Below are 72,089 nucleotides of genomic sequence, written 5' to 3'. Positions count from 1 at the left end.
CATCCCTAAATAAAAAGGAAGGCTGGCAGGGAGAAGGATATTTGAGTAACTACTATAAAATTTTAGAATTGAAATAGTGGGGTAGCTTTGGAGATAAAAAAACATGCACATATTAGAATTTCAGACTTCTGGCCAAAATGTAGGCACAGAAGTGCCTCCTCATACAACCAAAAGAAAGATAACAAAAATTTAAACACAAAACAACCAGAACTGACAGAAAATCAAAATGTATGAAAGTCGAACAATCAAGGAGTTAAAGAAGAAACATTCAACCAGACTGGTAGGAGGGGCAGAGACAGACAGCCAGGCAGAAAGGACTCTCAACAAGGTGGTCGTTGATAGGCCAGGTGAGGTGGGCGGTCCCACATTTTTGTGCAGATGTGACAGGCACACCAAGAAAAAAAATGGCTCAAATGAAAGAACAGATCAGAGCTCCAGAAAATATACAACTAAGTGACAAAGAGATAGCTAGTCTATCAGATGCAGAGTTCAAAACACTGGTAATCAGTGTGCTCACAGAACTGGTTGAGTATGGTCACAAAATAGAGGAAAAAGTGAAGGCTACGAAAAGTGAAATAAAGGAAAATGTACAGGTAACCAACAGTGATGGGAGGGAAACCAGGACTCAAAGCAATGGCTTGGACCAGAAGGAAGACACATTCAACCAGAATAGAAATGATAGAAACAAAAATTCAAAAAAATGAGAAGAGGCTTAGGAACCTCCAGGACAACTTTAAATGTTCCAACATCTGAATCATAGGGGTGTCAGAAGGAGAAGAGGAAGAGTAAGAAACTGAAAACTTATTTGAAAAAATAGTGAAGGAGAATTTCCCCAATCTGGCAAAGTAAATAGACTTCCAGGAAGTTCAGGAAGCTCAGAGAGTCCCAGAGAAGTTGGACCCAGAGAAGTTGGACCCAAGGAAGCACACACAAAGGCACATCATAATTACATTACCCAAGATTAAAGATAAAGAGAGACTCTTCAAAGCAGCGAGAGAAAAGGAGATAGTTACTTGTGGGGGCACCTTTGCTCGCAAAGTCCTCCCACCCCTGTCCACCACGGATGAAAGTGAAACTACCAAGACATGATCTGCTTGAGAAGGAAAGGTGGCCAACCCCTCAAAGGGTAAAGGCCAAGAGCCCCTTCCTCAAGGGGCTTTTATTGGGTTTGTTTGAGCAAGAATACAGGTAAGGATCAAACAATAGATAGCATTCAAAGAACCATGAGGGCTTATTCTCAGTCAGGGTCAGATAGCTAATAAGCCATAGTACTTTGAGGAACATATTTCTTGCTAGTACTCTTATCATTTAAATGAGAGCATTCTAAACAAAGCAGGTTTCACAGGATTTTTACATGTTCTTTCTTATGCCTGATTTACCCCAGATACCTGCCCTTTCCAGCACAGGGCTGCATCGCCTTCCCCATCATAGGTTTTTAGGCTTAAGTGGATTAGAACCAGGAAGCACTTCTCCCAGAGGGAAATGGAGACTCGGGCTATGTCAGAATAGCCGGGGGGGACTAGGGTCCATTGCTCCCTCTTTGTCGCAGCCCCCACCCTGAATCCTTCCATCATGGCCTCCCAAGTGATCACGTTTGGCCTAGGTTGCCCCTCTCTGAGGGGTCGTACCCACCATGGACATCAACCATGCTTTGGGGGCAGGGGAAGAAGCAGAAGCAGCGCTTGCTGCCAGAGACAAGCTTTGTCCCCTGTGACTCACATTTCACTTAGCCATGGGAGGCAGTTACAATTCCTGAAACCAGGCAGGGCGGTTCCCAACAGTTACCTACAAAGGAGTTCTCATAAGATTATCAGATGATTGCTCAAAAGAAGCCTTGCAGGTAAGAAGAGGCTAGAAAGAAGTATTCTAAGTCATAAGAGGCAAGGACTTACATCCAAGATTACTTTATCTAGCAAAGCTATCATTTAGAACGGAAGGGTAGATAAACTGATTCCAAGATAAGGTCAAGTTAAAGGAGCTCATCATCACCAAGGCCTTATTATATGAAATGTTAAACGGACTTATCTAAGAAAAAGAAGATAAAAACTAAGCTCAGTAAAATGACAACAAACTCCAGCTATCAACAACTGAACCTAAAAAAAAAACAAAACCAAACTAAGCAAACAAGTACAACAGGAACAGCATCACAGAAATGAAGATCACATGGAGGGTTCTCATTGGGGAAGGGGAGAAAGGGATTAGGGAAAGGTACAGGGGCACCTTGAGTAGCATAAATGGTAGGTAGAAAATAGACAGGGGGAGGTTAAGTATAGCACAGCTAATGTAGAAGCCGAAGAAATTGTATGTACACCCCATGGACATGAACTAAGGCAGGGGGAATGAAGGTGGGAGGTGGTGTGCAGGGTGGAGGGGAATAAGAGGGGAAATGGGACAACTGTAGCAGCATAATCAATAAAATATATGTGAAAAACAAAAAATAAATAAATAAAATTTTAAAATAAAATAAAATTTGATTTATGACAGAGTCAGCATTACTGTTCAGTGAGAAATAGTATTGATGCAACTGGCTTAATTAATATGGAAAAATTAAACTGGACTCTGCCTCAAAGTATACAAAAAAGTCAGCTCTAGGTATTTGAAAACCTGATTTTGAAAGGTAGAACTATGATAACTTTAGAAGACAATGTAAAGAAAATAAATTATTTATCAACAAAATGCAAATGTCATAAGCCATTATAAAAAGATTGATGTATTATTAGATAGACCATATTTTAAAATATTTATTAATTAATCAGAAAATGAGAAAATGACAAGAGAAGTCTGAAATTGGGAGAGGACATACATTGCACATATTACTGAGAAAGACCTAATATCCAGGATATATAATGAATCTATGTGAATTAATAACAGGCAAAGACAGGAAAATGGGGAGAGACATAAATAAGTATTTCAAAGAAAAGGCAACATGAATGGCCCATAAGTAAACAGCAGTGTATGACCTCATTCCTAAGGAAAATAAAAATTAAAGTCTAATGAGATATAATTCCTCACACCCCAGATTAACAAACATTTAAAAAGTCAGGCAATACCAGGTGACGAGGAGGACATGGAGCAATGGGAATGCTCATGCAGTGCAGAGGGTAATATAACTGGGTTCAACCACTTTAAACATAGTTCAAATACCGTTTTCATATTGGGTGTGTGTGTGTGAATATTCAAATGCCTTATGGTCCTATATATAAAAGTATATATATATGAACTCTATGCATGTATATGCCAATGATGCAGCAATTCTAATAAGTAGATATATAGACAGATATATAGAAGATATAGATGTGCCAGAGAACATCATGTACACACTAAAAATGTTCACAGAAGCTTTATTCAAAATAACAAAAGCTGGGAACAATGCAAATGCCCATAAACAATAGATTTCATAATTTAATTGAAATGTATTCATATAATAGACTATCAACAAAATTTTATCATATAAAAATAGAAGTTAACGAACCTCAGATCACACATCAACATAAGATTAAGACAAAGGAACATATTGGCAAAGAATTTATTTCCATGATATTATTTATATCAGATTCAAAAAAAAGATGAAACTAAACAATTTTCTTAAAATGAAGATTAGTACAGACTTTAAGAGTGGTTGCCTCTTGGAGGTGCAAGAGGAAATGGAGTCAGAAAGAGGTAACTAAGGCAAGCGTCAGCAAATGTTTTTCATAATAGGCCAGAAAATGTGGTTTTCTTGTTGGTTTTTTTTGTTGCAAATACTTAACTCCACCATTTTAATAAGAAAACAGCATTGACATTATGCAAAAAATGAACATGGCTGTGTTTTAGTAAAACTTTATTTATGAAGTCAGACAACTGCCTAGATTTGACCTTTGGTTCCTGATCCAATATGTTAGCTGTAGATTTATGGGAGTTCAATAATTATTATCAGATGTATATATATATAAATACATACATATATACATTTATGTGTTCTCTATTATGCATGCTATATTTCATAGTAAAAATTCTTTAAAAAATAAGCTAGATATATGGTATTTAAAAAAATTTTTTTTTCTAAACAGTCTAGCCAAAGGCTACCATGTTGTCTTCTTCGATAGAGTTTAGGGGTAAAAGACACCACTTTTAAAAAGCAGAGAAGATAAGAGTCATTAACCTGGCACTCAGATTTGAACCTGAGTCTTGGCTTCTCACCTTCCTCCCTGAACAACATGAGCTTCAGCACCTACTCCAGCTTCTCCACAAAACACTAGACCCCTGGGTTCTGTGCAGTCATCCAGCCAATTGGTCCAGCCAGCCAGCAGCATGGCCAGCATCTATGAATATGGATGGTGGGGCTTGGAATCCAGATCTCTGTGTCCCACTCCACCAGCAGGTGGGACAGCTGGGGGTCCAGGGGCCTGGTTGTGCAGATTGCTGGGGGTTTGGCAGGCATAGAGGGCATCCAGACCGAGAAGGATGTAATACCTGAATGACCACTTGGTCTCCTACCTGAAGAAGGAAAAAGCCTGGAAGCTGATTTTTGTAGCCTAGAGAGCAAAATCTGAGAGAACCTGGAGAAGAAGGGACCCAAGGTCAGAGACTGCAGACATTATTTCAAGACCATCCAGGACCCGAGGGCTCAGATTTTTGCAAGTTCTATGGACACTGCCCATGTTGTTCTGCACATCAGCAATGCCCTTCTTGCTGCTGATGACTTCAGTCAGGTACGAAATGGAGCTGGTTATGTACCAGTCTGTGCACAGTGACATCAATGGGCTTCAAAAGGCAATTCCACTGCTGGGATTACATTCTAAGAACCCTGAAACACCAATCCAAAAGAACCTATGCATCCTAATGTTCATAGCAGCAAATTTTACAATAGTCAAATGCTGGAAGCAACCTAAGTGTCCATCAGTAAATGGATGAATCAAAGAACTATGGTACAGTTACAAGATGGAATACTACACAGCAGAAAGAAAGAAGGAGCTCCTACCCTTTGCAACAGCATGGGTGGAACTGGAGAGAGCATTATGCTAAGTGAAATAAGCCAGGTGATAAAACACAAATATCATATGATCTCACCTGTAAGTAGAACCTAATCAACAAAACAAATAAGCAAGCAAAATATAACCAAATACATTGAAATTAAGAACAAACTGACAGTAACCAGAGGGGAGATGGGAGGGGATAATGGGGCAGAAAAACAGAAAGGGTTTTCAGGAACAACTATAAAGGACACATAGACAAAACCAAGGGGATAAAGGGTAGGAGGTGGGGATGGCTGGTGTGGGTGGGAGTGGTGGGGGGAAATGGAAACAACTGTACTTGAACAATAATAAAAAAATAAAATAAAACACATAATCCTTAGGTCATGAACCAGAATCATCACTACTTAAAAAAAACTCAGTGATGACACCAATATCACTCGGATGCAGCTGAAGACAGATTGAGGCTCTAAGGAGGAGGTGGTCTTCATGAAGAAGAATCACGAGGAGGAAGTAAATGGTGTACAAATCAGATTGCTGGAAAAATAAATGGATAAGGTGACATTGTTTAAAAAGATTACCAACTCTGGATTGAGCGCAGAGTTGGACCTCGGTGACATCATGGCAGACATCCAGGCCCAGGATGACGAGCTGGCTCAGAACAGTACAGAGGATCTAGGCAAGTACTGGCTCCAGCAGACCAAGGAAAGCACCACAGCAGTCACCTTGCAAACCTCTGTGACAGGAGCTGCTGGGATGACATTCACAGAGCTGAGACATGTGGTCCAGTCCTTGGAGATCAACCTGGACTCGATGAGAAACCTGGTGGCCAGTTTGGAGAACAGCCTGAGGGAGTTGGAGACATGCTATGCTGTGCAGATGGAACAGCTCAACCACCTCCTGCCACACCTGGAGTCAGAGCTGGCCGAGACCTGGGCAGAGGGGCAGCATCAGGCCCAGTAATATGAGGCCCTACTGGATATCAAGTTCAAGCTGGGGACAGGATCATTACCTACCTGGAAAAATAAGATGACTTTGATCTTGATGACACCCTGGACAATAGCTGCTCCATGCAAACAATCCAAAAGACCACCACCTGTAGGATTTTAGACAGCAAAGTGGTTTCTGAGGTCAATGACACCAAAGTTCTGAGGCATGAAGGCAATAGAAATGGGGCACCCCTTGGAAAGGGCAGGGGGGCCAATAAAAATTTCAGAGATCACTGAACATTAAAAAAATAAAAAGCAGAGAAAATAGGAATAAAACCTAAACTTCATCCAGTACCTGATACATCGATGCCAGGTATTATTATTATTCTATTATTTCCCAGCCATCCTAAACCTTGGTAGTCACTCTCTGATGGAATTCTTTCATCTCTACACCCTGATTCACCTCTGTAGACAGAACCTGTCTTCCTTCTGCAAAGCAGCCGTCACCAGGTCATCATCTATGCCTCTAGGATACATTCAAATGGTGTCTGAAACTGGACTACTTGGTTCTACTGTTCATGGCCTCACTACACAGTATCCATGTCATTCTGCACAAGTTTCTTAAATTCTCTGGGTTTCAATTTCTTCATGTGTGAAATAGAAGCAGTATTTGTAATGTATACTAGGAGCAGTATTCGTAATGTGTATATATAGTATACTACCATATACTAGGGTTGTATGAGGATTACATACGTTAATACTTACCTACTTAAATAAGTGAAATCCTTAGATGTACAACATAGTGCTTAATGCAAAATTTTGAACAGTGCTTGTTACATAGTAAGCTACATATAAATTTTAGTTACTATTATTACCAACAACTTGATTGAGTTTGCTCTATTAACACTCCACATGTTCACATTGGTTCTTGTCACTATAGAGCTTGCCTTCCTTAGAAATGAAAAATTGTGTGGCAGCTACTTGTGATCTACTATAGAAGTGGATTTTAAACATCCAAAGATATAACTTTGGCTAGAATTTCATTTTCATGTATTTTACTTCTCTCTCCCTGCTCCCTTCATTTCTTATTTTTCTATTATTGTTCAGTATAATTAAGATAAAAACTACCCACATCTGTTATTTATCTTTTCATCCCAGGGCAAGGCAAATGTGTATAGTTCCCTCAAGATAACAGGAACCATATGGAGCCCATGGAATTATCAGTTTACAAATTCAAACTTTGGTGAAGATTGTCCACAAGCAGCCCAGGGATCTTGGGTGAAAGAGTTTGCATTGCAATGTTTACATTCAGCAAACAGAATGGTGTAAAACACGCTTGCAGCTGGTGTCGCATCAGAGTGAAGGAGCTTATAAGTGGTTCTGAGTGGTTCTCTAACTTTGCTGTACATTAGAATCGCTTTAGGTGCTTAAAAAAAAACCCTATTCTCATGTCACATCCCACACCAATTAAACTGGAGGTTGTTGGGTAAAACCAATGGTGTCAGTATATTTTTTAGGCAATTCCTATGTGCAGGGAAGTATGAGACATGTTAGAGACAACAGGAGCTCATGAAAAAATTTTTACATTATTTGGCCACCACAAGGGAAATGCTAAAAGACCAAAACACATCTTCACTTGGAGCCATTTTTGCATTCCCTTTAGATCATGAACATGTTTGGGTAAAAATTTTATCCAATGCAAATCCTAATTAGTAGCCCTGGAGTGTTGTCCCTCAATAACACCCTTCTCAAAAGCAATGAACACCGAGTGGATTGGGCCCAGAGGATTTAGGCTAATCTTGCTTAATGTGAGGCAGAAAGAGGGAAGGAGGAGGAGGAGGAGGAAAAAAAGAAGAAGAAAGAAGGAGGAGAGGAAGAAGGAGGTGGAGGAGGATGACAATGATGAGGAGAAGGAGAAGGAAGAGAAACTCAATCCATTCATTTAGTTTTTAAATCAGTTGCTATTCATTCAACAAGTTACATCCTAGGCTTAACACAAGCTCTGTGTCTGTTATGCTTAATCACATACAGTTGGCCTTCAAATAGAGATCAGAAGGTGACACACAAGGTACGTTTCAGGCACCAGCTGGCTCCAATTCAGGGCCCTGGAAAGAGTCTTGCTGAACAGTGGGTCACTTTTCAGAGGATGACCCACTGGATGCCGCTTGGAAGACATTTTGCTTTGATCTTGAAGGGCCTTTTCACTCTTGTGAAAATCTCTGGGTCCCGCAGCTCCCTACAATGGTCTTAGTGTCTGTAGAATCCTTTCCCATGTTGTCTTCTTATTGCAGGGAAACAGCGAGGCACTTGAATTTACTATGAAGAGCTGTGTTGCCATCAAGAATTGGATCCCTCATCTTGTTATTTTTTTCTTTTAAATATAGATAAGATTTCAGACAATAACTCTCCTTTGCTGTATAAAGTTGCCTGACTGTAGAACCAGCTTCTAATTAGCTCAGGAGAGTGATTTCAGTCATTAAAGATTATTTGTAAAATGAAAGACTGTGTTTTGAAATAATATAAATCTGAAGTGATTTCTAGTTCTTAGTCTAAAATTGTCCAATTTTAAGCTTCTAGCATGAGCTTCACTAGTGTTGCTGAAGTCAGGCCAAGGTTCAAGTACCAATTTTACAACTCATCTTAGGCAACTTTCTTATTCTTTCTGGACCTCAATTTCTGCACCTCCAAAAAGGAGCTTATCATTACACTTGCTCTTCAGGTCTAGAGAGCTGTGTGGCTAGCAGCATGGTTCCTGGACCAGGCTGCATGGCCTGAGCCTCAGCCCTGGAAGAATTAGCTATGTCACTCTGGGCATGGAATATTTCCATGCTTCATTTCCTTCACTTGTAAAATTGGGATGTTTACAATGAATATTTTGTAAGCTGATTATGAGAATTAAATGTTAATGTGCATTATACGTAGCACAGAACCTGGTAAATAATAATTTAAAAATAAAATCATTGCTATCATCATCTTAGCATCAGTATAAATAAAACTGCATAAATAAGGCACTTGTAGCTACCTGTGACATGTACCCTCTCATCCATCTGGTCTTCTCTTACCTCCTCTTATCCCCAGGGCCTTCTGAACACCTGAGACCTATGGCCTCCTTGAGGACAAGGTTAACTGGTTTATCTTTCACTTTCCAACAACTAGTCTTATTTATGGTGCTCAGTCAATCCTTAGGGGATACATAAATGGGCTAATTAAAAGAACTTCTGGCAATTAATCTATGGAATATTATGGGCACACCTCAAGTAAAGATTTATTCAAATAAAACAGAATCAGATATGACTTAATTGTCATGGGCTTGGATATTTGGTTGGGAAAACTACCTCAGAAATGATAGGTAAAGGATCTGGGCTCCTTGTTTCTTACATGGTCTGGACTCATTGATTCATTCAGCCAACAAACACACACCGTCTCAGTATAGGTCACTGTGTTAAACTCCAGGAATTCAGCAGTGAACAGACCTCGAATTTAGACAAGATCTGGCCTTCATGGAGCATATATTCTAGTCAACGGAAACATACACTAAGCAAGTAGAGAATTAAATGAAAGGTCTTCTTTCTTAAGTCTAAGAAAATAGACTAATGGATTGTGAAGTATTTGGGGTGAGGGCCACTCACCTTTTGTGGTGAGGAAGAACTTCACTGAAAAGATGACATCTGAGGTCTGAATGCAAGCAGTGACAGCTCAATATAGATGATATTAAGACATATATTAAGAGATTGAGGGAAGGTCACCTGAGTCAGGGAAACAGCAGATGCAAAGATCCTGGGACAAAGAAGTGTTGCTGAAGTGAAGGGACAGCTTGTGGTCTCTGCCACAGTCAGACTCTCTGAACAGCAAATATTCATACGAACCCTTCTTCCCATACACAAAAAAACAAACTTAACCTCTTTTTCATGGAGATACCCAAATGCCCCATCTATTCACCACATGCAACTCAACGTCCATGATCACATCAGATCCCATTCTCTCCCTCAGATCCAGTCTTGGTTCTTTAGTCCATGAACTATATAATAAAATATTTCCTTCCACTATTCCTCACACCAACATAAAATGCCGTGGCAGGGCAGAGGTGAGATAACCATTAAGCAAACTCAAAAAAAGGAAAACATGGGAAATGCCGCCACCCGCGGCAGCAAGGTGTTCGAGAGGTGAGGCGATGGACTTAACTTAATTAAAATAATGGAGAGGTCCAAGTGCTCCTGGCGGCAAATGGCGAGTTTATTCAAGGAACTGCTGGCTTATATGCAGAACTGCAGTGGCCTGAGAACAATGCTGTTTTACAAAAGTTTGTACATTCCCGAAGGCTATCAAGAGGGCAAGATGTTCTCACATGCTGAGAACATTAGCCCACAGATAGCAGTGTCCTCAAGATTATCTCTTTCCTGGAACATGACGCACATGCCAAGACCTGTTCTTTCCTTCAAGGCTGAGAAGGAGAAGGTCCGGAAGATGTCAAGATACCCGCCGGCTCCAGGGACCAGAAACCAAGTCCCGCCACCGTTTTCACCGTGGGGGCTCTGTCCGTGATCCCCTGCGGCCTGGTGGGCTCCCACAGGGAAACACACAGCAGTCCCTGTCCCGATGATGACATCTTGCGGGATAGGCATTAGAGAAACACATCCCCAGTCCTGATAGTGACTGGGCAGTGATTCGACTGGGAGGAACTCCCTTGCCAGTCTCTCTCCATGACTCCTAGTTTTTCCTTGTTATTCCCCTCCATGGATACATCTGAACTGTAGGAAGTGTTCTCTCCTTGAGAACTACAACATTTTCAATTGCATCCTACTGATACAAGCTTAGGAGCCCAAGGGTTGTTTTATGGTTTATAGAGGGATCATGATTTGTTAGCGATATAATTTTCTCATTTGGAAAACTTTCAATCTATCTGCTTCCATACAAAATTCTTTTGTAGACATTACTCTTGTATGTACTTTATATCTGCATCTCTTCACCACCATAGCCCTGCTCTCAATTTACCTTAAGGCCTCTTAAAACCAAACTTAGCTCAGGTGGGCAGTAGTAACACCCTTCATATAATTTTCACTGGAAGGCTGAGGACAGTATTTTATCTGAACATCCTTACTGAGACTCAGTCACATGAAGGCTTTTGAGTTTTATTTCCTACCTTTTGGGGTCCAGAAGCAAGTGATTTTCCCAACCTCACAAGGCCTTTAATTGCTGATTGCAAATCATCCAGTTCTTCCCTCAGCTCATCTCTTTCTTCTAAGTTTTAAAATGTAGACAACAAATGGAAAAGCAAGTAACACACCATAATATTCTTTCTAACTTCTTTTTAACAGGCTCAGTAGGCATGTGTTCTGTCTTCTGAGTTGTCACAGGCTTGCTGCTGCATAAACTGGGTTTTCATCTTTCCACTCTGATTTATTTACTTTTTGACCAAGTCAATACCATCACAACATCTGCTTTCAAGGTACCACTTTCAGCATTACTGATGGTGGGCCATATTGTGAATGAGAAGATGCTGTTGTGCTAATCTGGATGAAAGAACACAGTGGCTTACACCAGAATTTTAGCAGTGGAATTGACAGGACATAGTTAAATTCTGGATAAAACTTAATGACAAAATCAACAGGGACAGATTCATGCATTGGATATAGAGGGACAAAGGAACAGGTTTATAAACTCCCCAGTTTTTGGTCTAACTGGATGAATGGGAATTATTCCATTTTCCAGATTGGAAGCACCTGACATTTGACCTGAGTGAGATACGAAAGACAAAAAGGACCCAACCAATCATTTATATGAGGAATTTAGGGGAATAAAAAGAAATAGTTAGTGAAGAGAACTAAAGGTTGAAAAGAGAGCTTGTCAGGATGGCCGAGTGATCTAAGGATGAAAAAGCTGTTTATTTGTGGAACAGAAAGGTCAGTGTGGCTAGGTTGACAATTTGTTTTTAACAATAAACAAAAATAATCTTTATTTGCCATCATTAATTCTGTAAGAATTAATGTAATCATATGACAAAAGCAACACAAGATGTCATCAGTTTTAAAACTTGCTGAAATTGTTTTATAATATAAAAATATTTATCTGCAAGGTAGATGATTTAAAAATATTTTGAGGAGTCAGACAGTTCTAAATCATTTTGGTACATTCTATCATGACCTCAAATGAGGCAGGCATATTAACTGTTGCATACAATTTTAACAAGGATGAAAAAGTATTAAATTCAAGTCCTTATCTACTAGGAATAAAATCTTTACTAGATAACAAATTCTTCAAGTAATTACAATTTGATATTAACATTTCACATTTGAATCTAAGAGTCAGCAAAATCTTACTTGATTTTATCTTTTATATTTCAGTACTGGCCAGAATTCAGCTGGGCTGAAATAATTGTTGAAATTATTTGGCAAACTGGGATAAAATTGTATGACAAAACTTGACAGAAGAAGTGGAGTACTGAAAACTGTGCTATTGGGCCTGGGGCCAAGATGACAGAGCACAGATGAGGAGATTTACTCAGGTTAACTTCAGATGTAGGGAGATCTAGTAGGCATGAGTTATAGCCACCAAATCTTTGTGCCACCTCTTCTGCTGTGTTGGTGCTACCACTGCCTGAGTAGGTTTCTACTATATTGAGTCATTCTGGGCACGGATACCCACTTTCATATTCTAAATAAATATGTTGAGATTTCTCCTTTTCTCCTTGAATCTAATGCTTCTCTGGTCTAATGTGGACCAGCACAATATCTTGTATTCATATAAAACCTTTTATTCATGAGAGTTCGAGTACTTGGTCAAAATGAACAACTCTGATAATTTTCCCATGTTCCCAAAGTCCCAAACACACCAGAGCTTGCAGTGTTCCCAGAGCACTGGGCCAATTCAAACACCATTTTGCCTCCATCCTCCCCATACCAACAGTCCTTTTTACTGGAAAATATGATTTAAAAAACTGTGTACCACACATTTTTTTCAAAAAAGTTTTTTTTTTTTACAAAGCAAGTGCCCATGGAAAGTCACATTCCATCTGAAGCCCTTTCTTATTCTTTCTCCCACCCTACACTCACCCAGTACCTCCAGCAGAAATAACTACTTCCTTCATTTCAATCACCATTTTACCCTGTTCAAATCTTCACAGTTTCTTAGTTAGCAGTATGAGTTTCACAATTAGAAAGTCCTGGACATGGGTTTTATCTCCTGCACTAACTAGTTGCATGCATTTGGATCTCAGCATGATCATCTAAAACAGACATAACAACTGACAGAGCACAGAGGAGACTGGTGCAGTCACTGTGGAAAACAGTATGGAATTATCTCAGAAAACTAAAAATGAAACTGCCTTTTGAACCTGCAATTCCACTGCTGGGACTATATCCTAAGAATACTGAATCATCAATCCAAAAGAACCGATGCATTCCAATGTTCATAGCAGCATTATTTACAGTAGTCAAGTGGTGGAAATGGCCTAAATGCCCATCAGTATATGAGTGGATCAAAAAACTGTGGTACATTTACGCAATGGACTACTACACAGCAGGAAGAAGGAACTCCTACCCTTCATGACAGCATGGCTGGAACTGGAGAGCATTACACTAAGTGAAATAAGCCAGGTAGTGAAAGCCAAATACCATATGATCTCACCTATAAGTGGATCAACAAATCAAACAATCAACAAAACAAACAAGGGAGCAAAATAAAACAGAAACATGGAAATAAAGAACAAACTGACAGTGACCACAGGAAAGGCAGGAGAGGGATAACGAGGCAGGAGAGAAATAAGGGGAAAGGTCAAGTCAAGGAAAATGTATAAAGGACCCATGGACAAAGACAATGGGTGAGGAGGACTGAATGTGAGAAGTAGGGGGTGGGTAGGGCGGCGGAGAGTAATGGGGGGAAAATGGGGACAACTGTAATTGAACAACAATTAAAACAAACTTAAACAAACAAAAATAACAAAACATTGCCCTACAAAAACAAAAAGAATAAATTATTATACAGAGAATAAGAGACAGTGAGGTAAAAAACTGAAGACAGTGCTGGTGTATGAGAAGTGCTCAGTCCCTGGCCGTTGACAGGAGTGAATCTAGAAGCAGTGCATTTTCATCATCATCGTTATCACTGCTATTCTGACAATTCCAATAGCTTTTTGAATGTACTTGTTCATGGGTTTTTCTCTACAAGGTTGTTTCTAAGCCCATAATGATTGGACCCTGATTATTGACCTTATTTTCTAGCCACCAAACACAGGGCCTTCATAAATGTTGATTGAATTTATAGGTGAACTACTTTTGCCTACAATATTTTTAGTCTTTTTCAGTCTTTTTTCTACTTTCTAGACAACGTATAATCCTCAAACAATCAACACACGTTGGTTTAGACTCATTCCAACCCTCTTTCTCTTGCCAGCTGTTTATCCAAACAGTTGGCAACACTGATAGATTTGAAATTCAGCTCAGGTCAAAAAGATAAGTCCAGTGAATTCACTGTTGGGGAGGAAAAAGAAACACTTGGGAGACAATGAACCTTACTTATGGGTAAGTAAAATCACTCAGTCCTTAGTTGTGAGAGCCCTCTGTTTATTCCTGTTTCATTTGATCTGGGTTGCAAGATCTTCTAATTCAATTAACGTTATAATTGTATTTGTGCACATTGATAAAATCTCAGTGTGATGTGATTTAAAGATGCTGAGTAGGTTCAATGCAATGTATGAATTTCCTCTGTAACAACTCAAGTAAAGGCTTCACGGAGCTTCCATTTAATGAGGGCCCCACTGCATCCCTAGAGACTCTGTATATTAACAGCTATAAGCAATGTGAGCTACAAGATTGCCAGGTGTTTAGAAAATGACAGGCACTTTCTATATGCTTTATACACATTACTCATAATTCTCAGAGCAGTTAGTCATAGTTCTGAGAAGCATGCATATAAAATCAGTAATATTTTAGCTTCACTAAGAGAATATTTGATTGGAGTAAGTTAAGCATTAATTATACCATAGGACAAGAAGTATGAAGAGAGAGCCAAGGACTCATGTAATAATTTACCTTAAGGACTCATGTAACAATTCCATAATGTTACCAAGGACCCTTCAGGCTCTTTTCAGCCAGGCTTCTGCCTTAGTTAGCACACTGGTTCCAATCTATGACTGTCACCTCATGGACTGAAGATGACCACCAGTTCTCTAGGAATCACATCCACCATCAGCACCTCAAGTGGAAACAAGACACAAAGGCCTTTCTCCTCCTAGAGCTCTACCTTAAACCTTCCATTGCCATTTCTTTGGTCAGAAGCATTTATTATTCATGCTCACACTAACACACTCACTGGTGAAGGAGAGTGAATGAAATTATTACAGTTATTTTAGATCAGTGAGAGTTTGTCCATTAGGCCTGGATCTTCCTTGAAATTGAGAGATTTCTGCTGGTTACCTGACCCCCAAATCTAGGACCTGTTTGTAGAGAAGGAGATAATAAGTGCTGTTTAATTAGAAATGAAATACATCATAATTATTATCACCCATTTATGGGAGGAAGGAAGGAAGGAAAGAAGGAAGGGAGGGAAGGAGGGAGGGAGGGGAACTCAGAGCAGTTAAACAATATTTTCAGGATTACAGAGATCTCAAGTAGAATGCAGGATTTCAATCTTCAACACCACCACACAATAAAGAAATCCATAAAATATCTGAGTCTTACAAAACACAGGAAAACCCCTCAGGATCAGCACATTCCTGATAAAACAAATAAGAAGAGTAAAGATAAAAAGCATTTTTAAAAATGCCTACTACAAGCCAGGCACTGTATTACTTACACTGCCTCATTAAGACTTAGAGAAAAGACCAGAGAAGTTAGGTGATAAGCTGGAGATCACACGGTATTTCAATGCGCTGTAGTAACTTGAAACCACATAGTCTAATTCCATGGCTCGGCTTTGCATGTCACTTCCCTGTCCTTTTCTGTAAACACACAAAATGGGATGTCTCGCATAAAAGTGGACGCTGAACTGGAAAGGACTCAATCCAGCAAAGGGTTTCTGGGGGGAAGAAGGCAGGGAGAGGGTGGTTACTCAAGGATCCCTTCGCCCCTCCCTTGCCTGGTCTCCTGTTTTTGGATCACTCTGATCGTACTGCTGGTCCTGTAGAAACAAATCTGCTGCGGACATTTTCCCGTAAACCTGTCACAGTCCAAATTCTTACTCGTTTAAAAGGAGCCATACATTTACAGCCACAGGGACACCTTGGTGGCTGTGGGTGGGATGGGGGCTGGTAGAGCTGACAAATCACCTAAATTATATGGCAAGCCTCAACTTCCATCCTGACAGTCTGCCTCTCCAGTGTCATCTCAGTTTGAAAGTGGAAATTAATTTAGGGCCGAGGAATTCTAATAATTACTTCTGCAGAGCTCTGACTGTCCTATGCAGTTCTCTGTGTGGAAATTCTCTGTAACTAAGGATAATGTGAGTGATAACAAGTTCAAAAAAGCAAACATCAAACTATCTTTCCAGAAGTTTCTACTGGGAATAAAAATGAGGAGAGCATATCAAGGCTTTGTAGAGCTTCAGAGGCAGGCAGCCTTGGTTTGGAACATGAGCTTTGCCTCTTACTGGCTGAAGATTATCAGCATATTTAATTTCTTTGAATTCCTTAATTGCCAAAACAAGGCTGACAGAAGTGACCTCTGAAGTGTGTGTGGGCCTAAGGTGAGGTGCAGCTCAGCGCAGTGCCTGGCACACAGCAGGTGCACACTGCTGTCACTTCCCCAGGTCCTTTCTGAACCGCACACTTCAGCCCACTTGGACCAGGACCAAAAAGCTTGCCTGCTCCAAGGGCGGGCATCTAATACCCAGTCTTAGAGTGAAGAAAGGCAAGTAAACTTAAAGGCGCCTTTAACATTTGGTAGTCATCAAACACGAGCCCCTGATGTCGAAGGTCAAATTCTGACATTACAGCTAAGGGAAGCCAGTTGCCTAGAAGTGGAAAAACTGTCTGGCAGTTAAGAAAATTTATAGATATTTCTCAAAACTCCTTAGGGCCTGTGTTGGGAGAAAGGGAAGGATGGGGCAGTGGTATGTATTTTATCAAAAGCTTAAATAAATCCAGACCCAGTTAGAATCACTGCTCAGAGACAGAAAAAGACAAAGAGACAACAAAAATGCCAAAGAGATATTTAGCAAGGTTTTTCCAGTTGGAACAGCAGTCACGCCTGCTCCTCGGTTTCCTTCCTCTGCCGACTCAGGCCCCCGGGGTCAGAGGGAGCTTCGTCCTCCCCTCACTCGTTTTTATCCACAGCCTCCAAAGAAAAGTTCCAAGAGAAGTTTTTTTTCAAACTTGGACGGCGTCTCACTCTCTAATCCAGAAAGCAGATGTTTTTGACTCAACCTTGGAAGTAAATGTCATCTTTTAAAATTTATTTATTTATCTATGTATGTATCTATTTATTGATTCATTGTCATTTAAAAATTTCATCTATCAATCTATTTGTTTATTTTCACTGAAATTTGTGCATAATTTACATATGTCCTACCCAGGGAATATTTCTATTCAGGGTTTCACTTTGACTTCATTTTTCCCTCTTTGCATAGATTTCCAGCTTAATAGGGAATGGCTGGATACTATAACTTCTGGCAGAAATCCCCAAAAAAGGAAAAAAGGAAGTTCTTTTCCAGGACTAAATTGTTTGCACTCTTTGTCTTGACGGTGCCACCTGACCCCCCTGGGAAGGGTTGGGTTTCTCCACATCCATCACGTCCACAGAGGCCGTGTCAGGAGCCGCAGGGCCTCTTCCTCGCCCCGCTATGGCTGATTATTCACTACATTGTGTGCTGAAGGCCAGAGCCTGTGACAGAAAAGGTACATTCCTGTCCAGCTGCTCAGGACACTGACCCTTTTGTGAGCTGACTTTCCTCTCTTGTTCCTGCATGTAGGCCTCCCGTCACTGTTCAGAGCCATTTCAAGTGTGATCTTGTAAAGTATCACTTTTCTTAAAATTTTGCCCCATAACCATTAGTATTCAGATATGAGGAAAAAGATACATCAGTAATAAAGCCAAGAATAACAACGAGCGCGTCAGGATTCCTAAGTGCATTTTGCAATACCAGATCGCGTTGCAGCTGATGCCGGAGCCGACGCGTAGTTAATCTGATGAAAGCACGCAGGGACTTCGCTCGCCCTTGGCTCTGCACATGTGAAAATGCTGTCGGGCCACTTGACATTTTCTTGAGCTCATCCTCTACCATCTTGAAAATGTTCCAGCTTGACTTATACCCCTCTGAAAATTCTCTCCTTATCTGTTGAAGTCAGATTTAGATGAATTATGGTGGTAAAGGCTTTGCTGATCAGAATCAGAGTCATAAGCCGCCCTGGAAATTCCCTATCAGGCACCAATGCCAGTATGACCTGGTACTGCTTAGGCTAAGAATTTGGAAGAAGTGGTGGAATGAGCCCAAATTATTTCACCTCTGAGAGTCTCTTTTTTTTCTGAAATGAATGAAGGCACTCTTTGCTCTCACACTTGGTGAAAGCACTGAAACTGCCTAGTTTCCCCTAAATAACTTACCCTAATTAAGCCTGTTCTGAAATGTGGATTGGATACAAGCTGTGTACCAGAGATTGTATGCTTGGTGCCCGTAAGGCCTCATAACTGGGCAACATGGAGAGGATAGGAGATGTTGGAGGGGCAGGGATGGAGACAACCCTGTTGAGCATCTTAATGGAAAGGAACAGTCACTACTCTCCTCCCATGGGATTGCAAGGGTAGAAAATTTTCTAACATTTTTTTCAAGAGAAGTCAGAAATCTGGATGCTTAAGTGGTATCTTTAAATGTTGGCAACTAATTAAAAATTTTTTTTAATTCTCTATGGAAGTAAAAGAGTCCATGCTGAATTTAGCCATTAGGATATCAGTTTTTAACCTCTGCAACAGACGAGGACTCGGGAATTTATCTCTGACTCCAGATCTGGGGCTCTGAGTGGGGAGTTACAGTGACCTTTTCCCTGTGACATCTGTCACTCAGCCTTTCTACACGGAGAATGACACAAGCAGAGGAGTGCTCACCCACAACANTCCTCCCATGGGATTGCAAGGGTAGAAAATTTTCTAACATTTTTTTCAAGAGAAGTCAGAAATCTGGATGCTTAAGTGGTATCTTTAAATGTTGGCAACTAATTAAAATTTTTTTTTAATTCTCTATGGAAGTAAAAGAGTCCATGCTGAATTTAGCCATTAGGATATCAGTTTTTAACCTCTGCAACAGACGAGGACTCAGGAATTTATCTCTGACTCCAGATCTGGGGCTCTGAGTGGGGAGTTACAGTGACCTTTTCCCTGTGACATCTGTCACTCAGCCTTTCTACACAGAGAATGACACAAGCAGAGGAGTGCTCACCCACAACACACTCAACAGGCCTTCCACCATGGCCAACACATATTTTAGGCTACCTCAATCACACAGTCATTCATTTTATACGGGACGCTATAACTAATTATCACAAACAGGGCAGCTTAAAGCAACACAAATGTATTCCCTTCACAGTTCTGTGAGTTAGAAATTGGCACAGGTTTCAGTGTGTAAAACCCAGATGTCAACGGGGTTGCATTCCTTGTTTGGAGACTCTTGAGGAAAATCTGTTTCCCTGTCTTTTTCATCTTCACGAGGTCTCCCGCACTCCTAGACTCATGGCCCCTTTGTCCACCTTCAAATCCGGCAGATGGAGGCCTCACGACACATTTCTCGGACCTTGCTTTCAACATCACATCATTTTTGCTCTCTGCCTCCCCTTCCATTTTTAAGAATCTCTCCGATTATGTTGGGCCCAGCTGAATTATCTCCCTGTTTTAATATCAGCTGACTAGCAACCTGAAAGCCCTTTGCACTGTAGCCTAACACATTCACAGGCTCTAGGGACTGGGACGTGGACATTGTCGGAGCGCCATGACTCTGCCTGCCACTCAAAGGAAAGTCTGTTGGGATGTGATGGGAGAAGCTGATGTTGAAGCTCTAGCATAGGACCAGTGAGTCACAGACTTTTTAACCTAAGGAAGTCTACCGTCCACTGACTCTCTGGGAACCCCCAGTGAATGACAGCGAATCCAGGTGAATTATGATCTAGTTGCTTACCTGATCTGACAGCTTTTGAGGCCCTTGCTTCTGGTCATCGCTCCTTCCCTTCTTGAGTTTGGGAACCACTGGCTGCTTCCAAAGTACCCAAACCAGAGTGTGAACAGCTGTGAATGAGGCAAGGGGACTCTATGGAATGAACATGAAACCAAGTGTGTTTGATGTCTGCTTTAAATGCCTAGTTTTCTCAAATGTGCACAATGCCCTTACCTTCCACAATTTCTGTATGTCATGGACATTTCAGTCAGCATAATATTCATTCAAATATTTTTGCATTTGAATTATAGGAAGTTTTCTTCAACTGTATTTCTTTTCACTAATTTTCTGAGGCTTATGCTGTCCTCACCACATAGCCACTCATTTTGTTCCTTTGTGTGAAAAAGACAAAAAGATTCAGATAGCAAATGCCATTTTCTGTCTGCCTATTTAAGATTCCTAAACCAAAATCTTAACTTTGTTTTCCTTTGTCTGTTTTGTTTTTAATTTACTAAGCTTTTATTGAGTGGTCTCACTACCTGTAACACTGTGTTAGACATGGGGTGGGGGTACTAAGAGGAGATTCCAAAATGAATGACATGTGCCCTGGCCCCTATTCCCTTATCGGGAGCACAGCTGAGTAAAAGAGGTAACAGAGGGGGAAGGACGACTGGATGTTGAAGAGCAGAGTGTATCTCACCAAGGCTGTGAATGGAACTGATGAGCTTCGAAGTGCCAAGCTGGAATGTTACTTTTCTGCCTTTAAATATCACCAAAGGAGAGAATATTCCAAGTCTGGTGCAAAAGCAGAAACAGGATGAGAGGTCAGAGTTAGTGCAGAGGGTGAGAACCAGGGGGAGATCGGGGATGGGGCTCTCTTCTATTTCAGGCCATTTCTAACAGATTTTGGCCAATGTCTTGCTCAAAAATATTCATGATTGTAAATATATGCCAACTTGTACAATTCCGAGACAAAAATGTCCTATCAAGATAAACCCACAAAATCGTTAACGCTGTGTAGCGATATTGCATTTGGCTGTTGTAATTATTACACTGAAATTGTTTGAAAAGAAACCTCTCTTCCTCTGTAGGTGAGGCTTTGAGGAAAAGATGGATTCTGATTTACTTTGTGTTTCTAAACTTGGGTCATACTTAGCACCTTATTGGTGCTTAATACACACATGATTTTAATTCTGCTCTGTACTGCTCCCCACAACTTGTGACATCACAAAAATATTTGACTTTGCAGGACAGTAGCCACCTCCCCCACCCAGGACCTTCATGCTTTTTGGTTATGCCTGGGATTATGTTATGCAATTAAGGTTGATAATCAGCTGACCTTATCATTGAGGAGTGTCCTGAATTATCCAGGTGAACCCAATATAATCACATGGCCCTAAGATGAGAAGAGTATGGCACAGAAAGATGCAACAGAAGAATTGAAGACAGAAGAGATGTGCAGTATGAGATTCATGCTGTTTCTGGTTCTGAGATGTAGGGACCACGTGCAAGGCATGGAGCTAAAGGCGGCCCCAGTAGACAGAGAGGAAGGAAATAGGGACCTTAGTCGTATGACTACATGGAACTGAACTCCTCCAATAACCCAGAACAGGAAGTGGATTCTTTCCCAAAGCTTCCAGAAGGAATGCAGTCCTGTCGACCTCAATTCTAGTCCAGTGATATCTGTGTCAGACTTTTGACCTACCTAACTAGGAGTTAATGCATTTTTGTTGGTTTAATTCACTAAGTTTATAGTAATTTATGATGAGAGCAATAGATCCCTAACACAAACACCATCCACAGATCCCTGAAAATCTTACACATCTGGGATCATAACTACTACATACCAGGTCTCTCCAAAAGAAGTGCTTCTTTTTTGTCTTAGCCACAGAGCAGATATTATCTGTACCCCGCCCTCCCGCGCTTCTGGTACAAGACTCATAATAACATTAACCACATTTCCTGTGGGCATCTTAGCTGACACAGTTGATCGTAAGTTCCTTGTAAGTAAGAAGTAGGTATTAGCCATCTTCATCTCTTGCTGCATAGGGCTTATCTTCTTGGCAGAAGCTGTTTATATCTGCCAAGAAGACGTCCAAAACCCTTTTGGGAGAGAGGTGAGAGTTGGCCCCACTAGGGAGCTGTTTCTAAGACTGGAGTCTACAGTGGGAAATCTGACCATTGGTTGGGGGTACTGAGCTCCAATCTACCAAGAGGAACATTGTCAAGCCCAAAGGAGATCCTAGTCAGATAGAGCAGCTACCATAAAAACTCAGATATCTGCATCCAAGAAATAAAGGCAAGTGTAAGTGGGTTGGGAGCAGTCGGGGAGGACCTGGGAGATTACCTGAAGCCTCTGCTGGAGTGGGAAATCTGCATTTTGAGCTGTCTGCGATGTGATTGGCCTGACCTAAAGGGTTGAGCACAGTGTGGATGATGTGTGTCCAGAGAATGCCACCTCTCTTGCTGGCATGTGGCCTCCATCTCCCTATCACCAGACCGCCCTTGAGCAACAGCTTTCATCCAAGGTATTATATCCAGTATTCTCTAACTCCACCCCCAAGGAACTCTACAAGTTAACTTTACAAGAAACTAAGCTTGGGTGGACCTTGCATTACTTCACTTGGCTCCATGACTGAAGTCCAAACACACACACACACACACACACACACACAACTTGAACCTGAAAAGTTCAATCGTACAGCCTATCTTCCTTTTGGATCACAACTAACCTTGAGGGCCCTGGTGGCTGTCTCTCAGAAACACAGATTGTCCCCAAATCAAACGTTGCAGCTCACCAGTCCCAAGTGGTAGCCTCTCCGGCCCACTCACCCCTGGAAACTAACTTTCAACTCTTTTAGCAGAGAAAAATATTTGGATCTTTGCCTATTTTGCAAAGGCTGCGCATCAAATTACACACTCAGAGCTTCTGTTTTTTTAATATTATGTGTCTGTACTATTTAAACATACATGGAAAGTGGTATTTTTCCCCCTAACAAACTAAAGCTTGCTGGCGCCAGCATTGCACTGGTGACTGTGACCATTATGTGAGTCGTGTCACTGGGATGCAGTCCGAGGCCTCAGTAAAATAGTCTGAATGCGGAGGAGGAAGCCAGAGTGGGGCATGGAACATGGGCCTTCCCTCTGCTTTTCTGGAAAGTGAGATAATCCCTTGCAAAGACTTTCCACTAGTTACCCCAACGTCATATCCTGTGTCTCACAGTGGACCATGGCAGGCCCTCGGACACTGAAATGTCATTGTCCTTATGCTTGTGGAAACTCTTTTCAATTCAATGATTTTTCCTTTTTTCAACCCTTTTCTGAAGTTTCAAAAATATTCTTAGCCCATGTATCTAAGCTACGAAAGCACATGTGTTTTGAGACGCTGGATATTTCAAAAGGAAAAGAGTGAGATCCTTTGAACACATTTTCCAAGAGTCTCAACTCATTAAGAACCTATTTTATCTTCCATGTCTGTGAATAGTTTGCAAGTGATGTGTGGCCAACGTCTGTTACCCCTAAGTTTCACACAGCATCATTAGTGTGGGCTTCACTTGGGAATTGATGAACATTTGAGCCCCAGCTGTGCTGAAGTTTACAGTTCCACAGTCTAGGCAGGGAAAGTTAGCTGAATAAATTAACAATATAAATAATATTTCAGAGGCTTTTAAAAGCCAGTTAAGAAAACAGGCTATTTCCAATCACTTCGGACAAGTTATTAACATTCCAAGTTCTAATAATGAATTTATTGTTTTGCTTTATTAAGCTAGGTGTCCCAACTTTCCCTGCTAGAAAGCCCCTTATTTGGCATAGTTTAAATTATTATATCTACCTAAAATAAGTAAAATTACATGTGTTAAATAATTATTTTTTTCACTTTTTCAACCAGACTTTCACCCCATTTAATGATCTTTGACGCCATCTTTCATTATAGTAAGAAGTTTTTGCTGCTCCCTCCCTTTCCTTCCACTGAGAACACTGTTCTGACTTCTAAGGACCTTTGTTTTGCTTGACAAGGGTTACAAAGCCCAAATTCCTGTTTTGATCACCTGTACCCTGAGTCCTGGCTGATGGGCGAGTTGTGTTTCATAGAATGGCTGTAGAGTCAGGCAATGTTAGTGGAAAGGACTGGTGGCATCTTTCCTTGCCTGGCAGTTCAGCCAATGCTGTCATACAGGAGGCCACACTCTCTTTTCACAAGTAGAGGAAGGAGCTCACATTTTTGATCCACCTACTACGTGCCACACTGTGCTAAGCACTTTACATGCATTATCTTATTTCATCCTCCCACACCCCTATGGCAAAAGTACCGTTGCCCCAGGACCTCCTTTTCTACTTAGAAGAGCAGGGATTTAGGCCAAAGACCCTCTGATCCCAAAGAGTGTATGAGTATATATAAAGGAATTGCTCCCTTAAGCCCAGTAAAATATCCAATAAAATACAACATCTTTAAAAGAAAAGCAGAAACAATTTCATAATCCAACCACTTCAGTGGAACAAATTATGATGTTAAATTTAAGAAAATAATTTTCTTGTAAGTAGTACTATAATTGTTGTTATAAATAGTTTTGAGGAAAATGATGATGGAGTCTAAACTCCTTGTAAACTGAACATTTTACACAGGGCTCAGATAGGGATGAAGATGGGAGGTCTGCTCTTCTGAGAGCTCCCCAGGGAGAGTTATTGTCTAATTAGCTTCTGAACAGGGTAGAATGGTAAGTCACTGATCAACAGTAAGGCCAGATGGGCTTGTAGAAGCAACGGGGGGAAAGTAGTCATTGCTAGAATTGTTGTTAGAATGCAGGAACTCAGTCTCATCCAGTCTCTCCCACCACCACTTCATTCTTTTTCATCAACAGAGGTACTGACCCAATCCTTTTTGGACATCATTACCTTCGCCTGGGAAGTGACCTCTACTTCTCCAAGCATCATAATGGCTTGTCCTCCGGGAGGTCTTCCTACCTCTTTGAATACAACTTCTCTTGCTTTCGCCCTCCTACTCAACTTCATGAGCTGCCTCAGTGTGCTGGAATCCCCGGTCTGCAAGTTTACATCTCACTGGAGGTCAAACCCTCTGAGGCTATACGCCGCCTGTTCACTATGACATCCCCATGGCTTTATTAAGTGACTCTGCCTGTTTTGGGAATAAACGACTCTCATTTTAACCCATTCTGGAGTCTACAGGCCCATGTTTAAGTAATAAAAGTAAGAGACAAAATGTTACCCTAAGTGACTTGATTTTTAATTGGACTATGGAAGTCAAGAGCGCTGATGAAACTTTGCATTTCAGGGCCAAGTTTCCACATCTGTGAAATGTGAGAGTTAAAAATAATATGCTCCAAGTGATGTCGCTACAGCTAGAAAGAGGCAAGGGTTGACCCCTCATTTTTTAATTCCAGTCCAGTTTTCCTTCTATCACAGGTCCTACTAATGGAGTTTTCCTAATTTAGCCTTGACTTTGTAGCCAAAAATTTCAGCAACATGAGTTTCACTAAAGCCTTTGAGACTTAAGTCCTCAATTCATCATTTCTTATTTTGTTTGAAAGAAATACTCACCAGCAACATTGCAATTCAGATGCAAGATACAGACAATGAAGGCTATACAGATTGTGTGATACTAGAAACAACAAAAGGAAACTTTTTCTCTCTGTTTTGTTTACAAACTGTGGCTGTCTACACATCAAAATGCTCTTGAAGTGTAAGAAGATATCAGTGCATCTGTATCCATAATATTCTGAATATTACTTTCAAGGTTTAAATTTTATTTTAACAAAGGTGGTATATGTGACTCTAAGAGGAGTCAGTAGCTATCAACAAATCTAATAAGTTGTCTTCCAGGTAAAAGAATGTATGGACTCAAGTAGAAGTCTTACCACAGAGAACAATGCAATGCATGGCAAAAGCAAAATCATTGCATGCAGATAGACTCTCTTTAGGCCCAATTTGGTCCTGCCAATCGCAAGAAGAAAACTGTAACTTCGGAGCATATCCTAACTAGTTCAAAAGGAAGACTTCCTTCGAAGTAAAGTCAAGCTAGTTCACCAATTAGAAGATATTTTAACTGTCTGAACCTCAGGCAGATAGAGGGAATATATACAGTACAACCCTGTCTTTACATGACCCTTTTGTTACCATAAAGTACAGTAAACAGACTGATCCCTGAAGAAATGGGATATGTTCTTTTTTTCCAAAGAGAGTGGCACTTTCATGATTTCCCACAAAACAGCTGCACAAATACCTACAGTAGGGCATCTGGAATTCTTAAAAGTGACTTGAGGATTTGTGGCTAATGAAACATTGTGAAATAACACTCACCATGTTGTAAAAAAATACCCTTAACCATTTATTAGCATTCTTTAAGACAAAAATGAAAGGTGCCCTCAGCATATTAGCCTAGCTTGATTAGAAGAAAACACGAAAGTGACAAAGAAATAGTGTAAATAGATGGCTTGCCAGGAACAGATCTTGACATGGTCGGACATTTAAATCTCTTTTAAACTTTGTGAGGAACAGTGTGATAAAAGCCCAACATGATGGCTGTAGCTTAAAGTGTTTGATCTGATTCTGAAGCATCATCAGTAATAACTTACATGTTCTTTAAAAAATGTGGTTTCCTATTGAGACCAAGTACTGTTCCCCACCCCCCAAAAAGTCTCTTAGAGATGGATGGTTTTCATTTTTACCTCTCACATAACAGGACTATCAAAATGAAAGCAATGGTCTTTCCATGAGAACTTGGGTCAAATAAACCACGTATTGTTCCATCTTAAAATGAAACATCTGGCTGGTTTAAGAAGAAAACTAGCTTAATTATTCCTGAGTATCTAACAGAGAAAGGTTAACTTCAAAATCTATATGTCTTTCCAAGGTGGACATGGAAGGAAAAAAAACATGAAGTTATTTTTGACTTGGGAAAGTAGATCTGGAGGTAATTTAGTGAACACAAATTACCAGTGACAAGGGAAGAAATAATTTATTCTCCCGGTGAGTCATTTTATATGAGTGGGCAGTATGGAGCTGTCAGCAGGGAAAAGGCATTTGGATGGATTTAAAAATAATTGAAATCGGAGTCCAAAATCCTGTAAGATATTCAGGGTATCATAGGAAGCTGATATTCCTTGGAGAAGCTGCATTCCTAAACTGAAGCATGAGGGCGAAACTCTGAGATACAAATTCGGATGGAAGAGAATTTACAGCTGGGAGAGAAACATGTCAGAGGGATGGTTAACTCTTATGTATTTCTTAACAAATTCTTCTTTTAGTCATACTTTTAGTTTTTTTCCCCTGGGCCCTCAATCTAAGAATCTCTTCTCCCTGGAGTATTTATACATGCCTGCTTGGACGTCTTTCCTAAGCTCTGGGTGTTTCCTCGATGTCTCCTCCTTGACTGTGGACCTTGGCTCGCTTCACGGACTGTCACTACCAGACATAATCCACTTGGAAGCATGTTGTCCTCTCTCTGCTGGAACCATGGGACATGGGTGGGATGGGTAATCATTTGATCGCTGGCCACACTTCCCCCAGTGTCCTTTCCCTCTTCTCTACTTGGGCATCTCTTAAGACTAAAAGGGTGATTAAGCTTTCCTGAAGGTATGGACGAGCTGCAAGGCAACATACTCTATAAGAGGAAGACTTACAACTGTATTCTAAATCTCCCTTCTCTCATAGTTCTAAGAAAATGCAGCCACAGTTGGAGGAAAAAACACTTTCATTAAGGAGATGTACCTTGACCATCTGCTGTGAAACTCTTCACGCCTTTTGGGAAAATCCCATCTTCCTCCCAGGCTCTTCCCAGAGTCTGTCCTCTTCTCCACCCAGGATGAATTGCCTCCGATTCAGAACCGCTCCTCTCTAAGAAGACTGGGCACTAGAAGGGAACTGTGATTGCTGGTCTTTGGGATTTCAGGTCTTACAGAATAAGCCACCTCTTCCCCCTTGTATAGTGGAGCCACCATTGAGTTGAACACATACTCACATGTCTCACAAAGATGTACCTCAAATCTCATAGAGAGAATCACCGAACTTCCAAGGGGAAGAGGAATAATTATCAAATGTCCCATAATTTGCAAAATTGGCCTCTCTGACAATGAAGTTCCATTTCACTACATTATGCAGAGCACTATTAATGTCATCCTTGAATCTCCAACAAGTTTCTCTTCCCTTCTCTCCCTAACATCTATTGGGAATAACCATATAGCTTTAGTTACAACACACATTCTTTAAGTACACACACTCTCAGTGGACACTTGGGAGTTGCCAAATAGCTCAAGTTCTCACCCAAAGTCATCAAAGTCACTCTCTTTCTGGGATGAGGAAATTACAGTGACACCTGAAATTATTTTTTTGATGAAAATTACACAGCCAGTTGTTGGTCCTATAATCAGAGATGAGGGGGAGGTCATATGGATAAGTTATAATAATTTATGCTCAAAATAATCTTAACTCACTAGTGTATATATGAATACTTTGGAAGTGACATATGTTAAAAAATTCGAAAATCTACCTGAACTCAAAGAGAACATGGACGCTCCACTCTGAAGACCAAATGCAGGAAGCACTGAAGACTAGCAGCACACTTCCACCACTCTTAATTGCAAAGTCCATGTTTCTGATCATTAAACTATCTTCCATATTATCCAGAATATTCAGTAACTCAGGCAAGTCCTCTCTCCAGATCTGTGATGCTTTTACTCTTTCCAGGAGAGGGTTGTGTGTATGTGGGGGTGGGGTATGCACTTGACTGTGTAATAGAAGGAGTAGTAATAGTAGCAGTAGACGCGGTGGGTGGCAGGGGTGGCACTAAGCGCTTTTCATGCAAAACATGGCTCAGAAGAAGCAAATTCCGCGTGGAACCAGGGATGACTACAGAATCCCTGTATCTTCAGGACCTACCTGCAGCAAACTTGTCAGTTCTGTTGGCTGTTTGTGTCTTACCAGGGTCAGATTGTGCAACAAATCATTGGCTCAATAAGTCCCACAAAATTAGACAATCAGAAAATGTATCACATCAACTGTATGTTTTCTCATTGTAATTTCTTAGTTTCATTCTTCTGCATAAATGTTAAAATGGATATGAGAAGGGCAGGGGGAGAAGAAACACAAGGAGAGTGGGAAAGGGTGTCTGTTGGGACTTCAGCCCCAATGAGAGGAAGAAGAGCTTGGAACAAACAGCTTGAGGCCCCATTTCAGTCAAAATGCGTAACCAGTTACCTATGCACTAGGTGATCTACCTACTGAGAATTGAAGCTACATTGGTAGGGTGTTTGTTTGTTTTTAAAGCTTATGTGAATGTACTATGTAGGAGAAATAGAGTTACCTCTGCTTTAAGAAAAAAATTAATAATACATTCATAGATTAGAGGTAATTTTCAGATGTGAAAAAGAAAGAACTAGAACAAAGACATTTGACTTCATTTCAGAAGCAGGTACTAACTTAGAGGCTCAAAATTTTGACTAAGATGAATACAAAATGACCAAACAACTTTGATATAATAATAAAGTTGACCTGTCTCAAAAGTGAATTCATGGGTATATTTTCTTTTAAGGATAAAAACACTGATTACTAAGTAATGGTTTTGAATTATTTTGATAGTTCTCTGATTCTTCCAAGTACCAGGGAATTTTCCATTTTAAATCACCCCCCAAAAAATATGGGTACTCATTATTCAATATTTGGTTATTTTAGTGGAGGACTGAAGGTTTAGGTGGAGTCATAAGATTAAAACAAAAATTTAATGTTACAACTCATTTAATAAAAATAACTTTAGAATATACAGTCACTAAGTTGGGAAAGACTGTTCTAGGAGAATTCTAATTGAAGTAAGAGGACTCCACATCAACAGAAGCCTTTGGACTTTGGCTCTGAGGCACAGCCTTGCTTCCGGGGGAAGGAAATAAGTCTTACACATTCTTTGAACATTTCTTCACTGCTTTGAAAAAGAGAACAAGAGGGAGCACCATACCCAGGGAAAGAAAAAAGGGGAGGCAGAGAATGTTAAGGAAACTATGACGCATAAGGGATAAAAGGAAAGAACATCTGCTGGGTAATTGGCAAATTCCTTCACAAAGAGAACATTTAAAATCATTATTTTCTACTCCAAATTCAGTAAATTCAGGAACTACTTTAAAGAAGAAAGTAGAGGATGGAATGAAGAGAATTGACTTCTTCCTTAACTATTATTTTAAATAGCAATCTATCATGATGTTTTGGTATTTTATTTCCACCAAGAAGGGAAGAAAACTTTAAACATAATTTCCAAGGTTGCTTGATATTCAATGTTGCCCTTGATCTGAACCAAATTATTTGATATCCATACACACTACTTTTTAACAAACTAAGTAAACTATATATTTCATCTTCTTCAGTTGCTAAAGAAAAGGGTGAAGTGTATTTTTACTTGGGCCAACTTACAAGGGAGCTGGAAATGGTTGAGTCCTGTATCCAACTGGGTTAATGGAGAACCGGTGGCCAATTAGCTTACAAGATCAGTTGAGTCTGGAGAAAAAAAATGGAAGTGAGGTAGGTTTTTATACTCGGTACTTTAAGAATAGAAGTATACTCTAAGTACAAAAGAATAAAGGTAAGTAAGGTAAGGAAACACAAAGGAATCATCTCTTTATTCAGACAGGTAAGGAATTAAAAGCCCTGCAACCCACCCCCAAAGGGCCAAAATGATAAGCACTGAGGTGCCCATCCCTCCCATCCCTAAGGCAACCAGAGAACAGAAAATGAAGAGAAGCAAGAAGGGAAGATAAACAGGAAATAGAGATAAACAGGAAGTAGAAATTGACAGAAGCAGGAAGTAGCTCAGGCAACATCATCTTGAATGGCCAGGATTTATCCATTACTCTCTTTGACTCTTTTTTGCCCTCTCCCTCCTCCCCTCCTCTTCTCATTCTCTTCTTTTTGTTCTCATGCTCTTGTTTTCTGGCACAGAAAAGAGCATTTTGTTGATTAGGTTCTGCACATTCAAGAACTGGGCAACTGCTTTTCTTTTGAGCAGCCTGTTGACATATTTGGCAAATAATTTCCAAATTATTAGTATCATCATACTACATCCTCCACCAGTCCTGCTGCTGGGACTGGACAACTTCTGCTCTCAGGTAACACACAGGGGAGATTTCACTAGAAAGCAAGATTCTGGTCTATCAGGGAAGAGTAGTTAAAGATGCTTGTTATTCCATGGTTTGACTTTCAGCTCCATTAGAAATTAGATTTTTTAAAACAATTTTTTATTGTTGTTCAAGTGCAGTTGTCTCTATTCCCCTTCCATACCACCCACCCTGCCCCTTGCATCCCTGCCTCCTACCCTCAAACTTACTCCCTTTGGCTTTGTCCATATGCCCTTGATATGTGTTTCTTGATGGCCTTTCCCTTATTTCCCCCATGTTGTCCCTCTCTCCTCTGGTTACTGTAAGTTTGTTCTTTATTTCAATGTCTCTGGTTATATTTTGCTTGCTTGCTCATTTTGTTGACTAGGTTCTGGTTATAGGTGAGATCATATGGTATATGTCTTTCACCACCAGGCTTATTTCACTTAGCATAATGCTCTCCAGTTCCATCCAAGATGTTGCGAAGGGTGGGAGCTCCTTCTTTCTTTCTGTTGCATAATATTCCATTGTGTAAACGTAGAATAGATTATTTTAATCACTGAAGATGTATTCTTTCTTGGCATCACTCAAAATATCATGATTTGTAATGTAAGTATTTGCCTACATGCCCTTTGGCAAACAAAAGCATGCACAACAATCAGCACAGCTCATTTGTGATTATCGTACCAGCAGCTCACTTGCTCATCTACATGCCATGACGAATTACAAAATGCTGCTCTCGTTTCTTCCTTCTCCAACATCTCCCTTGTTCTTACTCTAGTGAATATGTTATCTGGGGCTTGGACATCCCAGACCTAGTAGGACAAGGTCTGATACTGCAGATAAGTTCTTACCAGCTCGTTTAGTTCAATTCCCATCCATCTATATCGAGGGTGGAAGGAAACACGTGGATCAACTACACTTCTAAATATAACCCTAACTTTTCTGGCTCAGTGAATTGGTAGAAATAATCATTTGTTTGAAGGGAGTCTTCCCTGCTCTCTGAGGAAACACGCCAGGAGGCAATCTGGTGACACCACCACAGAAGAAGCCCTGACACTGACCCTGCCCCAACGGGGACATTACTTAATGTCCCACCCCCTAATAGCTCCTTATCATATGCAGGTAGACAATGAATGGAGCCCATTACATCCCACTAACCTGAAAATAATACATTTTGTAGATTTTCTCAGCTTTTTTAGAGCCTGGCTGTGTAACAATTAATAAATGGTCACCTATATACCTGCTTTTGCATAGTACACACACACTGAATATTTGTATTATAGAATTGAGAGACCCTTTGCCCCAGATATTACCAAAAGCTTATATCCAAAATAATGTATATACATGAAAAAATTCCTGAATGGTACAAAAATACCATAATTATATCTGTCAGGGCTCAATCAGGGAAACGAATCAAGCTGGGTATGTAAAACAGAGCAGAGGTCCCCAACTTCCAGACCACAAACTGGCATTGGTCTGGGCCTGTTAGAAACTGGGCCACACAGCAGGAGGTGAGCTTGAATCATCCGGAAACCACCCCCCACCCTGTGGTCTATGGAAAAATTGTCTTCCCCAAAACCGACCCTCGGTGCCCAAAAGGTTGGGGACTGCTGAAATAGAGGGTACTCAATTCTCTATATAGATGATAGAAGCTGAGAAGCCGAACCTGGCATGGTCATCCAGCATGGGATTCAGGAGAAAGTTTGGGTATTGCTGACACAGTCTACCCTGAGTGCTCAATACACTTTTATATGTTGCACATACACTTATATATATGCACACATATTAGGATGTGTGTGCAAATCAGCCACTAGTGAGCTTACAGACAAAATTAGGAAGACAGGCATTTGAAACAGCATCCAATGATTTTAGAGTTCTTTTTCTCTGCTGTTGCCTAAAAAATCAAAAAGACTTATTCTGCACACATGTGACATTGTCGGAATCATTACCCTGAATCCAAGGCAGCTTAACTACTTATACTTCATTTTCTTCAGGAAAGCAAAAGTTGGCAGGCCTGGGAAGCCAGCAGCCTACAGAATGTGTACTTTCCAGCAAGACATCTTGCCCACCCTTTTTACCAGTTTTGAGTGTATGGTGTCTGGCTTGTGGCTAGACCACAGCTCCGAGGCAGTTGGCAAGCAGGGGCTATGCCAGGCTGACTTCACCAGGATGATATCAGAGATGGGGCTGGCTTGCCAGTCTCAACATGCTGATGTCAAAGCCAGCCTACTCCTTCAACCTGCTTGGTCTGTTGGCTGAAACAATTGGCCAACATTAAGCTAGGAACTAAAGACCGAAGGATTATTCAAGGCCCCAGTAGACTAGTTTCCCAGTACCAGCTGCTCCAAGTAAGCACTTCAGATCATGTCACATATGGTGAGGCCAGATTTAGGAGTTAGAGCCATCTAGCTCCCAGTCCCAATTCCTTTGCTTACCTCATACGGCACTGGGCAATTCAAGCCTTTCATCTCTAAAATGGGAAGAATATGGTTAGAATTAAGGACACAGTGAACATGTAAGCCCAGTACTCTGTGTAACATACAGTTTGTGTTCCCTTAATAACTCCTACTATACGTGTGATGCTTAGTGCAGATTCATAACTAATAATAATGATAATCGATGAAAAAGCTTCACAAGATGAAATATTGGCCCAGCCACTAAAATAAAATTGCATGGTAAATAGCCAATCAGCAGCACCTGTATGTTTGATTGACGCACGCTTTTGTGGCCCAAGGCAAAAATGTTCCCTAGGCTGCTTACCTGGCAAAGGACACTCGAGCCCATGTTTCCCATCCTCGCAGATGGTGATCCTGACCCACTAAGTCGACAGCCCTGCAAAAGAACATTGCGAAGTGGGTCAATGAATAGGTGCCATTGGCATTACCATTAGCCCTGACTGCCTTGTCACTGAGAGAAGCCAGTCCTAAGTACTTTTCACTTTGGATGTGAAGGTTGTACTGTTCTGGCTATAAATGACATGGAAACACTAATATTTGCTGTAGTGAAAATCCGGAGACTCTGAGTTTCCAAGGACATTCCTATCTGCTAGTGCTGCACTGTCTGAGACGTCTCTTAAATGTAAATATTTCTCTTCCCTCTCTTCTTTATTCTTTAGCCTCTCTGCTCCTCCTATTGGTGTTTCTTCTTTCTCCTCTTTGCTCTCTCACACACATGGATCACTCACTGTGAAACTGGACATATTTAATGATTTTGTAGCAAAGTATTCAATAAACTGTTTAAAAACGGATTCATATTCAAGTTATTATTTTAAGGATTTTGTGATTTCGAAATTTGAGAAATGTGCACAGCCAAGAACTGGGCAACTGCTTTTCTTTTGAGCAGCCTGTTGACATACTCAGCAAATAATTTCCAAAACACTATGATTCGGGGAGTTGTTTTTCTATCTAGACAATGTGTGTGGCTTGGAAATCACATTCGTGCAGTATGTTTTCTTAGATCGGCTTGCCAGGTAACCAGAAATGAAAAGCATGTCCTTAAAAAGGGCCTCCTCCAATGCCTATCTCCCCCACTCGAGGGGGCTCAGTGCGTTCCAGCTTCACATTTTTTGCTCTAACGCCCTGTGTGGCCTTGCTCAGTTTAGATTTGAACCCAGTTCAAAAAGCACAAGTCCAGGAAAGGGTTGTGCAAGAGTGCCGTGTTTATGCTGCGCTGTACGTTCTTAGCAACACTAGCCATTTCATCCATAAACATCAATCTACATTTTATGAGATTCCCAATCAGCTTCTTGGCACCTATCACAGATTTAAAGGCAAAAGTAGAGAAAATACTAAATAAAGTAATGTCTTCCAAAAAGCTTATGTACGACAATGAACACAAGTGTATCAATCAAGTCAGTGAAGCAAACACTTGTGGGGTTTCTACTTTGGACATTGCACTGTGGCTAGGTGCTCAGAGGAACATGAAAGTGAGCAAGACTCTGGGTCCTCACTCAGAATAATCCTGTTGTAGTAGTGAAGGCTTGGTCCTTCCGGGGCTGGCTTTACCACACCCAACTTCGTCCCCTTGGTCAACAAGAAAACCATTGTGCAGTCTCTATCCAAAGGTATAAACAAGTTGATCTTGGGGAGTACCCCTGATGAACTCATCCCATCTCTTCCAAATTATCTCATTAACTTTTCAGAGTAAGTAAAAAAAGAGCATTTTTATTACTTTATTCCTCAAATTTCCCTGTATTTATCATGTGTTTCCCTGTATTTATCAACAACAATAAATACAGGGAAATTTTCATCAGAATAATGATAAAAACTAACACACTGACCAGTTGCTACAGAGCTGGTACTGGCCTAGTTCTAAATACTTTATAAACAATAACCACTTTAATTCTGAAAATAGCCCTTAAGATGAAGTTCAGTTGTCTATGGCTACACGACTTACTACTTAAACTTAGTGGTATAAAGAATAACCATTTTTATGTGTTCACAGAATCTGTGGATCCAGAAATCAGTGCACAGGATGTCAGGCGAAGAAGACTTGCTTCTACTCCAATGTCTGAGAACTTGGCTGCGAAGACTTGAATAGCTGTAGGTGGCCTGACTGACTAGCTGACAGCTGGAATCACCTAAATGCTTCTTTCCACAAATCTGACAGCTGACCTAGAGTGATTTTAAGGCTGGACTCAAGTGGAACTGTGATTTGGGGGACCTACTCACATGGCCTCTCCAGGAATGGGGGGACCCCCACAACAGCCTCAAAGTCCTTGGACTTCTTCATCGCAGCTCCAGATTCCAAGAGCATGTGTTCTGGTAAGCAAAGCAGAAGTCACGTGACCCAGTACGACCTGGCCTTGGTCATTGCTGCCTTCAGACTCTGTTGGCTAGCATATTCGTAAGCCTGCTCAGGGTCAAGGGTAAGGGCCACAGGCATTCTTCCTGATGGAAGGCATGTCAAAGAATGTGTGGCAACATTTTTAAAATGTTAAAGATTGTTCTTATTACCTGCATTCTGCAGATAGGAAAACTGAGGCATGGAGATGCAAAGTAACTTGTCCAATATTACTTACTGAGCAAGGGGCAGAGAAGCAAGATATAAGTCCAACCTACCTGGCTTAAGTGTACACATTCTTTACGAGGAAACAGGCTACCCCTAAATTCAGTCTTGCAATTCATTCAACAAACGTTTGGTGAAAATTTGTCATGTGTTGGTCTTTCTTCAAGACCCAGGGGATATCGCTCTGAACAAAGTACACACGTGCACTTCTCTCAGCATTTTACATTCTATTAGTGGTAGATAGATAGTAGAGAAACACATAACATGCCAAATGAGAAGGGCTACCTTAAAAATAAAAAGCCAAAATTAGTTACTTCACTACGTTACAATATTTCATGTAGAATGGTCAGGAAAGGCCTCTGTGAAGATATGACATTAACCTGACTGGAGTAGTAATAATAATTCACCATGTGGATTTCTGGAGGGTTAGCATTCAAGGCAAAGAATCGCACTGGGCACACCAAAGCCTCGATGGGGAAGGAGAGGAATAGGGAGGAAGTTTAGGTCCACGGACATCAGGGGGAACAGCAACAGCAAAGGGCCAGAGTTAGGGGATTGCTTGCCAAATACACGCACCAACATGGCAGCCTGAGTGTCTAGAGTGGACTCCAAGGTCAGTGAGAAGAGATGAAATTAGATACCAGAAACTAGATTCTGTAGGATTTTATGGGCCATTGTAAGGTCTCGGGTTTTTACTTTGAATGAGTTGGGAACCACTGAAGGGTTTTGAGTGCAGAAGTTTTGTGACCTGGATAGACTATAAAAAGTAGGAGTGGAGGCAGGGACACCACCCCCCAAGTTCATTGCAGCCTTATTCACAAATACTAAGCAGTGGAAACAACCTAAATGCCACTGAGAGTTGAATTAAGAAAGAAAATGCCATATATACATACAATGAAATTTTATGTTACCTTAAAATGGGACAAGGACATCCTGTCATGTGCTACACCCTGGATGAAACTTGACTTTATGCTAAGTGAAGTAAGCCAGTCACAGGACAAATATTGCACGATTTCATTTAAACAAGGTATCTAAAGCAGACAAATTCAAAAGCAGAAAATAGAATGGTGGTCACCAGAGGCAAAGAGGAGGGGAGGTTGGGGAGCTGATGTCTGTGGGTACAGAGTTTCAGTCATGCAAGATGAAAAAGTTCTAGAGAGCCCTGGCTGGTGTGGCTCAGTGGATTAAACGCTGGCCTGGGAACCATAGGGTCAGTGGTTCAATTCCCAGTCAGGGCACATGCCTGTGTTTTGGGCCAGGTTCCCAGGAGGGGGAGACAGCCACACATTGATGTTTCTCTCCTTCTCTTTCTCCCTTCCTTCTCCTCTGTCTAAAAAGAAAATAAATAAAATCTTTTAAAAAGGAAAGAGTTCTAGAGATTTGCTGTTCAACAACATGCTTATAGTTTACAAACTAACAATACTGTCCCGTAATTTTAAAAATGTGTTGAGGGTAGAATTCGTGTTATATGTTTTTTTTGAACACAATAAAAAAGTAGAATGCTGTCCCAGGGGAAAAGAAAAGACAAGAGGCATGAGGAAGGGACTAGCTGGGAAGCTACTGTGACAGTTTAGGCCACAGATGGTGCTGGGTTGAATCAGGATGGCAGTGGTGAAGGCCGCAGAAAACGGAAATGTCATTCGCCAATTTTGAAAGTGAATTTTACCCTAACGATTTGCCCGCGGGACTGTGAAAGAAATGGGAAACTCAAAAACCTCTTTTAAAATCTCGTTCTGAGCAACCAGCAGAATGGCATGGTCTCTTGCTGAGATGAGAAAGCACTAGGTAATAAGCAAGTTGGACGGAGACGGAAACTCGGGCTTCTGTTTCTGACACACTGCCCCGCCAATGACTATTGGGCTTTCCCACGACAGTGTCAAGGGAGCAGAAAAACAAGTCCGAAGCTGAGGGGGTAGCCTCATAACCTTGGAGTCATCTGCTCCTCCTTTTGTTCCTCCTGTCCAGCCTCTGAACACTGTCGATTTCACCGATTACATGTTGTGTAATTGCAAACAGCAAAGGCGAAAGGCCATGTTTCCCTGACAAACCCTCCCTGAGAATAAGTATTACAAGTTATGATTAGTAAAAATTATATAGGAACAAATACACAGGAACAAAAGCATTGAGGTTGAAAAGAAAAGGAAAAAGGCAGAGGCTTGAAATGGAAAAGAAAGAAAAGGTGGCAGTGAAGAGGAAAAGAACAGAAGTCACCAAATGAAACGTCTCCCTGAGTCTGCATATGCATGTGCAACTGGCAGATCAGTAGGGAAAGAATGAACTCAGTTTTTAGAGAAGCAAAAATGCAAAAAAGGAGGGGGAAAAGAGGAAAATATTTGTTGGACTGTAGCCAGATTTCCAGCTCCAGAGACATCTGGAGCCAAGACAAGAAAAGGTGAGGAGCTGTCCTTTGCTGCAGTTCTTGCCTTCTGGGGGCTGGTTGTGCGGGATATTTACATTAAATTAACGTGGCTGGCCGTGGCTGTGTTCAGCACTTGGATACGCGGTTAAATAATCAGTGTGGTTTGGCTGCTGGTTTCTTTGCTGTGGTTAAATAATTGGTGTTGTCTTGGTTGCTAGCTACTTTAAAAATGTATATGTGCACTTGTTTCTCTTTTTTTCTTTCTCTTGAGCAATTTTGACAAGCCTTTGGCAGAAAAGTAGCTGACCAACTTTTAAAGGGATGCTTTCCCCCCCATCATTTATATTTCCTCCAGATGCTTTTGAAAGATGTGAGAATCTTTGAGACTTTCTTCCCAGCACCTAGGAGAAGCACTCTATGCTAGAAAGCAATTACATTCACCTCTTTTGTGAATGTAAGAGATAAGGCTGAGCCTAAGGGCATCTGTGGTCTTCCCGCAATGGAGCCCGCTCTTCTGACAATGATGCCGGAGGTCCTCGGGTTCATCAGGAGAACAGGAGCACGGGGAAAGAAAACTATGGCGGCTGTAATATGACATAACCCTATCTGTAGGCATTTCTCCCTGTGTTACTCATTACTAGACCTCCAAACCCCAGAACTGCTTTCGATACGTGGCAGGCAGTCAGTATCTATCGAATAAAGGATAATAACAGGAAAAATTCACAATTCAGGATCGACGGAATTTCTAATGAAGAAAGTTCCTTCATTTAGTTATGGGGCCGATCTGTTTAATAACACACAAATGACCACAAACTGCCGTGCCCTTGGACCATAGAAACCATCTCCTCTCCAGATGGCTCTGTCGCTTCCGGCGTCCCCAAACCCACCACTGACCTCAGGCAAATGGCGATCAGGACAATTAATCTTCTATCATCAGAAAACTGACTGGGACAGCTGTGTCCCTAGTTCTGGGATGAGCCTCTGCCTGACATCCACAACAAACACCAATGACACATGGATGTACCCTATGTACATAAATCATGAGGGCGATGTCTTCAGCTGCTGCTCAGAAACCACAGGATTCTCGGGGTTCCGAAGGATAAGGAGCCCAACGCTCCAAGTCTGAAGTGAGAGACAGAGAGGACACTGGTGTGTCACCGTGAAAAAGCGGTGAGCAAAGAGCAAAGTTTTTTTCCTCAGATACGTTTAATCAAGAATAAGATACTTTCACCTCTAATAGAAGTCCATTTTATGCCAAGCATTCACAGGTGACTCAGATACATATATTTTAATCTATCTCAGGAGAGGGGAACAGTTCCTATGATTTTAAACAGATTTTGGGAGGATTCTTCAGACTTCATTGTTTTTGCCATTCTAGTAAAAAGTCTTATTTCCCTTTATGAAGGGCATTCTTTACCACCTTTTTGACAATTATTGATCAAGTGGTGGGAAACTGTCAGGAAAGGCGACTGTTTAAGCAGTCGTGGTGGCACTGTGCTAGGTACTATGGAAGTGACCTAGAGTGACAGCTAAGGAAGCAAGCTTGGGCAATCACTTTCTGAGTGTTCTTGCTTATTAGTTGATGTTGGATCACTTAATTTCCTTGAGCTTAAATGTCTTCAATGTTTACCTTATATAAACTTAAATAATAGCATTTGTCTTACACATAAGACAGGGGCTTCCAAAAACTGAAATTATCTTCTGGAGGGTGGGTCTCTTGTAGTACAAGCTTCCCATCAGGTGGGTGTTCTAAGAACCTATCTGGAACAGTATACCAGCTGGGGTTGTTGTGAGAGGTTGTGCTTGGTTTCAGCGAATATTTTTTCAAGACTCTTTCAATGTGTTCACCCACTTCATGATGGGTGATTTACAGGCACATCTGCCCACACCGTGCTGAGTATTCAGCTGTTTTTGACCAAAAATGGCATGACCTCTGGCCTCTACCCTCCCTATTCACCTGATCTCACCCAGAGTGATTTTTTTTTGTTTCCCCAGATGAAAAAACTCTTCAAAAGGAAACATTTTGCTGATGTGGAAGAGGTGAAACAAAATATGGCAGAGGCACTAAAAGGCATCAAAATCAACCAGTTCCAAAACTATTTTAAGCAGTGGAAAAAATGTCTCGATAAATGTATCACATGGAGAATACTTTGAAGGTGACTGAAGTTTAAGCTATAAAAATAAATGCACAATTTTTAATAAATAAGTACTGGTTTGGGGCCTCCCCCTCATTAGAGAAATTAAAATTAAAGTTACCATGAGATACAATTTTCACCTATAGGTTGGCAAAAGATCCAAAAGTTAAATAGCATGTTGCACTGGTGATGGTGTGAGGAGACAAACATTCTCACAAACAGGCACAACGTCTGTGCAGAACACAGAATAGTTGATCTGTCAGAATTTAAAATGGACCTCCTCTTTGGCTCAGTGATTCTACTTCTAAAAGTTTATCCTCTAGCTGTATTAAAGTACCTGCGAAATGACAAATGTGCAAATTTATCCATTACCACAATGCAGTAATGAAAACTCAAAATTTAAACATTCATTAATAAACAAGTGGTTAAATAATTTATGTAGCATCCTAAATGAAATAGTATATACTCATTAAAAAAATAAGCAAGTGATATGTCAGCACTTTATGAAGTCCTGTGAAAGTGTCCAAACATACATATTGTTCAGTTAAAAAAACAAGATTATCATTTAATCTACATATATATGCACTTATTCACACATGTATCTAGGAATATATATACTAAGTTGATAACTGATTGAGAAAAGTGAGTTTCTGGGTACAAAGGAGAGTGGAGGCATTTTCTACTCAGTTGACCCTTGAATAACTCAGGGGCTAGGGGTTCCAACCCTCCCCCCACAACCAGTCAAAAATCCATGCATAACTTTGACTCCCTAAAAACTTAATTACTGAAAGCCTACTGTTGACAAGAAGCCGTACCAATCACATAATAGTACTTAAAATATCTTTTGTATGTTATATGTATTATATATTATATTCATACAGTGAAGTAGGCCAGAGAAAAATACCATTGAGAAAATTAAAACCACAGAGGGATATCACTTCACACCAGTCAGAATGGCTACCATCAATGAATCAACAAACAGCAAGTGCTGGCAAGGATGTGGAGAAAAGGGAACGCTTTTGCACTCTTGGTGGGAATGCGGATTGGTGCAACCACTGTGGAAAGCAGTATGGAGATACCTCAAAAGATTAAAAATGGATCTGCCTTTTGACCCAGAAATCCTACTTCTGGAAATATATCCGAAGTAACCTAAAACCCTAATTTCTTTTTTTAAGTATATTTTATTGATTACGCTATTACAGTTGTCCCATCCCCCCCCCCCTTCATTCCCCTCCACCCTGCACACTCTCTCCCACCCACATTCCCCCCCCCCCCTTTAGTTCATGTCCATGTATCACAAGTTCTTAGGTTCTACATTTCCCCTACGATTCTTGCCCTCCCCCTGTCTATTTTCTACCTACTGTCTATGCTACTTATTCTCTGTACCTTTTCGCCCTCTCTTCTCCTCCCACTCCCCTGTTGATAACTCTCAATTTCTGTGGTTCTGTCCCTGTTCTAGTTGTTTGCTTGATTTGTTTTTGTTTTAGATGTGGTTGTTAATAATTGTGAATTTGCTGTCATTTTACTGTATGTGCTTTTTATCTTCTTTTTCTTAGATAAGTCCCTTTAACATTTCATATAATAAAGGCTGGGTGATGATGAACTCCTTGAACTTGACCTTATCTGAGAAGCGCTTTATCTGCCCTTTCATTCTAAATGAAAGCTTTGCTGGATAAAGTAATCTTGGTGTAGGTCCTTGCCTTTCATGACTTGGAATAGTTCTTTCCAGTCCCTTCTTGCCTGTAAGGTCTCTTTTGAGAAATCAGCTGACAGTCTGATGGAAACTCCTTTGTAGGGAACTGTCTCCTTTTCTCTTGCTGCTTCTAGAATTCTCTCCTTCATTTTTAGCTTGGGTAATGTAATTATGATGTGCCTTGGTGTGTTCCTCCTTGGGTCCAACTTATTTGGGACTCTCTGAGCTTCCTGGACTTCCTGGGCTTCCTGAAAGTCCATTTCCTTTGCCAGATTAGGGAAGTTCTCCTTTATTATTTGTTCAAATAAGTTTTCCACTTGTTGCTCTTCCTCTTCCCCTTCTGGTACCCCTATACTTCAGATGTTGGAATGTGTAAAAGTGTCCTGGAGGCTCATAAGCCTCTCTTCTATTTTTTTAATTCTTGTTTCTTCCTTCTTTTCTGTTTGGTTGTTTCTTTCTTCCTTCTGTTTCACTCTATTGATTTGAGTCCCAGTTTCCTTCTCATCACTGTTGGTTCCCTGTGCATTTTTCTTTATTTCACTTAGCATACCCTTAATTTTTCATGTAATTTGTGACCAAATTCAACCAATTCTGTAAGCATCCTGATCATCAGTGCTTTGAATTGTGCATCTGATAGGTTGGGTATCTCCTTGTTGCTTAGTTGCATTTGCTCTGGATCTTTGATCTATTCTTTTGTTTGGGCCTTTTTTTTTGTCTTGTCATGCCTGTTATGTATGAGGGGTGGAGACTTAGGTATTCATCAGGGCAGGGCAACCCAGTCCCTGGGTTGTGAGGCTGTATGTGGGGGCAGGGTCTGAGAGGGAACAATGGTGCTTGCTCTGCTCTGTCTTGGATTTCAGTCCCTTCTGCCTCTTCCCAGCTGCTGCCTGTGAGCCCAGAGTCTGCCGGCTGCCATCTTGCATTCCTGGTGTCACCACTTTCTTTGCCGAGCCCCCTCTCTGCCGGCTCCGCCCCTCCTACCGATGTGGATGAATGTGTCTATTCCAACTCCTTGGTTGTCGGACTTCCATACAGTTCAATTTTCTGTCAGTTTTGGTTGTTTATTTGTTTCTAAATTGTTGTTGTCTTTATTTTGGTTGTGCGAGAAGGAACACTGTGTCTACCTACACCTCCATCTTGGCGGGAAGTCCTCGAAAACCATAATTTGAAAGAACATAAGCACCTGTACGTTCATCCTAGTGTTATTTACAGTCGACAAGATAAGGAAGCAGCCCAAGTGTCCACCGGTAGATGAGTGAATAAAACAACTATGGGACATTTACACAATGGAATACTACTCAGCTATAAAAAAAGAAGAAAGTTTTACTCTTTACAACAGCAAAGATAGACCTGGAGAGCATTATGCTAAGTGAAATAAGCCAGTCGGAGAAAGACAAGTACCATATGATGTCACTCACATGTAGAATCTAATGAACAAACTCATCTAACAAGCAATATAGAGACAGACTCACAGATGGAGAGCAGATGACAGCTCTGGAGGGGGGCGGGCAGTGGAGGGATCGAGCAAAAAAGAAAAAGGACAACAGTGTGATGACCGTGGTGGAGGGGCAAGCAAGCAAGGGCAAATAAGTAATGGAAAAATACATAAGATAAAAAATAAAATAAAATAAAAGCCTGGGAAGGGCTGGGGAGGAAAAGAAAATCATAAGGTAAAGAAAATACATTTACAGTACAGTGCATATTTATTGGGAAAAAAAGCTACATATACAGGGACCTGCCTAGGTCAAACCCATGTTGTTCAAGAGTCAATATACGTGCATATATTTTCTATTTTTAAATTCTTTTAATTTTTAAATGAAATAAACTGGAAACACAAAAAATTGTGAGAGGGGCTTCGATAATTAACTGTATGCCCATGCATGAAGCAAAGGTCGATACTGAAGGCCACCAGTCACAGACGTCCCCAGTCAGAACACTGGAACAGAGCCCCGCCCCAGCCGAGGGCACAGTCCATGTTCCTGAGATGGATAACTGGCGATGCGAATGATTTTATCAGTGTAAAAGCTTAACCATTTGGGCAGATGTGTACAACTTTTAGACCCACATGGTATATATGACCTCAATTTATTATTTTAATGGACAAAAAAATCACCTAAATGTGGAAGCATTAAGTAATGAAGCCATATATGAAAAGATTCAACTTAAGGTGACTTCTGGATTAAAACAATGTTTCTAAGGCTTTTTCATGGCAGTCAAGCTATCCCATATGACACTACAATGGTGAATACATGATAACACACATTTGTCAAAACTTACAGAATGTACCACACAAAGAGTAAACCCTAATGTAAACTATGGACTTTAGTTAATAACAATGTATCAATGCGGTTCATTGATATAACACATGTACCATACTAATAAAAGATGTAAATAATAAGGGAAATTGTGCAGGCAAGAGGGGATATGTGGAAACGCTGGACTTTCAATCAACTTTTCTGAAAACCTGATGTTGATTTTTTAATGAAGTTATTAATAGCACCCCCACCACCCCCCCAAAAAAACCAGGAGAACAAAGTTGAAAGGCGAAAAAACCCAAACCTTCCCCTTCCTGGCACACAAGAGGTACTGAATAAATATCTGTTGGTTTCAACTGAATCAAATTCAGTGGAAAATGAGCAGGTAATGAAAAGCAGATTTCAAATGTAAGTAGAATGTGAACAGCGATGTGTTCAAGTACTGGGATACACACGTCATTAAAAATAATTAGATAACTTTAATCTTTATCAGTCAATGAGACCATTGATACTTTGACAATTACACATTCTCAACAATTAAGATGTAAGCAATCCTGATATGTTTCTCTCAAAGTGTTTGAGAAACAACCCCACACTTACAAATTACACTAACTTGTTGATGGATATTTTTATTGGTGGTAGCTATTCTTTTTTCTTTTTCTCTCGTCTTTTTTTTTTGGTGGGGGGGGGGAATCATATTATCTTTCTATAGATTCCTACAAGGTTTTTTAAAAAGGCAGATTTTTAAGACAATTCATAACTTCTCTTACAAATTATGTTATTTTCATTTAGAGAACAGCTTATCCAGATTTACAAATTTGTGAAAAAGGTTATTGTTTTAATAGTGAAAATCTAGATTTTAAAACAAGACCTGGCATGGCTTTGAAACATTCTACAATACCCATTGTAGAACTGGCCCCAATTAACTTAAGGTGTAATGTTCAAGTGTGTACAAGCTTTTAACTTGGAAAAAATTACTCTTTGTAGAAAACGGTGCTGCCAAGTACAAACCACAGAGGTTGAGGCAGGTTGTGCCTCAAATGGTCTATATAGACTTTACTGTTAGGGCTTTCAATCTCCATTCCATTAATGTCTCCTTTTCACAGGGTATGAAAGTCAAATTTCCTGAGAATTGGAGCTCCTACCGATTTTGTGGGATTTCCTCCTGTTATTAGATGCTGAAACCCAGCCAGGATTCTGTTCTCTGGAGTCCCTCTGTGGGCGTGTTTCTGCCCTTGGAGAACTCTGTCTGGTCCTGTGCCTGTCAGTAAAAGTGAGGCTGGGATGTCATTTTGCATTCTAAAGTTACCATGACATTTTTTGGAGAGTCAATAGTCTGTTTCTTACATTTTTATTAATCTTCACACAGTGGTGAATCCTTAAGTTTCTGTACCTACCAACTTAATTTACCTTTAGAGCCAAAGAAATTAACTAGTAATACACAGCACACGGCTTCTCCAATGACCTGTGGTGAAAGACAAGATACTGTTTCTACCCATTAGAGATAGGTACTCTTTTGCAAAAACAGATTAGTAGAAAAATTAAGTGATACCAAAAAAGTAGAATCTCCAATTTTCATTGGATTCTGCAGACACAAAATTACTCTTCCAGATTGCTCTAAAAGTATCTGGATGCTTACTCCCACACTCTCATGGACCACCAAGGAACAGTCCCTGGACTGGCACCAAACCATGGGACAGGCCAGTGACTCTTGGGGCAGGGGACACCTTTTCATCTGATGACAGCCTTGGTCTCCCTTCAGGGAGCATCCTCATGCAACCCAGACCAAATGAACTTTTCTGGGAAAAGAGTCATTCATTGTTCCCATTGGGACTGCTAGGGTATACATAGCACTCATAGTTTGTGCAGCCTATTAGGTACTAAAGTGATAGCTCCTTGTTTTCTAGTTTCCTTTCGCCTGACTGCTAGTTAACATAGCATCTTTTCACTTGTTTGTTGGCACTTGAGTTTACACTTCTGTGCATTGCCTCTTTCCATCTTTCCCCCATTTTCTTAAACTATCTTCTTAGAAGTTTATAAGAGCTGTTGTTTATTAGAACATTAGTCTTTTGTTATCTACTCTATGAATAGCCTGTCAGACCTGTGTGTCTATATCAACATTGTTTTGGGTATGTTTTCCGTATACAACGTCTTAATTTTTTATAGTTAACTATGTTTTTCTTCTATATCTTCTAACTTTCCAGTGTTGGTTAGAAGGATTTTCATAAATTCTATGCATATGTGTGTGTGTGTTATAGGCTAATATATATATTAGCCTAGATTTTCTTATTTGATTTTTTATATTTGTTTTTATCTATAATTTATTTTTACATTTCCTTCTAAATAAATAGTGTTGCCAGCTTTATATAGTGTTGCCATTAGTGTTGCCATTTAAGAGACCATGCTTTTCCCACTGATTAAACCATAATTTTTGTGAAGTTAATACATGACAAAGGTTATGGTTTAATCATCCATAATAATTAAATTATCATAGAAATACCATTTTATATTTTAAACTTCAGAACTTTTCCATACTCTTTAACCTCTCAGAGTCTCTGGGTTTTATATATATATTGATATATATATATATATATATATATATATATATATATATATATATAGTATAAATTATTTGGACTAGTTCTGAATTGGCTGATATAGAAGGCAAGCAATAAATTTCAATTTTTATTCATTCAACTCAGCAAATATTTTATTGGCTGCCTATAATCAGCCATCAATTGAATACGCAATGTGACAAAAAAGAGAAGAGAATTTGATCCAAGCAGTTGGGTATGACGAAAATAAGTGTGAGATTATCTACTGTTTTATTAAAACTCAGTGGATTAAAAGAACATTCTTTGTTATTTCCCATGATGCTTTGAGCTGACCGAGCACAGCTGTACTGTTAGTATATTGGGGCAAAACCAGAACTAGGGTCAGGTGAGTGAAATGTCTAGGGTACAGAACTTAAGGATGAACTTACTCTTGAGGTCCCTGCAACTCCACTATGAGAGTATTCCCTTAACTTGTACACATAGGTGCCTCACTCACCTTACCCTATTTGACCCTGACCCTGAGCTGAGCTTTCTCTCATGTTCCTTCCATCAAATGCCAGCTGAGGCTGGAGTCACCTGAAGGTCCCATTGGGCTGGACATCCGAGATTTCTTCTTCACTCACATACCTGTTGCCTTCCTTAGTCACCTGTCTATAAAAGTTAAGCGCTCACCAGGCTTCTCTTCCTCTCTCTGTGTATCTTCTCCTTGGCTTTCCTCATGGCCGTCTCGGGGTTGTCAGATTTCTTACATGGTGACTGGCTTCCCCAGAGCAATCACACCAAGAGGCCAGGTTAAACTGAAGCTGCAATGCTTCTTGTGACCTAGTCTGGAAGCCACAGAATGCCAGTCATTGTCATTGTATTCTATTGGTCAAAGTCACTAAGACCTGCCCAACATTTAAGGGAGGGAAATTAGACTATGCCTCTCAATATGAGAAGCATGGATCTGAGCAGCATGGATATAGTGAGAGGGAGGAAACTGATGGAGAACAATTGTGGAGACTACCTACCACAGAAACACCAGGGAACAGACAGGCTTGGGGTAGGAAATCAGAAGTGCTCTTGGGGCGTTAAGTTCGCAATGCTCATTGGACAATCAAGGGAATAGATACACGTGTAAATCAGAGGATGACTGGAATGGAAAATATCAAAATTGGAGATGTAATTTAGAATCAAGGCACTGGGTGGGATTACCTAAGGACGTCAATTTAGTGAAAGAGCCACCAGGGAGTTCAATGGGAAATAGGGGGTGTGAAGCCAAATAAAAAATCACTTGGAAAAGAAGAGACGATCATGTCCCATGGTGCCCAAAGGCCAGATAAGATGAAGACTGAGAAGTGGCCATTTGGTCATTAGTATCGTTAGCAAGAAAAATGGCAGGGTGAAACTTGATTATGGTGAATTAAAGAGAGAATGGAAAAAGTGAGTAAAAACAACTTTTTCAAGTTTTCATAGAAATGGGATAATTAAGTGAGGACTTGAGGTCTAAGAAGAGTTTGCTGCTGTTTGGTGGGGGGCAGATTTTTTGTTTTAAAATGGTAGAAAGTATAGCCTATTATAGGTGGATGGGAATGAACGATATTGTAGGAGAGAGCTGAGGCAGCAGCAGAAGAAGCAAAGGCAAATTTCGAGTCTAGAAGCTGAGAGGTGACAAGACTGAGACGGGTGAACTGAATAGACAAGAGATGTTACTCAGCGAAATAATATTTGAACTAGAAATTTTGAATTAAAGATTTTTCAGGTGACATAGTTAACACGTTAATGACTAGGTGTAAGGTAAAATCACCAGTTGATAGTTGAATGTGAAAGAAGCCAAGGAGCTAAGAGGCCAAGGTTGTCACAAATGGTAAGAGTAGTCTGGAGAGAAAAACAGCAAGCAAGTCAGATGCTAAAAACCTTAAGGAAGAGCACATCTGAGAAAATGAAGCCTGAATGCCCAAAGGCATCTGTGGTGGCCCTGCACTACATCAACAGAGCTGAGCTGGAACTGTGTTTCTCAGAATTCTACCTCCTGCGTGGTTCCTTGTCAGTATTGGCCACAAGGGAAGTTTTGCACCGATATGGAGGTGGAAGTGAAGCAGCAGTGACATCACTGTTACCCTATGAAGGAGGTGGAGGGCTCCAAGCATTACGACAGTGTGCACCAGTCCTTGCTGATTGAAAGTTCCGCTTGGTTGGGATGAGCCAACACCTGGACCTGAGCTTTCTCAGCTCACCCTCCAGCTCTCCTGCTTCAGCTTCTCCCAGTTCTAGACAAAAGGCAGGTCACCTTCATGGTGAATGGTACCAGCTTTTGGTGCAGGTCAACCCCTGTAGTGTCGAGGACGGCAATGATGAAGGAAATACCAATTCCAATTCACCCTCATGGGTTCCAGTTGACTGAGCTTTCCTTCTCAACTGCCTGTCTGGCCAACCCATAGTGAGTTATGGCCAGATAAGAAGCAGAAGTTATGGCCACACGCAGAAGCAGCAGACTGCACCACCAGTTGCCCCAACTACCACAGCTGTGGGAGGCTTCTTTCCATAAGAAATTCTTCATCATACCTAAGGGCCATCCATGTTAATACAAATGGCAAGAGTGCCTTCTTTTTACAGCTGAACTATTCCATTGTGTGTGTATAATATTTTATTTATTTTTTGTCCATTACATGGACAGTGTGCATAGTTTTTCAAGATAGTAATTTCATCTTTTTGGATGCATACGCAGAAGTGGCATTACTAAATGCTATGGTAGTTCTGTATTAATTTTTTGAGAAACCTCCATCCTGTTTCACAGTAACTGTTCCAATTTATAGACCCACCCTCAGTGTGCCAGAGTTCCCTCTTCTCCATATTCTCTTCAGCATTTGTTATCTTTCTTTTATGATAGCCATTCTAACGGGTACGTAGTGATCACTTCAGTGTGGCTTTGATTGGTATTTCCTTGATGTTTAATGCTGTTGAGCACCTTTTCATGTGTGTGTTAGTCATTGAATGCCTTCTTTGGAAAAAAGTGTCTATTCAAGCCCTCTGTCCATTTTCAAATCAGTTTGTTTGTTTGTTTTTTTATTGCTGTTGAGTTGTATGAGTTCCTTAAATGTTTTGGATATTAACCCCTCATCAGATCTGTGGTTTGCAAATATTTCTCTCCCATTCCATAGGTTTCAGCAGGTTTTAGTTAGAGCAAGAATGTGAAGACCCAGCTTAGAAACAGCTTGAAGATAGGCAAGATTTTTTTCCCCTAAAAAGGTTTCTATTGCCTTTGGTCCACAATTGGTATTGCACATTATCTCTTGTTCCCAGGGCTGTAGGTGGGAGTGGTCCCAGAGAGGGTCTCCTGGTGGGGGTCCCTGTCCTGGACTTGGTGGAGGAGGAGGGACTAATATGGAAGTGCGGGGAGTCTGGCTTTGCCTCAACCATTCGGAACTCCATTGTCCTGTCTGGGCCTCACTGGGCCTCTGGGGGGTTCAGGGGAAATCTAGTCCCTCGAAGTGCCTAAAATATCTGGGGACTGTGGCCTGGCCCTTTCCCAGGGGACTTCCTTTCCCCCAATCTCCCCTCCACCACCCTCCTCCAGCCCATCTCTCCCCCCAAATTACTTCTGCTTTGTTAAAACTCCCTAAAATTTCTGTATGTCCAGAAACCACAAACTGATTAGCACAGAAAAGGGAAGAGGGTCAGAAGCAACCAGAAGCCATCTGGGGCCAGTTTCCCTCCCTGCACAGTTTCTTCTTCTTCCCACGGCTTGGCCCAAAGCATGCTGGGAAATTCACTACCTGGATGTGCCCTGGCAGGATGGCCACCACACAAGCACCTGGATCTGGCCATCACAGCCCCTCAGTTGGAAGCACTTGAACACGTGGATGAAGACACAGAGAACCCAGAGATTTTGCTGAGAATAGTCCAGGATGAAGTGAATTTGGGGAGGGAGTGGCAGGGTGGAGGTAGGGATGGGTAAGTCAGTTTAAGGGATGTACATAGTAATATAGGAATCAGTGTATGGGTGACGGGGGATGGCTTGGAGGTCTGGTGGCTATCAGTGCAAACCTGGAATGTGGAGCAAGGTGGTACTCACGGTTCCTGAGACTCATGGGGAAGAGGGCTCTCCTGTCTCACCATAGCCTCCTTCTTCCGCCTGTATCAGGCCCCTGATAGCCCTGCAGGTCTGAAATGTTCAGATTGGGGTACTGAAGTGTCCCTGAAGCACACAAAACTCTCTGGAGTCCCTTAAATCTGAGAACTGACAAATTTTACAAACAACAAGCACCCCCACTCCTCATTCTCTAGAGCAGTGGTTCTCGAGTAACAGCGAAGGAGTGGGACTTGTCCAAGCCCTTCTGGCATATAACACAACAGCAAAAATCCAGCGCCTGGAAACTGATTGTTTAAATAGCCACACAGTTGTAGCCTTTCTTTTCTCTCCTCCTTCTTCTTTTTTAAAATATAGATTGATTGTATGTATGTGTGTTTCGTGTGACTCAAGTCGGGCAAAGAGGTCTGCTTTACCTCAGGTTCTTTTAAAGTTTATTTTGTTTTGTATTGTTTTGGGAATTGCAGAGGTGCAGCTCCCTAAGGCAGACCCCGCGTCTGAGGAATGCAGCTGCCTTTACAGGAACGGGAGGCTTTTTTTGCAGCCTGTACCTCTGATGTGGCCCTGTTCTCACTTTTGCCATTTCAAATCCACTTGGCCTCCGGGGAGAGCCGGACAGCCGAACTCTGCGCGGGCTGGAGCCCCGGCTCCTTCTGCTTCTGGAGAGGAGACTTAGCCTTAATTTTTGTGACAGATGGAGTTGATAGTCTCTCCACGGAAAGGGGAGGAAAAAAAGCGCCAGTTTTTGACAGGCCGCAGACGCCCGGTGCCTCTGGTGGTCGAAGGCTGCGTTGCGCCGCAGTTAAGGTAGACCTCAAACTCCCGCGCCTGGAGGGTACAGGCTGCTGTACCCTAGTGAGGGCTTGAAACACGCACTAGAATAGAAACCTTGGAGCGTACCAGTTTATTCCCTTCCTCTCTGTTGTGACTGCAGCCAGACGGGATCAACATCCCTAAAGATTTGTAAGGCTATGATTATTTCTCATCGCCAATCATGCTAGTAACATATTCCTAAAACATTAATTTAGTTGACTGGATTTGTCTTAACTGATAACAGATGCCTGGCTCTACGGTCATACCTGCCAGATTGGCAAATTGGGACGGGGTGCCGGAGTAGGGGGGTGTCGTAAGTATTTCATCAATACCCCAAACCTTCCAACTTAAGTGTGTGCCTCTTCCTTGGGTGCGGTTTGTTGTTGTTGTTGTTGTTTTGTTTTGTTTTTAAAGTTTCGAAGTACCACTATAAATTCTCTGATTATCTCCTCCCGCCTGTGATGAGCAGGATCCAAAGATGGGGAACTCGAAAAACACCAAATTCGGAACCCAGTCGAAGGCACAGATGGAGTCTAGGCAGAATTACTGCAACTACCAAAAACAAAAAAAGTTTTAAAGAACCAAAGAAAAAGGGCTGCGGCCCAGCCGGATGCCAACAGCTGCCCCTAAACCCAGCCCGCTGTGTAAGAGCGCGAGTTAGGGACTCCATATCCGAGCCTCCTTAAGAGTAGGAGGAGCTCCCGGGCCTCTGTCAGGCTTCTTAAGCCCTTCCTTTCAAGCCCTGAATGCCTGAATGTGAGCTGCCCACCAACCTCCTCGCCCTCCCCCACTCTGCAACCCCACTCCAGCGGCTCCAGGGGAAAAAAAGTTTCAACAACAACAGGCAGGACCAATAGCATCTCGAAAAGCCGGGAAAGGGGGCCGAGCAAAGGGCGAAAGAGTGGAGAAAGGAGAAAGCGGGCAGGCTCCGAGCGCGCGGGGCCGGGGCTCGGTGAGCCGGAGGAGCGTTGCTAATGTTTTTGTTTGTTTGCTTTTCCATGCATGCATAATGAGGGGGCACCACGGCACCACGCGGGGGCTCCCGGCCCACTTTTGTATTTAAAGCCTCGCAGCTAGAGAGTTTGCAGCCGGGCTCAGCGGATCCGCTCCCCGGGCTCCTTGTCACCCGAGAAGCCGCCGGCGAGGGAAGCCCGGGAGCCGCTTTCTAGCCGCGCGGAGTTTCTTGTTCTCCCCGCGCCTCCCGGAAAGGGCTCCCCAGAGCTCGGCCGAGGCCGGGGTCGCCGCGGGCGGAGGGGGAGGGGACGCGGGCCGCCCGGCCGAGGGAAGGCGGGCAGCGCACGGACCCGAGCCAGGAAGCGGCGCGATGCGAGAGCCCGCAGCGGCAGCGCCGGGGCGCTGAGCCGGGGAGGAAGGAGCCGCCGCGGACGCACAACGGATCTGCAGGCGCGGAGCAAAATGCACCCGCGGCGCTCCGCGGTCCTGCAGCGCCGCCGCGGCCCCGCGGCCCGCAGCCCACCGCGGCGGCAGTGAGCGTCTCCCGCCACAACCGGGGGCCGACCGGAGGGGCTCTTCGCGGTTGTGCGTTTCTAGGAAGCCTCGGTAGCCGGAGCCAGACCGACCTTCTGCAAGCAGCGGAGTACCAGCCAGCGGCGCGCATGGATTTATGAAAACACTCATGCAAGAAGTTGGCAGGACTGAGGCAAACTTTTCCACCGGCTCCGTGTACGCCACTCCCCGCACCTCGTTTCCTTTCCCCTCCTCGCCCAGCGGCTGCCGCTGCCCGCGATGGTGGCAGGGCTGCTGGGCGGCGGGGCCCGCGGGGGGACCGTGCCGGGCGCTTGGCTGTGCCTGATGGCGCTGCTGCAGCTGCTGGGCTCGGCGCCGCGGGGCTCCGGACTGGCGCACGGCCGCCGCCTCATCTGCTGGCAGGCGCTGCTCCAGTGCCAGGGGGAGCCGGAGTGCAGCTACGCCTACAACCAGTACGCGGAGGCGTGCGCGCCGGTTCTGGCGCAGCGTGGTGGGAGCGACGCCCCGGGAGCTGCAGCCGCCTTCCCGGCCTCAGCCCCTTCCTTTTCCTCGCGCTGGCGCTGTCCGAGCCACTGTATTTCGGCCCTTATTCAGCTCAACCACACGCGCCGCGGGCCCGCTCTGGAGGACTGTGACTGCGCGCAGGACGAGAACTGCAAGTCCACCAAGCGCGCCATTGAGCCCTGCCTGCCTCGGACCAGCGGCGGCGGCGGTGGCGGCCCGGGTGCTGGCGGGGTCATGGGTTGCACCGAAGCCCGCCGGCGCTGCGACCGGGACAGCCGCTGCAACCTGGCGCTCAGCCGCTACCTGACTTACTGCGGCAAGCTCTTCAACGGGCTGCGCTGCACAGATGAGTGCCGCACTGTCATCGAGGACATGCTAGCTGTGCCCAAGGCAGCGCTGCTCAACGACTGCGTGTGCGACGGCCTTGAGCGGCCCATCTGCGAATCGGTCAAAGAGAACATGGCCCGCCTGTGCTTCGGTGCCGAACTGGGTAACGGCCCAGGCAGCAGCGGCTCGGATGGGGGCCTGGACGACTACTACGACGAGGAGTACGACGAGGAGCAGCGCGCCGGGGGCGCTGGCGGTGAGCAGCCGCTGGACGACGACGACGGCGTACCGCACCAGCCGCGCCCGGGTGGCGGCGCTGCTGCGGCGGGAGGCCACGGGGACTTGCCCTACGGGCCCGGGCGAAGGAGCACCAACGGCAGTGGACGCTTGGCTCCCCGAGGGGCCTGGACCCTGTTCGCCTCCATCTTGCTGCTGCTGCTCCCGCAGCTGTTTTAGCTCTCGCGCCCTCCGACGTGGGCTGCGGGAGGGCCTGTGCCAGGGCACCTGTGGCTTGGGGACAGAGGGGATGGATGGGGAATACTTGCCAAAACGTTTTCAAAGTTGACTCTACTTAGCCAGACTCCCCGCCACAACTTTGGCACTTTGCTCGTCTCTTCTCCTGAGCATGAGTTCTTGGACATCCTTTCCTGGCCCCATTTCAGGCTCCAGAAACTCCCAACACGTCTGCCCTGCAGAAACTAGCCTAGCTAAAGTTCTGGACGCCTGGCATGGAATGGGTGGCGGGGCGGGGGTGAGAGCAAGCAAGAACGTAGTCCTGGACTCCAAAGAGGGTGCTGACCAGTGTGGCCTTGGCATTTTTCAAGGGACTGGGCTCGGAGCCAGGGGTTTGAAGGGGGTTTATATTTGCAAAAGGGGCTGTCAGTTTATAAGCATTTGGGGGGGTGGGAGGGACCCGATATCTACTTTTATTGTGGCCGATGAGGACATTGCAGTCGTCAGTAATCAGAAAAATCCCATTTACTGGTTCATTCGTTTATCAACCGGTTCCTTGGTTTTGGTACCAGCGCCCTGAATTCTCAGTTTGGGGTAGGGGTGGGAAGAGGTTAGTACCCCCGCATTAGTTTTAGATAACTTTAAGCCTTTGACCTTAATTTCATTCTCACCACTCTGATCGCTTAGTACATTTCTTAGGACTAAGGGTCAAAAATGCTGATATAAAGAGTTGCTAGTGATACTGAAAATGCAAGTTTGTATTAAATGAGCTCTGCACTGCCGTCTATGAAAGCCTCTTTATGATGTTTGTTTTGTTGTCGTTTCTGTTCTTTACATCAAGAAATTGTATGTACAAATATGCAGAGAACGTATATTGCTTCTGCTTCTATCAGGGTGCTAAACCCTGGTACTTCTTATATAAATTGTATTAAAACTGGGGTTTGTTACCAGTTGCTGTACTTTGTATATAGAATTTTTATAAATTGTATGCTTCAGAAATAATTTATTTTTAAAAAGAAATTAAAACTTTAAATCCACATCCATGTTACACCTCTTCTCCCTGAAATGTATAGAAACTGTCACCAGGGATCCAAACCCACAGCCGCTGTAAAGTGTGTTCTGTCTAGAACAGCCTTGAAATGTACAGTGTATTTTATAGATTTGAAGTTAACATTCTTATTCTCAAGAGAATTTATGGACATTGTAGAAATGTATAAATGCATTTCCAAACTGCCTTAAACGTATTTTTATAGACATCTTTAAAAAAAAAGTCTTATGTTTTAAGTAACTATGGCTTTGTGTATTTCTTTCATTCTTTTTTTTATTATTTGTTTTTATTAAAATGTGTACATCAGTAAAGAGTTTTAAATAATGAATATGGTGTAGTTACTTTCCAGAGTTACATTGTGGTTAACCCAATAATGGGTGAGGAGTGGGGTGGAGGGGCCACTGGGAATCTATCAACCATCAACTGAAATTAAAATACAGTATAAGACAAGAAATGAGGGCTATTATTTATGCCTTTAATTTAATGAACAATTAGACATCTGTAAATGAGGCAGCTAAAAAGATATAATTGATTGCCCTCCACTGGTTTTTATGTTGGTGAAGAGAATTCACAAAATCGTGTCTCCTACATAATTTGGGATAACCCAGACATCTCTACCATTTCCACTGGGACGCCCCCAACCCCCGCCCCTTCCTCCAGGAGTGTCTTCAGTGGCTACTAGACATTCTCATGCAATCAAACATGCCAATAACATCTGTTACCAATAGGTCTTAGGAAACCTGTGAGACTCAATACTTCAAAGTCACTTTCACACTTCGGGTGAAAAAGTACAAAATTTTGTTACAAAACATTCAGGCGAGGGAAAGTAAACACACTGGGGAGAGGAACAATTACCAGAACTTGTAATATTGTTGTGAGGAGTTGTTTAGCAGTGGGCTGAAGGCTGGGTTCCCGCCAGAGCTACTGATCTACACTCAAACGCCCTTAGATAAATAATTACACTCTTAAGCTGTGTCGAGTGCTGATACACTTGACCTTGTAAATAGAAATGTTTGCAGTAGGAATAAACTCCGGCATTGGAAAATCTTTTAAACATTAACACAAAAGAGAGCGCTCTGTCCTCTGGGGATTTGAGTCTGAACTTCGCCAAGCTAGGCACTTGCAAGGGGGAAAAAAAGTTTATTTATCTTCTATTCCTGGTGTTTATTTAAAGCTTTTCATTTTAAACGCGGTGATTGGAAGGCAAGTCAGGAGTTTAAAAGTCACCACAAATAAACTTTGTCTGAGGGGTCCACAGATTAGCAAGATCTCGTGTCTCTTTATATGATATTAACATGTGCTGAGAAAACATAACCAGATTTCTCTGCTGCCTGAAGTAATTAACAAAGCCATGCCCCCTCCCAACTTCCTCCCACCCACTCCCACCCGCTACTTTCAAGGTTTCTTTTCCTTTAAGTGGCTCTTTCCCCAGCTTTTATAGAGGGCTTCTAGGTGCTCCTTCTTGCATCTAAAGCCAAGAGATTTGTATGTGTGGACCATCAGAAAGTCTTGGTTGTAGTTTCAGAGAACCCTAGGAGAGTGGTGTGTGGTTGGAACCGGGTCACCTGAATGGTTGAGTAAACATATTGTTAAAACAAAGCTGAAAGCTTTGTTTCTTTGGGAAATGAACAAAGGGTATTCCAAAAGACTTGTAAATGAAATCAGCTTTCTTTACAAAACGTCAAGTTAGCAACACTCCTGTGCTTGCCCTTAAATATATTTAAATCATCTCCATTTCATGTTATTTTAACACATTCCTGACTAAAAGTTAAGTCTTTGTCCCAGTAAAAGGCCCAGTTTTCTCCAGTAAGAAGTAAAACGCATTAGCACTAGAAAAGGCCTGATAATTAACTGCCACAATAAACTCACGACTTGATTTTACAGGGTCCTGTCAAAAGCATCTGCCTGGAATAAATCAACACGGCTAGCTCTTGGGGAGAGAAGACACAGGCTTCATGCTTTCTTCCGTGAGGAAAGTGAACATTGATCGGTGGTCCATTTCAATTTAAACAGTTCAACACTGGAGCCCAGGAGTCTCCTTTTGCCTCTGCAGACCCAGTGGGTTCCAGAGCAGGTTGCTGAGATGTTAGGACCTTCAGCTCTGGTTATGGGGTTGTAGTCTGCCATCTGCTCCTAGGCAGAAAGGATTTTTACAGATGTTGACATCTGTAATACCTCACGCTCTCCGGGGAGCCTTTTGGAATTTTGGACATTCGAGATGGGGAATGCCTGGAAGTATCATTACTGAAAAAAAAAGTATCTCTGGCTTTTCCTGGGGTTTCTCAAAAAGCGCCATGCTTCCCACAGAAATATTCTGGAGTGAGAGCAAGCAATTCCTTCTACATTTCATGTAAAATCATGGGTCTTCGTGGTCATCCTCATTTTCCCAGTTAGCAGGTTTGCCTTCTCAGTGACAGTTTATTTGTCTCTGAAGGCACTTCAGTGACAAGCGTGTAAGGGAGTGGGGGACAATGGTGGAGAACAAGGAGGCAGTTCATTGAAGTGAGAGTGACCATACAGTAAATAGAAGGAAGTTCAGCCTTCACTGTTCACCCGATCACATAGCAATGCTTTTGTATATGACCACAATGGACATAAGCTCTCGTTTATTTTTGATAATATACAGCAATGTATGTGGGCAATGTTCATATGTAAAGGGGAAAAATGCCTGGAGGGAACTAAATTTTTGTACTAAGTCACAGGACTTCCCTGTGCTTAGACAGGACCCCTACAAATGTCCAAAAGTAAGGAAGCAGCTCCTAAGATCCACCTCCACAAACTAAAGGGGCCACGGCGCTTTGACAGGTCTGGGGTGCATGGCAGTGCATCCAATAGGGTCTGCACGGGGAAGACAAGACTCAGAACCAGCAGTCTCTCTCCTTTGAGGAGTCCAGAGACGCCGTATGGGATGGGAGTTCCTTCTTCACCACTCCCTGTACTCACACCCCGTTCCATCCCAGCAACACTATGTAGTATACACTAAAAAGAGGAGCGAAAGGCCATGAGAACTTTCAGAGCCATAAAACACCGCATTTGAAAATCTTTCTACTTTAAACTTTGGCATTGCATTATTAGCCTACTTAGTGGGTTCAACTATGGAAGTTCTCAAACATAACCTCATATAACCCTGTCAAGCCTATCAAAAGAAGAACATGTATTATTTTTTTGACCTCTTATACCAAGGAACATCAGAAATACCTGTCAGTTGACCTGGTTTCTCCCAAAGCAAGGTGGTTGAGAAACGTCATGTTACAAATGCCTGGGTTTCCAGTGGGTATCGCAGCCTGGTGAGTCCAGTAAAGTTGGATGTTACTGTATTCCGTATGAGGGCTTGCCTTCGCTGGACAGTTGAAAAGGCTTACCCTTGACTGTCTGAATGACATAAGTAATGTGCTATTAGCATAAATACCTTCTAAGACATCCATTTAATCAATTTCTTAAATCACAGAATGATCTACTACAAAATAGTGGACTGTATACACTATATTTTGGCACAAAGATGGTCATTCTCCCACTAGTAACCAGGGGCTCTAAATAAATGATTTCAACAATGTTTTATTAAAGGACGACAAGAGCCCTCGAGCTGCATTAATCGGGGAGAAGTCGAGTGGCACTTTTGTTATGGAAATGTTCAGCACATAATAGCACTACAGAACAATGTGCAGACACTTCATTCTTTCAGCCATGCTGACACCTCTTAAAGAGGAACTGCAGGGAAGGATGTGGGAAAGATTTGCTTTCCGAGGAAGCTTTCAGCTAATATTTTGGAGAGCTACCTCCACACCGTGCGTAACGTGCATGCAATAGGAGAAAGACGAGCTGCCGAGATGCACGGTGTTTTCTCCCCTTAGTTTGGGAGCTTGGGTTCCATCATAAAATCAAATCTCCACATTTTTTACCTGGCACTTGTCGAAACCCTGTGTTGCTGCTTTTGTAGTGCTCTGAGTCCAGTTTTATAATGTGGATCAGAGTTTCAGTAACTCTCAATGGTACTGATATACACTACAAATAGCTTTGATGAGTTCTCTGTACACAAACAAAGTGAATGTTAAAGTCTGCAAACAGGTGAGTCCACACAAAACGTCATTAAGGGCATCTTCAACCTGTAACCAAAAATAAAATGGTATTTTGTTTCCAGACTTTATAAACATCTTCATGTTCTCTCATTACCCATATCTATTCTTACAATTTAACTTCTTTATTTACATTTTATAAGTTCTATAGGACATTTGTGAGTTAGTGGATGCCAGCATAGAGAAATAGCTCACAAGTAAACCCTACAGTATATCTTATAACTGGTCAGGTGTTTCTTTGCACCAAGACAGGAAACATTTCAGCGAGGTTTGAGACCCTTCCCTTAACCATCTGCTTTAGGAAAATGCCAGTCCAGCCTTCAGTTGTAGCCCCTGTCACCTCTCACCTCTCACTTAGTTACACCTATTTGGAGCATCCTTCTGCAGCAAACATTGGAGTAAGGTTTGTGAAGACTAAAACTTGTGTCTGTAACCCTGAGCCGTTAACAGGACGAGGGAACGAACAAAGAGTCCATTGGGCTTCCACGGGCATCTGTTGAGGATCTACTCGGTGTGGCGGCCAATGTGAACTTCATTGTGCCTTGAAAGCTGGTAGCCAGGATGGGAGACACACAGATACTTTCAACAGCGAATGGCAAGCACAGAGGAGTAGAACTAGATGATTTAGCCCACTGTTGGATTTAAGGAAAACTTCATGGAGAAGGCAACACTGAAGCTTAGTCTATGGACAGGAAAGGGAGCTAGCAAGGAAAAAGGTGGGGAAGACATTTCCATCAGAGGAACAGAACAGCTGTGTGTGTGACCATTCATTACCATGTGTGAGGCAGGAAGTAACCATGATACGCTTTAGAAGAAGGATTAATCCTGGGTCACAGACATCTTGAACGTCATGCCAGGCATTGACTTCACCCTCCCAGTGTACATGACATGAAACCTCTGGGAATTCCCAGCTGAAAGCTTCAGAGGTTCACCTCCTTGAACAGATTTCTTTATGACTTTAAGAAGTGAAGACCAGAGACTAGAGAACAGTGAGGAGACTACTGCCAGGTCCAGTGGATGAAAGCAAGGGACTGAGCTAGAAGAGGAGTAGTGGGGGAAGAGAAGAAACAGATTCATGACACTGATTGATCTTGAACATGGAGTGTTGGAGGAGGTGGGACACCTCTATGACTGCTGTACTTCTGGCTCAAAAAACCGGGTGGATGGTGTTAGATTCTGTCCCAGAAGAAAGGTTGGAGGGCAAGCTACGTTTGAGAACATACAAAATAGTCCATTGGTAATGCACTTCAGGAAACTGACCCTGGGTCTAGCTTTCCAGGCAGATGTCAAACTTGAGCGGTGATTCTGGTTAAACCTCCCAGAGCGACACACCCAAGGAGAGTGCAGGCAGGAAGAAGCGCAGTGGGCGTGGGCGATGTCCAGGAAGCGGGTCGTAGAATATCAGAGGGATCTAAGAAGAAGCAAAGGATAGTAGAGTTTCTGGTCGTGACACCTAAATACTAAAATGCTTAAGACGCTACTCTTATGATGAAATCTTAAAGAACAAGAAAAATTCCCTGGATTTCTAAGAAAATATAAGTGACCAAAACATTCTTCATTATAACAATAGTAAATCATCATAATTATAATCACAACTAACTCTAGGAAAATAAAAGTTACAAAAATTATGCCATTGCATTAAAAGAGTTGTAATAACAATGAGTGATGAAATTTGTTATAGTTCTAGGAAACACGTCATTGGAATCTTGACAGGAATTGCATTAAATCTATAGATTGTTTTGGGTAATATGAATATTTTAATGATGTTAATTCTGCCTATCCATGAACAAGTTATGTGCTTACACTTATTTGTATCTTCTTTAATTTCTTTTTTCAGGTCTTTAAATTTTCCGAGAACAGGTCTTTTATGTCCTTAGGTTTATTCCTAGGTGTTTAATACTTTCTGAAGCAATTGTGAATAGGATTATTTTCTTAATTTCTCTTTCTGATAGTTTATTATTGGCATATAAAAATGCAACTGATTTCTGGATATTAACTTTGTATCCTGCTACTTTGCTGAATTCATTTGTCAGTTTTGTAGTTTTTTGGTAGAATCTTTGAGGTTCTCTATGTACAGTACCATGTCATTTGCAAATATTTCAAATATTTATCTGGAACCACAAAAGGCTCCATGTAGCAACAGTGACTCTGAGAAAGAAGAACAAAGTTGAAAGAATCATGCTACTTAATACAGAATTATACTACAAGGCCATAGTAATCAAAACAGCCTGATACTGGCATAAAAACAGGCACATAGATCAATGGAACAGAATAAAATGGAAATAACCCCCCACCTTTATAGTCAATTAATATTTGACAGAGGAAGCAAGTGCATACAATGGGCTAAAGATAGTTTATTCAATAATAGTGTTGAGAAAATTGCACAAATATATGCAGTAAAATGAACCTTTTTACACCACACACAAGAAAAAATTCAAAATGAATCAAAGACTTAAACGTTAGACCTCAAACAGTTAAAATCCTAGAAGGAAACATAGGTAGCAAAATTTCAGACATTGTTCAAAGAAATTTTTTATCAGATAAATCTCCCCAGGCAAGGGAAACAAAAGAAAAAATCAACAAATGGGACTACATCAAACTAAAAAGTTTTTGCACAGCAAAGGAAAACATTAACAAAAGAAAAAGACAAGTCACAGAATGGGAGAACATATTCACTGATACATCTGATAAGGAGTTAATACCCAAAATTTATAAAGAACTAACAAAACTCAACATCGGAAAAACAAACACCCAATTAAAAAATGGGTAAAGGACCTGAATACACACTTCTCTAAAGAGGACATACATACAGATGTCCAATGGACGTGTGAAAAGAAGCTCACTGTCACTAATCACCAGAGAAATTCAAATTACAACCACAGTGAGACAGGCTCTCACACCTGTCAGAATGGCGGTCACCAATAAAGCAACAAACAACAAGTGCTAGTGATGTTGTAGAGAAAGGGGAACTCTTTTGCCCTGTGTGATGCGAACACAGACTGGTGCAGCCACTGTGGAAAGCAGTACAGAGATACATCAAAAATTAAAAATGGATGTGCCTTTTAGGCCAGCAATCCCACTTCTGGGAATATATCCAAGGGAACCCGAAACACTGATTCAAAAGAACATATGCACCCTTATGTTCACTGCAGCATTATTTACGATCACCAAGATATGGAAGCAGCCCAAGTATCCACTCACCTACTGATGGATAAAAACAACTACTGATGGTAAAACAACTACAAGATATTTATACAACAGAATACTACTTGGCCATAAAAAGAGGAAAGTTTTACCTATTGTGACCATGGGTCCTTCTTTAAGCATGGATGGACTTGGAGAACACTACACTAAGTGAAATAAGCCAGTCAGAGAAAGATAAATACCATATGATGTCACTCATATGTAAACTCTAATGAACAAACTGAACTAACAAGCAAAGTAGAGACAGACTCACTGATGGAGCGCAGATGACAGCTGAGAGGTGGGGGAAGAGTGGGGTGGAAGGATTGAGCAAAAAAGAAAAAGGACTCATGGACATGGACAACAGTATGATGATTGGTGGGGGGATGGTGTAAGGGGACTAAATGGTAACAAAAATACAATAAAAATAAATGAAAAGATAGTAAGTAATGATAGTTAGCATTATTGAGTGATTATTACATATTCTGCACAGTGCTGAGCATGTAATACATATTGGATCATTTCATCATCACAAATTCACTTTATTTTTATTATCACCATTTTATAGATGAAGCAACCGATTCTTAAATGAGTATGGTTATTCAGTGAGTCAGTTGGTGAATATAGAATCTAGGTTTGTGTCAGTATATTGAGCTCAGAGCTTTTATACTATATTGATTCTCAAAGGTAGAAAACCTGATAGCCTGTGTACTTTGAAACATTGGACCAAAATCAAATGATTTTCTCTAATCATCTATCTACAGAAGCAAATATGCCAAAATGTTACCGGTGTTGGCATTGTGGATAATTCTTCCTTACATGTTTATATGTTTCCCAAATGTTATCAATAAATATGTATTATCTGGATTTCACAATTAAAATGTTTTAAAATAATACTATTTGAACCAAAAAGAAGAAATGAAATGGTGTATGTTCAGCACCTGTGATCACTGCCCCCAGTTACTCACATTTCAAAGCAATGCACCCTCCTTCCCCTCATTTGCTCAGTATACCTAAAATTTCCATGAAAAAGAAGTGATATTTTTGGAGGCCTAAAATATGACAGACTGTAAAATTGTTTTATTTGAAAAAACATGTGACAGACAAATAAATCCTAAAAGCATAAAAATGTTACAGCAAGAAGACTTTCAAAAAAGCAAGATCTTTTATTTATCCATTCATTCAAATAATGTTTATTAAGCATTTACTATGGCCCAAGTGACATGCAAAGCAGTAGAGATACAGCAATGAACCAAAAAGAGAAACTTCCTGCCTGCAGAAAGTGTGGGCCATGCTGAAAGCCTGCTTTCCTGAATCTGACTTCATGTTCTGGAATAACACCATTCTTCTTCTAGTAAAGAGAGACCACACCCGCTTCTTAGTCTACATGTATTTAAGCTTTTTGTTTACCTTTCATTTCTCCAAATGTGTGCATGCTTCAAGGATATGTGTGGAGAAACATAAGCTTTTATATATGTGACTTATCATTCCCTTATCATGTGTTTTACAAGTAGAAAAATTAAATGCTACGAAATTCAGTTCATTGTACAGTTTTCTTCTAGTGAAGTTCTGATGGAAGAGCTAAGCCAAAAATTTTTATGGCATTTTCAGAAATGGAAATGCGCCCTGATTCTTGACATGTGTCTAAATAAAAATGCAGTTATCTTCTGGAAGAATAAATGATTTGCAATGAGTAAAGTAACCATAAAATTGCATATTGTTTATTTTTTAGTTTTTCTTTATTGTTTTCACATTTTTATGATTGTTCAAGTACAGTTGTTTAATAGTTTAAAATAAATATCATTAACCTATAGAAATAAAGCACAGACTCATATTTGAGTCCTTGTATATTGTCACCTGACTTTCCTATATTTAAAAATAGTGAACCCAGACACACAATACAATGTGATCATGTATCATAGAAATACACACTGAAAGCCTATATAATCTTATTAACTGATGTCACCCCAATAAATGTAATAAAAATAGTGAAGCTATTACATGTTAACATAAATAATATATTTGGGGAAAAAGAAGTCTACTAGTGAGAAGACAGCCATATTTTCATATCTGTTTCTTCATTTGCCCTATTCTATAGATGGCATATGTCTTTTGATATGTAGTTAGAAGAGGCAGAAATAATTTAGTCTTTTCAGATAGTTGTGGACATCTTTTTTGGTACACAACAGTACTCAGCAAGTGGTAGAGTTTTAAAGATTAATTGTAAGGCAGAATCTGAAACCATATCAACAAATACTTTGTAATCTGTGACATTCAAATCCATGTCTATCTTGCTATTTTAATGGTCTTTTAATACCATGCATACTATAATGTTATCCATCTGTATTTTAAAAAATGTTTGACACTGAATTGAGGAGGTAATACAAATATCAACTCATTTTATTTTATGATATTAAATAAGATTTATTAATATCACCACTGGCCTCATTATGAATTTCCTAATTGTTGGAAACATATCAAGTTTACAGTACAGGATACAAGTTTTCCAAAATTCTCATTTTTAGCATGGAAGATTAAATGTTACTCCTAGCAACAAATTATGTCATTTTCCTTGAATTGTACTTTTTCTCTAAAGAAAAATTTCCAAATATCTAAGTCTAAATAAAGATAATTTAACATTCAGTCATTTTTTCATGTAAAAATGGCCTTCTAGGAAAAAAGTGGCTAGTTCACATCTCAACCACACAATTGTTTTCCTTTAAGAAAACCATTTAATCCACAGAAATGCTTAAAGAGTCCTTCCCATTTCATCACATAGAATATTTAAAAGATGTGTATTCACAGGTAGAGATTAAATATAACTTTTGTTGCTTCATTGTCATTCTTAAGTAAAACTGTCACATTTTTTGTAGTGTAAATGCACTGAAGTAAAGAGTTTGATGATTAGGAGAGTTGGATATGACTGCCTCAATTTGTGATATGTCACCATCAGTTTTACTCACCATTGCTTTTGCTCCATCAATGCAAAGAAATGTCAATAAAGTGAAAAAGGAAAATAATACCTTGAGATTATAATGAAGATAGTTTTAAACTGCATTGAGAATGCTTCAGGAATCCATACACAAGTATTTGAAAACTATCAATATATTTTTTCCTTTCTAATATTTGCAACATTGATACCTCATCATTATTTTTCATGTCATATTGCCTTGGCTAATATTGCCAGTTCAAAGTTAAATAAGAGGACATGACAATAATTGGCCATTCCTCTTGTATGCTGACTCTAGGTGTAATATTTCTAATGTTTCTACTGTGATGCTTGGTATAGGTTTCTAGCACATGATTTATTAAATTAAAGAAATTTCTTTTTGGTTTCTCTGTGAGCATTCTGATTACCTACCAGTGTTTTGAACTATGTATCTGATAGGTTGGCTATCTATTCATTGCTTAGTTATATTTTTTCTGGAGCTTTGATCTGTTCTTTTGTTTGGGCCATTTTTCTTTTTTGTCTCAGTGCTCCTGTTACATAGTGAGGGGCAGAGCCTTAGGTGTTCACCAGGGCAGGGCAACCCAGTAGCTGGGTTGTGAAGCTATATTTGGGGGCGGAGTCAGAGAGAGAACAATGGCTCTTGCTCTGCTCTCTGCCGGATTTCAGTCACTTCCCCTGCTACTCACAAGCAAATTGGGCCCTTCTGGTGCTGATTCCTGTGTGGGTGGGTTTGCATACATTCTAGGACCCTGTGGGTCTCTCTAATGTACTGTCCTGTGAGGCTGGGAGTTTCTCCTGCTGCTGCCTCAATCCCCACAGGTGTTTTCAATCAGTGGTTTGAGGTTCTATTTCCTCTGCTGGGACCCCGGGTTGCACAATCTGTACTGTTCCCCAGTTGTTCCTCCTAGTTTATCTGCATGCAAATGTGGGTCCACCTACTGCTGCCTTGCCAGCCAGCTTCAGCCTTATGTGCCTGTTCCACAATCTGCAGCCTCACTGGGTCCTCCACTGCCACTTTGCCTGCCCTGGTTCTCTAGCCACCACCTTGCCACAAGTCCTTCCTGCCCTGCTGCCTGTCTCTGCCCCTCCTGCTGGTGTGGATGAATGTGTCCTCTTTAACTCCTCGGTTGTTGGACTTCCATTCCAAAATTGAATGGACTTCCATTCAATTTTCTGTGAGTTCTGGTTGTTTTTTGTTTATAAAGTGTTGTTGTCCTTCTTTTGGTTGTGCAAGGAGGCACAGTGTGTCTACCTATGCCTCCATTTTGGCTAGAGTATTATCTAGTTTATGTTTTTAAGTTTTTAGGTGTTATTTTAGTAATTTCTGCTTTTTGCAAATTAATACTATTTTGTTTATTAATATTAATATGATCAAATTTTGTATATATTTTAGGTACATAAAAAGAATGTATAATATCTGATTTTATTAGTGCTCTTCCTTACAAGAGCATATAAATTTAATTATCTGAATTCTCTATATCTCTTCTTCTATTGTTTTAAAGCCTCTTCCCATGAATTCTGTGAAATCTTCAGAAGTGATTTATCAACTTCTTCTTTTATTTCTACCAGGTTTTCACACGTAAGTGTTAAAGTAAGTGTTAAATGCATTTAGTTACTGACCATCTATCTTTATGGGAGAAAATATAACAACACAAAATAGACTCTTTCCCTTTTGAACATCTTTTGCTTTTATTCTATTTTGTCTCATAATAATGTTGCTGTACCTATTTTTACTTGTTTAATTGACACTATTTTCTTGTAAAATAAATTTCACTTTGCTTTCTATATTACAGAGAATGTATACACATTAAAAATTTAGAAGATATAGTTAATCAAACAGAAAAAAATAAAAGCACCCACAATAGTATCATTTAGAGATAACCTAGGTATATGGTTATTTAGAGATAACCTAGAAACATATTTTCTATATGTTTAAGTGAAATCAAAAAGTACTTTTTCTTTTATAATTTGTTTCATATACTTAAAAAAACCCTTTAGCACTGCTTTGGAGGGTAATAAAGCTTCTTATAGCTGTTCATTTTGTGTGTGTGTTCTTTTGTTTTAGTTTTTGTAAATAACATACAGTTGGCTTGCATGAGTTTTATCTGATGGTTTGGTACCTTTTTTTAATCTAAAGGAGCTTTTATCTTTTCATAAACAATTTAAATAATTTACATTTGCTGGTTACTGATTTATTTCAATTTAGTTTTACCTTCTTACTTCGATTTTTAAATTTACCATGCTTTTTTTCAAAATCACATTTGGATTGCCTTTCTTGGTGGATCATATCTGTTTTTACTATTGTCCTTATTCTGTTTCTCCCACCTCCCAATTTCCCAATTGTTTGGAAGTTACAAATTGTGTATATTATACAAATTATATATAACATATATCTAACCATATAACTATTATTTTATCTAACTGTCTGAAGTTAATCAGTTTCTACATTTATTGTCTTCCTGAAGAAAACAATAATATTTCCTAAGCTGTTTCTCCTCCTACCATCCCACACGGATACATTATATCGTGTAAATTGTTTGTTGTGCTTTGTTATTTTTTTCTTAACCATTTATCTTATTTTAAATTAACAATACATATTACTGGCTTCCTTGTGAAGAACAGTAAAATAGAGGTACTAAATAATATCTACCTTAGAGAACTGTCATGAGATAAAGAAAATTAAAATGCTTTGTTTTCCTAGCTGGAACCAAAGATCTTTCTCGGGGAAAAAGATTGTCTGTTTAGGAAGAATCTTGATAAGTTGTTAGGTAGGAGCCCAGAGGGAGGCTCCAGAATGAAAGTGTTGACTAGATAACAGAAAAAGATAATTTAGTGCTTTTTATGAGAAGAAAAGCATAATTTGTGGTGGGAAAAATCAGAAATGAGAAGAGAAAAGAATGAGGAAGAGGAGATGAGACAAGACATGGCAAAACCACAAGAGGTGGAAGCTGGGGGGACAGAAATAGTGGATACATTGAAAGGGGGGAGAATATATAATGCTCAGTTTAAATTATCTGCTGTGTGGGACCAACAAACAGTCTTCCCTGTTATCTGTAAAATGCTTATGAAAACATACCCACACTTCTACCCCTCACTGATGCTCTTGATTTTTCTAAGTGATGGAAGTGAGGGTTCAGGAAGAAAGAGCTTTGTGTCACTGTGGGTCAGTGCTGGAAAAGAGATAAACAGACGCGAGGTGCAGAGTGGGGAATGAGCATACAGGAAATTGGATTCAGAGGGGGCTAGGGAGTAACAAATGATACCCTGGAACTTGAATGGAAAACCTGGGACTTCCTTTAGACCTGGGAATGGAGGTTCTGAATTTTAAAGTGTGGAAACATCGGCAGGTGGTCAGCGAATGGCAGCTGCTACTATATATGCTGTTGGAAAATGGAAACAAACCCTACCACCTGCACAGGGAAACATGCAAACCAAAGAATTCACCCCATGAAATTCAACCCGTGCACCATAGAAACCCACTCAAATGATCATTGGTCTCATAAACCATGTTACTCCAGGCCCAGGGATAGAGTCACATCAAATATATCAGGCCCTTAAAACTTCTCTTCTTCAGCTTCTGGTATAATTTCCCACCAGAAAGGAGAGGCAAAGTTAGCTTCTATTAGCGATGAAGTTTGAGTATTCTTTGTGTGACCCCAACATTGAGCCTCCCTTGCTGGTGCTCATTTTAAACACTCATTTTCATTTGGAGTGATATAAAACACCCCAGAGCCAAGATAAATCCAAATGAAGCCAACATTTGGCATAAATTCTTTTTGTCAGCTAAGCACATTCCAGGCATGCCATCTGACTTCAGTTTGTTTGTGATGTCACTGGTGAGAATATTTCTCTTCGGAAGCAAACATGTTTGGTCTTAAGCGAGGCTTTAGCTCTTTCAAGCTATTCACTCCACCAATATTTATTAAGTGTCTCATGTGTACCAGGAACTGTGCCACACACTAGGGAGCCATGTCATAATTATTATTGCCATCATTGTCATCGTTGGTCAGCAGAGTGGAGGGACGGCATGGGGAGGGGTGCTGCAGCGACTCCCGCACCGCTACCAACCCCATCCCAGTCATTCAAATAAGTGCTGACATAGTTACATGGAGATGATGTGCCTGCCACGTCAACAGGATTTCAAGACGAGTTTCCCAATGTTTCTTTTCACTGGAGTCCCTACACTCCTGGATGTAGGCATTTTGAGACGCCACAACAGCAGCAATTTCTCTGGCTTTCTCCTTAGTTCCTCGGCTTCAGCCTTTGCTCCTCTGTTCCTCCTCCATTGCCTACACTTCTCAGGGAGGCCTCTTACCCACCTCTTCAGCCTATGACTCTATTGGACAGTCCACTCCACTGTTTATGTGGCTGTGGCCCCAGGGACACTTCTGTGCACCTGGCCTGACACGCTGCCCTGGGCCTAACGTGGGCCCATCTCGCTCATGTATTTCTCGTACCAAGATGGGGGATGTTATTGTTGGATTGTATCCCTCCCTTCCAAATGTGTGTGTTGAAATCCTAACCCCCAGGGCCTTGGGATGTGAACTGATTTGGAAATAGGGTCAGTACCCATGTGACTAGTGAAGTTAAAATGAATTCATATCAGAATGGACCAATATAACTGGTGTCCTTATAAAAAGGGAAAATTTGGACACAGTCACATGCACACAGGAAGGACACAGGTGAAGGTAAAGGCAGAGATTAGAGGGATGCTTCTCGAAGCCAATGAACACCAAAGACGGCCAGAAAACTGCCAGGAGCTAGGCCAGAGGCGCAGAACAGGTTCGTCCGCAAAGCCCTCAGAAGGAAGCAATCCTGATGACACCTTGATCTCGGACTTTTAGCCTCCAGAATTTGAGACAGTTTCTGCTGTTTAAGCTACTTATTTTGTGGTATCTTATGATGGCAATCCCAGCAAACTAATACAGGGGATTGGAAAAGAAGTTGAGTTTAGAGGGATGACAAGATTGTGCTTAAATTTCTTATTATTTGTTGTTGCTGTTGTTGTTGAGAATTCTGGCACTGTTGGTGTACGCTTTAGTTAGGCTTCATTTTAAAGAAAGATTTTTCTCCTTAAAGTAAATATTATACAATATAATAATATCACTATATATATATGTAGCTTTTTCTAAAACTACTTAATAGGTGTTAAAACTTAGTGAGTATTTGCTATACATTTGGGTGCATAAGAATTATCTAGGGAGCTGGTTTAAAGTGCAGACCCCTGGACTCCACAGTTATACCCACTAAGTCAGAATCCCTGAGGGCTAAGGCATGAGAATCTGTGTTTTTGAATGGCATCTCCAGAGAGTCTACTGAACACGCTTTGAGGACCAGTGATATGAGCTGAAGCAAAGGTGGGGTTTAATGCAGTCTACTGGATGGAGGGGAGGTATCTTTCGGTGTAGTTTTATGGAGAGTCCTTAAATCCCACAATAGAAGCAGTAACCTTTCTAGCTAACATCTGAGAGAATCTCCCCAAAGTCCTTATTATGCATTTTAATTTTAAATGATCTTATTGTAGAGCCCCACTCAACAAAAACCACACCATCATAGCGCAATGAAGTAGGAGTTACTTCTAATGCAGTTTGTTTCCCTAAGACAAGGGTCAAGAAGAGCCAGAAAAATCCATTCATTTATTCGACACCTTCTAGGCATAGGAGGAAAAAAGCAGTGATGGAACCATCTCCGCCCTCGCTGAGCTTATGCCCTAGGAGGGAACACAAACAGGAAACAAAGACCAGGTGAGACGATGAGAATCCTGGCAACTCCCGCCATTTTCTCCCTTCCAGCTATGCAGAAAATGGGTACGTAGTGATATTAAACAATACATCTTAAGTACAGAAATGTGTGTGTGCGTGTGTAGAACCCTCATGCATTTTTAGAGAACAAAAAGAAGACACAATTATTGGATGACTTACATGCCATATAAGAATTTAAAGCTATCTAAGACAGAAAACTGTACTTGAACAAGAATTAAATAAAATTAAAATTAAAAAAAGAATTTAAAGCTATAGTATTGCTCTGAAAAATAATACTGCTAATATTCTATGTGACTTAACCATTCCTTCATGCACAATTAATAGGTGAATCCTAGACAGAAGAAGGAAAGACTTGGACATTGGTTGGTGTT

The 72,089-nt window shown here is 41.2% G+C and overlaps 1 protein-coding gene and 1 pseudogene across 1 annotated transcript; both read left to right on the top strand.

The window, feature by feature from the left end:
• Positions 1 to 4,290: 4,290 nt before the first annotated feature.
• On the top strand, positions 4,291 to 6,178 carry LOC118979838 (keratin, type I cytoskeletal 18-like; annotated as a pseudogene).
• Positions 6,179 to 53,442: 47,264 nt separating this feature from the next.
• On the top strand, positions 53,443 to 55,990 carry GAS1 (growth arrest specific 1). Its single transcript, XM_037035901.1, has one exon. The coding sequence runs from the start codon at positions 53,677 to 53,679 to the stop codon at positions 54,703 to 54,705; it is 1,029 nt and encodes a 342-aa protein (XP_036891796.1). The 5' UTR covers positions 53,443 to 53,676; the 3' UTR covers positions 54,706 to 55,990.
• The last annotated feature ends 16,099 nt before the right edge of the window (positions 55,991 to 72,089 follow it).

Source organism: Sturnira hondurensis, unplaced genomic scaffold (genome assembly GCF_014824575.4).
Source record: "Sturnira hondurensis isolate 20B ecotype Veracruz unplaced genomic scaffold, ASM1482457v3 Scaffold0022566, whole genome shotgun sequence".
NCBI lineage: Eukaryota > Metazoa > Chordata > Mammalia > Chiroptera > Phyllostomidae > Sturnira > Sturnira hondurensis.
Note: the sequence above shows the minus strand (reverse complement) of the source record. Positions and strands in the feature narration are given on the sequence as shown.

Coding starts and splice junctions, on each gene's coding strand:
- GAS1 (XM_037035901.1), top strand. CDS start 53,677: ATGGTGGCAGGGCTGCTGGGCGGCGGGGCCCGCGGGGGGACCGTGCCG.